The 72,089-nt window shown below is 41.5% G+C and overlaps 1 pseudogene and 1 gene segment (V, D, J or C); one reads left to right on the top strand and one right to left on the bottom strand.

Annotated features, from left to right (window-relative positions):
* Positions 1-9,421: 9,421 nt before the first annotated feature.
* LOC148815777 (immunoglobulin kappa variable 3-15-like) lies at positions 9,422-22,016 on the bottom strand. The segment is given in 3 exon segments: positions 9,422-9,625; positions 16,226-16,308; positions 21,944-22,016. Coding segments are annotated over 3 exon segments (360 nt in total).
* A 21,438-nt stretch (positions 22,017-43,454) lies between these two features.
* LOC148815776 (uncharacterized) lies at positions 43,455-55,004 on the top strand (annotated as a pseudogene).
* Positions 55,005-72,089: the final 17,085 nt, after the last annotated feature.

Below are 72,089 nucleotides of genomic sequence, written 5' to 3'. Positions count from 1 at the left end.
AGGTGTTAGTGGGACCTATAGGAGGCACTAACTCTGCAGTCTGTGTGGGTCCTCATGCCCCAGTATAGTGATGGCTACACTATACTGTAAAAAGGTGCTGTCCATTGGATGAGACCTAAACTAGGTGCTGACTCTATATGGTCATTAAAAATCCCAGCATGTTTATTGAAAAGAGTAGGGGTGTTACCCCGGGTGTCCTAGCTAATTTTCCCCTGTCCTTTACCCATCATGGCCTTCTCCTGGGACACTTTGGCTGCTGTTGCATCATCCAGGTGGGGCTACACTTCAGTGGTGGTGGAGGGGAGTCCCTATTCCCTGTGAAGCTTAGAGTGTCCAGAGAAGAGCCATATAAATTAAATATTAATAAATGGAGGTGGACCTTGTCAGGCAGCTCCAATCGCCCTAAGAAAATCTGCAGCACAGCATTGTGTCCTGATACAGTCATGCCCTATACAGCTGGAGGGCGCTCTTTCTCTTTCCTGTCCCTAGATTTCTGTGCTTTGCTTGTCCTTATGGTGTGTCTCTTTCTGGGGCTATATATTTCTGGGTCACGCTTTCCTCCTTGCTCAGCAATGAGGGTTTGGATGTCTTGAGACCTGACTAGCACCAGGTCATCTCCTTCGCGGCCTGAGGGCATAGGTTTCTACCTGACATTGCCTGACCAACTGAGCCAGGGCTAATCCTCGTTCCACCACTACGCATAGGGTCTTTTTTCGCTCTCCTGCCATTCCATGGCATGCCTTTCCGACATCCGTGACAGATATAGTAATGTGGGCAGAAGAGACCAAGACTGTACTCCTCATGGAATTGACAGTCCAATGGGAGGAGCGCATATGATAGGACGAGTCAGAGATTATCAGAACGTATAAAAGGTGGCTGGAGACCCTTCATCTACCCTGTGGAACTGGGATGCAGAGGCTTTACAAGTGCAGGTACATCATCGTTACGCCTCCTCAGAGATGTGGGATTGGCTGGCATAACACTGAAGAGGGCAGTAAAGGATCTAATGGAAAAGGCGGAAAATAGAAGGTTCTGGCTGTGGCTGAGGAGAAGAGCTGGAGGCCCACAAACCCTAACAGTAGGTCAGTAGGAAATGCAGCAGGCAAAAGCCATGCAGGTTAATATCCACCTGAATTGATTACTTTATTATTATTATGATATTAAAACAAAAGATGACAAACTGAACACTTTAATGGGTAAAAGACATTGTTAGCAAAAACAAAAAACAAATCTCACACTGAAATCGATCAATGGGTCTTTAGATTGAGTTTTGAAGTTGTGATTAAAAAAATTCACTGAACTGATGGGAAGAGATCATTTGTATTTCAACACAATGGGATGTCATTGGAAGGGGGTGAATAATATTGCAAGTCAGTGTATATTATTCAAGTGAATTGATGATGCGGTTACCTTATAGATCCAACAATAAACAAATCTCTATTCATTCTCAATTTTGTTGTGAATATCAGTCATGTCAACAGAAGATGTAGTTTTCTGCTTCTGAGACCAGGGACCATAAAATGAATTAAGGGAAATCCAGGCCACCAGGGTTATCACTTATGTTCATTCAAACACCATGATGGGACCTTTAATGACCAGTTAGTCAAGTCATCAGTGTGACATCTCATCCGGAGGACACTATCTACCAAAGTACAGTGTTTTCTGTTGCCTTATAGGGGAGATTCTGACTCAGAGACCTTCAGTCATAATCCTACAGAACACAGCTTCACACCACCGGCTCCTCAGCCAAGACCAGACAATGCATGTTTGAATCTGCGTATCTTCTGCAGGGTTACTGCAATTTCCTGGAAATCTGGTCCACGAATTCTGTTCCACCTGCTGGTCCACCAACACCTCTCACAGCAGCAAACTGGTTTGGATTGGAGATCTCTGATCTCAGTACTGACACTGTTTAAACTTGCTGAATTTCTGAAATCCGACAAGATCAGGCTGCATAGTTGAAGTGCTACTGTTAAACCTCCACTGGAGTCTTACAAGAGAAAAGAGAAAAACTACCCTGATTCACTCAAAACAATCTCAGATCCCTAATAAATTCTTTGACGGAATGCAAGTTATCAATATCTTTTCCCTTAGTAAATAATAATCAGTTAGTCTTATTATCTCATTATGTCAAGGGCTCTGACTGGGCTCAGTTTACTGACTCAGTATACAGGGATGTTTAAGCTAATAAAAGATATGTTTTTTTCCTCCTGCTGACAAAGGGACAACATCGATTTCTGCCTCCTCTGAGTTTTGGGAGGAAACTATCTGATTGTGGGTCAGATGGTTTCAGAGAGTTCCATGAACCTGTCAGTCATATTCTAGGAGAACAGCACATGTGACTAAACCTTAGACCCTGTTATAAGCTCTTTCGATTGCAAGACTCAACCCACATGTCTTAGATGTTACTGAAACACCAAGGGAAGGTATACGACTATACTCTTTTGATTAAGAGGTGATCATTGCACCAACCCTTAAGAGACTGTGTCCTGTGAAAACACACTAATGTGGTTATTAGCACAATGCTTAACAACCCGAATTCAAGATAATGGTGAGGATGATCTGAGTGTATTCAGATCAGGACTGCATTTTATTAAAATACTGTAGATGAGTTTATTAGGAATTAAAAAATATGTACAAAGAAAAAGGCTTATGGAAAGAGATGAGAAAATGGTTGGAAAGTACGGAATTAGAAAAGTGGAAGTTGCAAAGATACCATCTGTAACAGCTAATAAATAAACAGCTTAAAAATTTAAATTCTAATTTGAGGCAAAAGGCATAAAGTTACATTAGATTTTTATCAAGATAAATATTTTACGCAATTGCTATCAAGCATTGAACCCGTTATGTATGAACTATTCCTTTAGGAGGTACAGAAACTAGAGAAGCTTGCTATGTTATTATCTCCTCGTTTTGTTAATGGATTTGTTAGCTTGGCGAGTGCTGTGACTGTGCTTAGGAGCTGATCCCGTGTTGTTGTGGATGGGCTGCTGGCTGGAGAGGGTGGAGCAGCATATCAGACTTTGCTTCCCTGGTCCAGTTGAGCTGTTTGGTACTTCTTCTCATTGGCCTACTGGCTTCCTTGTGTCTTGTTGTCTCTGGTCCTAACTTCCTGTCCTCCTGGACCAAATGTCCAAATTGTGCTTCTTAGCTTGTCCTATTAATTAGCCTCAGACAAAGACAGCTGCCAGGGTTCTAGTTGGCCAATTCGAATCTGAGATTTGCAGATCTCTCAGGAATTTTTATTGATTCTAACAGGAGAGACAGGATAAAATATGAAAACTGATAACTTCTTCTAAGTAATACAGATCAGTTTGATATACCGCTGGAAAAAGAAACACAACATTTTCTGGAATGAGAATATTATAGTCATAGCTCATGTTCTTTCACAAAAAGTTGTCAATTTGTTTTCAGCCCTTGGACCAGCAATACAGCTTGTGCAGTGAGGTATTGCAACTTGCCAATCACACGAAAGCTTGTTAGATACACTTTTACCCAATGAGGTCCAGGTGGAACAATACCTGATTAGGTCACCTTTTAAAAGGCCTTAATTCAAAGTTTAGGTCACTGCAAGAAAAAGGCCACACTTAGTCAGTTTCCTGTGCATTACATAATGCCTCGAATCTCACCAGTAGCAAGGGAGAGGGCCATTGGCATGCTGCAGGTAGGCATGTCATGTGCCAGCGTCGCCAGACACGATGGAGAAAGCCGCTCCACTGTGTCCCATCTGCAGAGAAAGTTTCAGCAGACCGGCAGGACAGATGACCGTCCAAGATCCTCTCGCCATCAAGTGATCACACCAGAGCAGGAAAGACACATCAGACTGGTCCATCTGAGGGATCGTTTCAGATCTGTCACTGGTACTACTGCTGAAACTGCCGGCAAACACAATGCCTGTATCAGTGACAGGACAATGAGACTCCGTGCTGCAAGCCTTAGAGCAAGGTGGTTTCAGAGACCCTCTGCTTACACCTCCTAGGCGTCACACCTGACTGGCTTGGGCCAGACAGAGGCTGTGATGGACACGTCAGCAGTGGCATCATGTCCTCTTCACGAATGAGTCACTCATTAGCTTGTTCCACACAGACGGGAGGGCCAGAGTGTGTAGGAGGAGGTGTTGCGTTTCTTTTTTCCATCAGTATATTTAAATTTTTGAACTACCCATGTTTTACCCATTCATTTTATACCAAACAACCACAGCCCATTTCTCCTTGAATGCTTATGGTCCTGAATTTTAACTTTAATGGACTATTTTTAGTTGACCTTTTTTCTAAGAGAATGGAGTATGTGATGTGGCAACTCATCCAGTGCTTCATCCATTCTTGGCAATGGGAGTGTGTTGTACCTCATTTAGCCACTAGAGGGATGACTGGATTTTCCAGCCTTGGGTCCTCAATCAATTTAGTTGAATCAGAATAATAACAATCTATTCATTAAATTCTAAATCCTTACAGTAATGTTTCTTATAATCAGAATTCTGACTGTGTCATCTGTTTCTATTATAAATCAATGTAAAATTCAAGATCAAACAATTGATATCTATTGGCATTTTCTTTGATAACCCTTGTGTCTCCAGGTTTAATGCAGTTGATTGAGTTTCTTTTCAGATATCGAAATGTTATTTCTTCTTTTAATACCAAAAGAATGATAAAAGTTGGTGTCTATATGAATTATTTTAAAGTATGTTTGCCCAGTTTCTTAAAACTGATGCTAAATAAAGGTATTTGTTTTGCATTCCTTGTCTCTGGAGTAGGGGGTCTCCTTTCATGACGTGAGAATCACCAAGCCAACTTTGTTCATGGCCAAAAGATTTTATTTCTGTGTCTGTGCAACTCTTATCTCTCCTTGAGAGAGGGGTTCACAGTTCTTCTGGCCTTTGAGGAGCTACAACGGAAAACAAACGCCCCGTTATATAAAGATACAGGCATGCAGACTTACTTATTAGCAAGAAATGAGCACACACACCCCGGTGGCAAATAGTATGGCTTACAGTACATGATCAAAGAGTAAGTAAAGACATTGTTGTTGTACATGAAGATTCAGAGATAAGTGCAGCTTAAACCAGACTCTCCATACTCTGCTGTCTTGAGTGAAATAAGGGCTCAGCTGATGTCTCATCTTCTGCCCCTTATAAAACTGCTCTCTATCTAGTCCTGCTGCCCTGGGAGTGTTGATGCTAAACTAGTCATCTTGCTCTGTCATAACACACAGCACCAAGCCTGTGTTTCCAGCACTGACTGGCTACAAGTGCTGTGGAACCCAGGAAGACAATTTGCATAGAAGAGACACTTTGCATTGGCTGCACATGCTTCAGTGCTCTGGGAGTGTTTATAGCCCTGTGAGTTTAACACTTCATGACTGAGAGCTGCCCTTCATGACAACAGAATCCACAGCAACAATGACTTTTATCACCTTCTTCCTCTGGGCACTCTTCATCACTGCTCAGGGTAGGATTGGACTTGGATATTTTAACGATTTTACAATATTTTTATTTCATGTGGAAAAATAAGGAGTTAAGTTAATTTAGTTGAAGACAACAAAATTACAAAATCCAAAATTGTGAATATCTTATGAATATGTTGTTTTTTGTATGTCTATCAAATTGTGTTTTATTGATTTACAGAATGCAATGGACAGATTTCTGTGACTCAGCCTCCAGTAATATCTATTGCTCCAGGACAGACAGTTACTGTGAGCTGTAGGACCAGTCCTGCAGTGCACAACAATAATCACCTTAACTGGTACCAACAGAAAGCTGGAGAAGCTCCTAAACTTCTGATCTATCTTGCAACTAGCCGTCAGACTGGGATCCCAGAGCGTTTCAGTGGCAGTGGATCTGGGACTGACTTCACTCTGACCATCACAGGAGTCCAGGCTGAAGATGCAGCAGATTATTACTGTCAGAGTTTTCACTACCCCAGCAATATCTATGTGTTCACACAGTGTTACACACTCGTACAAATACCTCCCTCAGCAGGACTGCACAGCGACTGCATTGCTGCAGCTCGGACCTCCTGCAGCTGCTAAGGGTGAAGGCAAAGACAGAGGACACAGCCTGTGGAGGAGCTCAGCTGCACACAAACACTGATATTAGTTCAATGAATATGCAAAAATACATTCATCATGTCACTGTACCGACAAGAGGAGGATGTTAGCAAAACGTAGTGAGGACCCTGTGCAGAAAACCAGGGCAATCTCCAAAGGTCGTAAGAACAATCTGACTTCCAAAGCCGAAGGTAAACAAGCAAAAGTACAATTAACCAGAAGCAGAGCCGTTAGCCGTGAGGAAGCCGAGAGTCAAAACCAGAACGAGAGCTAAAGTACCAAAACCAAAACCAGGAGACGTACACGGAGAACAAACCAGGGTCAAGAAGCCAAAAACCAAGTAGTAAGTATGAATGAGAATGGGAGTAGCTCTAGCCAGGAAAACCCTGAGCACAGTATGTGTGAAGCAGCATTAAATAGGCTGGGGAAAAGGGCTAATTGAGAACTGTGCTATAATGCGAGGTGGAATGATGAGTCCTCCGGGGGCGTGGCGTAACAGAGGCTATCTTTTGGACCACTACTACACAACAGTAAAAGGAGCATACTAAGCTTCTCCCAAACCAAGTTTCGGCAAGTCGGACGATATTGCTCTCCTGTTGCTTCAAACATTGCGAACAGGTCAGTGTGCTGTTGGTCTAAGGTGGCACAAAGCAGGTTAATAGACTGCTTTGATGGTACAGACTGCAATGCATTCAGAGCTCCCAACACAGATTTAAATGAGTATTTTGGACCCGGTCACCAGCTATATTAAATATTGCACCGACATTTGTGTACCAGAAAAGAAAATTAGAACATTTCCCAATCAGAAACCGTGGTTCAACAATGACATTCGCAATAAAATCAAAGATAGATCCACTGCATTCAAATAGTGGGACAAAGAGCTATACAGGGAATCACGGTATGCATTAGAGAAAGCCATAAAACGTGCTAAACGGAGCTACACAGTAAGGCTTTAAACACAATGCACTGACACCCGGAGGCTGTGGCAGGGATTACAGTCAATCACAGGCTATAAGGGCTGCATCCAGGTGATTGACACGAACAACACATGACGAGCTGAACCATTTCTATAGCCACTTTGATGCTCTGAACACTGACAATGCTGAAAAGACCCCAAGTGTACAGGGCGAGTTTGTTCTGAAACTCTCAGAGCAGGATGTGCAGAAGACTCTGAGTAGGGTGAAAATCCGTAAGACTGCAGGGCCTGATGGGATACCACCCCGTGTCCTTAGGACATGTGCAGCCCAGCTGACCACAGTGTTTATAGACATTTTTAACTCCTACCTGTTGCAGTCCATTGTCCCCACCTGCTTAAAATAAAACCACTATTGTTCCACTCCCCAAAAAGGCAAAAACTTACATGCCTGTGCGATTACCGCCCAATTGCATTAACATCTGCGGTGATGAAATACCTGGAGAATACCTTGTCACACATCAACTCCTCCATCACAGAGTCCCTGGACCCCTTTCAGTTTGCCTACCAGAACAACAGACCAGTGGATGATTCTGTCTCCCTAGCTCTACATACAGCCTTGGACCACCTGGACACAAAGAACTTATACAGTATGTGAGAATGCTGTTAGTGGACTACAATTCAGCATTCAATTCCATCATACCCAGACATCTGGTGACAAAGCTCAGGGGTCTAGGACTGTGCAACTCTGTCTGGAACTGGCCGCTGGACTTCCTAATCGAGAGGGTTAGGAAGGTGGCGTGGATAGGTAATAAAACATCAACACCACTCACCCTGAGCACTGGCACCCCACAAGGCTGCTGTCTGAGTCTGACTCCCTATTCACTCACAACTGCAGAGCAAGACACAGCAACAGCCTCATCATAACGTTTGCAGATGACACCACTATAATAGGCCTGATCAGCGATGATGACGAGTCCATTTACAGGGATGAAGTCGTACAGCTGCTGAGGTGGTGTCATAGCAATAACCTGGACTTGAACATGAATAAACAAAAGAGCTAATAGAGAACTTTCCGAGACACAGGCTGCACACTCACAGCTCACTCAGTATTGATGGAACAGAAGTGGAAACAGTCACCAGCTTCATTTCTAATGATCTAACCCGGACTGTAAGCACAGACTCTATCTTGAAGAAAGCTCAGCAGCACCACTGAGGTGCCTGAAATGATGGGGGATGCCAGTACCTGTGTTGGTGAACTTCTACAGCTGCACCATCGAGAGAGTCCTCACCAATAGGAACACTGTGTGGTACGGCAACACCTCTTATCAAGAGAGAAAGGTACTGCAGAGAGCAGTGAATGCGGCCCAGAAGATCATCGGCCGTGGTCTCACAGAGATTAAACAACTCTATGAGGACCGCTGCTGTGGTAGAATTCTGGCCATCACAGAGGACAGTCACCATCCCGGGCATGAGCTCTTCACCCCACTGCCCTCAGGCAAGAGATACAAAAGCATACGGACACTTACCATTAGATTCCTCAATAGCTTCTACCCACTAGCAGTGCGATTGGTGAACACATTTGGCCTTGCTCCTTGGACCTCACCTACACCATCTACCTCATTATAATGTCTTATTTATTGCACATCTGCAGTCATTGTTTACATGTCTGCAGTGTTTAAATTCAAACTGTTTACTTGTTTACTTGGACATTGTCTACTGTCTGTATATTTTCCTGATGCACTATCTGCACTTTTTTTACACTTTTTTTACAATAGAGAGACTTTCTGTCTGTACGAATTCCATTGTACTATTACATGTACCGGTTACATCTGGCAATAAAGTTCAAGTTCAAATTCATTATGAAGCTGAGAAGAGCTCAATACTCATGAGTCAATCTGAAAGTAGTTTGTACTGTTATTATTATTAACCTGCAAGCAGATATTATTATTTCTTAGGTTAAAGCATTGTGCCTCACAATGCTAGGGCCTTGGGTTCTATTCCTGCGGTGTTATCTATGTGGAGTTTGCACGATCTCCCACTATTTGCATGGCTTACTTATGGGTGCTCCAGTTTCCTCCCACATGATGCTAGAATAATCATCTGGTGGTAAAACAGGTCCCTTGTGACCCCGAAAATACACGGATGGATGGATAAAACTTTTAGTTGGATTGATGGACTGACAGACTTTTTAGTCTAGGTAAAGATTTCTTACAAGCAGCAAAACAAAACATTTTAAATTTCAGAGTTGTCAAATGTTATCAGTATCTCTTTCTTAATTTTTGCACCTAAAATGATTCAAAAGAGAAGTTTTATATTCACATGATTGTCTAAAATAATCTAATATATTAAGAAAATACATTTCTAAGTGCAAGTGCAGTATGTCCCAGCTTCAGCACTACAGTCGCTGTGCAGTCCTGCTGAGAGAGGTTTTTTTATAGGTGTGTAACATTGTGTTAACAGTCAGTTACTGTTGAGGTAGTGAGCACTCTGACAGTAATAATCTGCTGCATCTTCAGCTTGGACTCCTGTGATGGTCAGAGTGAAGTCAGTCCCAGATCCACTGCCACTGAAACGCTCTGGGATCCCAGTCTGACGGGTAGTTGCATCATAGATCAGGAGTTTAGGAGCTTCTCCAGCTTTCTGTTGATACCAGGCTAGTCTGTGCTTAGAGTCATATACAGATGCAGCCATTCAAAGTGCGCGTTACAGACACGTACTGCAGGTGGCGTCGCGCATTGTGACGCAAGATGACGCACGGCACCGCAGTACGTGATTGGTTGACCGACAGGGGCACTCGTGGTCCGTTGGTCTGTCGTAGAAAGACTTACAGTAAACGTCTTTGCTGTGCCCGTTGTAGATATTGAATTTTACCACTGAAGGGAAATCTTAGTAGCTGAGCATAAAAAGAATAGGAGCATACTGTAACGCGTGTGAAGGCCATAAACGATATTAATTTTGGAACATAAACATACAGTATATGGCTGGTCTTGGTACTTTAAAGAAAAAATACACACCAGTATTCCATTTCTCCCTAAACATTTTAAGCATCGAAGTCTTTAACTAAAGAGATACCGGAGTCAACAGGTATACTTTTAGAATTTGATTAAAAGGGAATATAATATGGAATCGCGTATATATTTTATGAAAGCAAGATTGCTCAGCTGGACAAAAGTACACAACCTACCTTTATCAGAAATATTTATGCATCAAAGCCTTTACCGAAGATATTACTAATAGTATTAATAATGAATGACTTTGGACAAGCTGTATACTCAAAGTATAATTTCTTTAGCACATTTGTACAAGCACTTGGAATCTGTCCAAGCCATACTTTGTCAGGCATTTTGTTTTACTTCAACGGGCATAAAAACTCCCTTGCTTTTAACAGGGCGTTTCATAATTTCTAACTACGAAAATGATTTAAAATGCGACACTTATCATTCAACTAGAGCTCAAAATATCACAAGGATCCTCAAGAGCACAGCAAAGACTGTATTAAAAGATACTTGTATGAGATACATGAGAATCCAGGCTTTTTTTATCAATGCTTTCTTTTCCGTATACCAGATTTTATGGAACCACTTCAGAAGGGTGTCAGCCAGTCAGATTCCAGGAATTGGTACTTTAAAGGAAAAATACACACCGGTATTCCATTTCTCCCTAAACATTTCAAGCATCGAAGTATTTAACTAGCATGTGAAATAGCGTGTGAAAAAGTGGTAGTTTTAAGCTTTTCTGCTAATATAATATGGAATCGCGTATCTAAAGAATTTAATAACGATATGATTATATTCGTGTACTGCGACAGGGCTGTGTAGGGCTGTTTCGCCTCCCTGTTCATGTGAGTTGTCTTGTAGCCTACTGGTCTACGTGCCTGATTAACAACTTGCAGGTTGTGTGTTCAAATCCAGCTGGTGCTGGACTCTTCTTTTAACAAACATTTCTTCGAAAAAATAGAATAGCGATATTATGGACAATCAATTGACTTTTATATTTCAAAATATCGCAACATGATCGATTCTAAGTCATTTTTGATAACAATGAATAGTCACCTTCTTCCCTTCTGACAACGGTCCCTGCTTCTGCTTCCTGCTTCTATTGTGTGTGTGTAATAGAGTAATTTTTTATAGAGAAATGGAGGCTGGACAGTATGCGATACAGTATAAACATTTATATTGATTTAAATCGTGTTTTGATTTAAATCACAAACGCGTGTTTAATTATATGTGTTTTTTTAATCATAATCAGGCTAATGCAACATAAATTGATACAGTATCTCTGTCTTATTTTTAGTAAATAAAGTGCATTTTTGCACACTATATGTGCAAACGTTTTATGATATGTCGCTGTTGTGAATGTCTGTGGACATGTGCTGGCTGGACAGGAGGCTCCACTGTACACAGAGAGCTTAGAAGACAAAGATATCAATTTATTTTAGTCAAAAATTTATATATCACCTTTAAAAGTGGAATCTCAAAGCAAAGTAAATACCCGACACTGATTGAACCCATCTGCCATGCTAATAAAACACCTTGAATTGAATTGAATTGAGGGAAAGAGGGGGGGGAGGGCGCGCGGCAAATAAGATACACTCCACAGGCATCCACAACAGCAACATATGAAACGTTTGCACATATAGTTAAGTTATTACTTGGTTTTCAAAGTCGGGAGACATTAGAGGCTTGCCACACCCGGACTGTTAAACCAACGCATTAGCACGTCAAAGCCCATTGAGGACCCGGGCGCAATAATTGTTTTGTCCCTTGATTAACTGATCTGCATTAATTATGGAAATCGAGTTCCTGCTCTGTGCAGACGACCTGGTCCTGCTGTCGCCCACAGAACAGAGGCTGCGCCAGAACCTGGCACTGCTGGAGCAGCACTGTCAGACCTGGGCGCCGACAGTCAATCTGGACAAGACCAGTTATGGTTTTCCAGAAAAAAAGCCAGACCCCAGGGAAACAGCTACAAATTCACACTTAACAACACATTAACACCTAACAACGGGAGCAGGGACGAATTAGGCCAGTACCCACTATTGTTAAACATACAGAAAAGGATATTAAAGTATTGAATATTAGTATTGGCTTTAGTATTAGCCAAACAGAACATTAAAGTGCCCCTTTTCCATTCAGCGGGTGCCTGAGCCGCTGTGTCCTATCTTCTGACAGTCGCCGTTGTGAACAAACATTTCTTTGAAAAAATGAGACGTTTCCCTTGGTAAGAGAGATAAATATATAATATATAAATAAATTAAATTTAACTAACGTGAAATAGCGTGTGAAAAAGTGGAAGTTTAAGCTTTCCTGCTAATATAATATGGAATCGCGTATCTAAAGAATTTAATAACGATATGATTATATTCGTGTACTGCGACAGGGCTGTGTAGGGCTGTTTCGCCTCTCTCTTCATGCGACTGTACCAGGAAGAGGATTTCTTTCTATTCGAAACGTGTATTTTAAAAGTTTAAGAAGTAAAAACCTTACAGCGTACACAGATTTCTAAACTGATCAGGATCGTTATCTTTGTCTTATGCATAATAATGTTCACCGCTCTGTCCAGCAAATTAATAATAAACTTTATTTTATATAGCGTTTTAAACGAATAAGTAATTAGATTGCTCATAAACCTAATCACTTGCTTTTTCTTTTTATTTAGGCTCAGATTTCAACTATAGATCGTATTATTGATAACCATAATAACAACCAACCAACAAAAACAACCATATAAACATAATACCAACCAAAAACATAGATAACGACCACAATACAAAATCAAATATATCAAACCATTATACTCTCGCAAATTCCTCCAATTATCATAATCCCGCCCCTTATGCAAAACCAAACCCTCCTCCCATCCCAGTTTATCCTCTTTATCATAAACAAAATCCACCTCAATTTTCAACATAAAGCCTTACTGCTTACTGGGTTTTTGAGCAGGGGGGGAGGTGTCTTTCGCTGGAAATCTCGCCTGCTTCTACTTTACGAGTACAACCCCCTCTCTGCAGGAGTGCTGGCTGTGACGAATTAAACCGGTTCCACAGGTATTTTTAAAGTAGGAAGTACAGTGTTAACTGGTAGCTGGGCATCTCAATTAAGTCGCTTTAACATGCTAATGCGTTGGTGTAACAGTCCGGGAGTGGCAAGCTTCTAATGTCAACTCGACTCGATTGGAAGACAATGAACGTATTTTAGCCCTAAATGAATTAATAGCAAACATGGTTTACATAAAATACATTTTTCCAAGAAAGTTTATAATAATTGTCACGCCCTCTGCAGCCAGAGGGCGTTCCTTCTCTGTCCTGTCCCTAGTTTCCGGTCTGCTGTCCTTCCTGTCCCTCTCTTTCCCTTGGGCTATATATTTCCGGGTCTTGCACTCTGTCCTCGCTCAGCATTGACGTTCGGATGTCCTGAGACCCGCCTAGCACCAGGGCGCCCCACGTCCGCTCCCTGAGGGCATAGGTTTCTATACGGCATTCCTGAACTCTTTGCACTAATGAGCCCGGGCCTTTTTCCCGTCTCGCCGCTACGCATATGGGTCTTTTTCCGCTCTCCTGCTCCCCACGGTTAGTCCCTTTGGACGTCCGTGACAATAATGCGATCTATAGCAATATATGCCAGGGACCTGTGCAATACATTTATATTTATATCTATAGTTACATCTATATTTATATTCATATGTGTGATATGAGTGTGATACGATTTTCTGTGTACTGTTCTGTTCTAGTTTGTTCTTGTGCGTCCGGACTGTGAGTAACTCTTGTATTGTATTGTATGTATTGTACCATTATTATATAATTCGTTACACTGTGGCTGTGTTGTGTGTGTTAAGCTGCTGTTGCACTGCAATTTCCCTCACGGGATCAATAAAGTATCTATCTATCTATCTATCTATCTATCGTTGAAATCTGAGCCTAAATATAAAGGAAAAGCATTTTCAGAGAGCAATCACGCTGTGTTTATGTAGAAAAAGCGATTAGGTTTATGAGCAATCTAATTACCTATTCGCCTAAAACGCTATATAAAATAAAGTTTATTTAGAGATGAATGATCAGTGTCGCAGTTTAAATAATTTTCGTAGGAGGGCTTGGACAGATTCCAAGTGCATTTTTGCAATTTACGTTGTAATACAGTTTAGAATACAGTTAGTCTAAGCTTTATCAGCTTTATTTATGGGTTGCAATTTAGAAAAAGTCAAAAACCGCACTCAAAATGCAATTTAGAGCTTTCTGGCAAGAGGAGACACCCAAATTATAATGTAACATGCCACTGTTTGTGCATGAACAAAGTTATACTGCAATTTTCCTTAGATACGCGATTAAAAAAAATAAATTTTTTTAATCCCCGGCGGAACACACTCCATAAGAATCAGCGCTTTTATACAGTATATCGCCTTTAAACACATATATTTAAACACGCGTTTACGATTTAAATCAAAACGCGATTCAAATCAATATAAATGTTTATTTTGTAACGCATAGGTGACTATTCATTGTTATTAAAAAGACTTAAATTCGATCATGTTGTGATATTTAGAAATATAAATTTGTTTGGTGCGAGTGAGGTTTTATTTAATCTCTGACCAAGGGAAACGTTTCATTTTTTCAAAGAAATGTTTGTTAAAAAATAAAGTGATACTGTACAGTAGTTCCATGGGATTCAATCACAGACCATGTGACATGGGAGTCAGTAAACTAACACACAGCGCCACCAGATTTGATAACGCTATAAAAACGCTATAAAATAATGTGACTAGGCACAGAACAAGTTTACAGCACAGTACAATAATAAATGCTGACCATGACTTTAGAAGCATAAATTACCTTACACTCAATTTAAACACAAGCTGTCTTTAGCCCTCTAAGCTGGTTCATACAGAAATGTAGAGATCCAGGCTCAGAACACACAGCTTCATTAGCGAATACATATGCAGGACAACTAGAGAAGACGTTTTACAGAGGATGGATTTTTAGAAACATCCCATCAGTGACATCACTGAAGTCAACTCCTACTGTGGGTAACTGTCGTGTGGATAGTTTCACAAGAATCAGACAAAGGTTTAAGCATCGCTTGTTCTAGATAAAACTGCAAAAAAAAACAACAACCCATAATGTACTTCTTTGCTGCTCTGTTTGCCCAAATCATATATTCACAACGTTAAATTAGAAAATAATATTACGTAACCAAAATCCGCAATATGGAAACAGAACCTGTGTAATTGTTGACAGATGATGTTCTTGTAACATTTTTACAAGACAAACTACAACATTTAAAAAATGACTTGTATGTACTTGATATCTCTAATCAATCCACGTCGATATAGTTAAAGCAGTCCCCGCACAAAACGAAACTAAAACGCCCTGGGCATACCGTTTCGCGCCTCTTATCAGTTGCTCAAAAGTAATTTGACCGTATGAAATGCATAATATAAACCTAGAAACATATACAGTACATGAGCAGTACTTACGTAGTATCGGTGTCAAGACATACCTCTCAAATATTGTAAATCAAGTTAAAAATATCTCAAGACCGATTCTGGTCATAATGAAACCATGTTTCGTGTATGTTTTCTTTAAAGTACCGAGACCAGCCACATACTGTATGTTTATGTTCCAAAATTAATATTGTTTATGGCCTTCACACGCGTTGCAGTATGCTCCTATTCTTTTTATGCTCAGGCACTAAGATTTCCCTTCAGTGGTAAAATTCCATATAAATATTCAATACTTAAACGGGCACAGTTAAGACATTAAATATACATATACATACTGTATACAGTACAGTATGCATACGGTAATATGCATAAAAGAGATTGATGTTCCTAAATCAATCTCTTTTATGAGCATGTGTAAGGCATGGTGAATCGATTCTCAAAAATTACTGTACTTTGCATGATTGGAAAAAAATGCGTGATTGCGAAATGCTGTGGTGTTACTTTTACAAAGACGGTCAATGAAAAAAAGAATGTGGACCAGGGCAATGCTTTGAGTTTACAGCTTGTCCAAGGTCATTTATTATTAATACTATTAGTAATATCTTCGGTAAAGACTTTGATGGCTACAGCTCAAACATGAGAGGTTGAGCTTTATTAGCTCCACCTTGCGGAAATTCCGGATACTATTATTTTGCTAGCGGTATTTACCGGTAACTTGCGGTATTTACCGGTAACTTGCGGTAGACTGCGTACAGCGTACCGGAAAATAATGCGGTATCGCCCGTGCATTTTGAATGGCTGCATCTGTATATACACTGCAGGACTGGTCTTACAGCTCACAATGACTGTCTGTCCAGGGAGAACAGATTTCACTGCTGGAGTCTGAGTCACAGTAACCTGTCCACTGGATTCTGGAAACATGACAAAACACAGTAAATGCAGGTATTTGATCATTAGAATCTTTGAATTACTTTAATTTCATGTAATTTCACATTTTTCTGTACACCTGGTTCACCTAATTTGCACGAATCTACAGTATAGTTTTAAAAAGTAAGTATTAAGTCATACCCTGAGCAGAGACAAGGAGTGTCCAGATGAAGATAGTGATGAAGGGCATTGTTGCTGTGGGTTCTGTTTTCAAAAATGGGAGCTCTCAGTCATAAAGTGTTAAATTAACAGGGCTATAAACACTCCCAGAGCACTGAAGCATGTGCTGCCAAGGCAAAGTGCATTTTCTATGCAAATTGTTTTCCTGTGTTAAGCAGCACTTGTAGCCAGTCAGTGCTGGAAACACATGATTGGTGCTGTGTGTTGTGTCAGAGCAAGATGAGCAGTTTTGCATTAATGCTCCCAGGACAGCAGGACGAGACAGAGAACAACTTTATAAGTAGCAGAGGATGAGACAAAATCAGCTGAGCCCTTATCCCACTCAACACAGCTGAAATGGAATAAAATGTGGAGAGTGTGGTTAAAGCAGCACCTGGCTCTGTGTGTTCAGACACATTACTGGTTTAGTAATGCAACCCCGAGTGGTTTAACCACTGTAACTATAGACTCTCCACAGTTTTCTATTGCCATCTATATGACACAAACCATCATTCCTCTTACAGTTAACTAGATTTGGAGGTAATTGATCAGTTTTGAAAGTAGTGGGCACCGCCATTAGCATTGTCAGCTCTAAGTTCTAAGATCATACACATGCTGATCTCTGGGTTTACATTATGTACACTTTGACACGGTCTGAAATACAGTATGTCAGCTATATCAGAGAAAAGAAGGTTGCTGCAGGAAGAGCTGTTAATTGAAGCAGTAGGGGAAGCTAACTCTGTGGTTTGTGTGGGTCCTAATGCCCCAGTATAGTGACGGGGACAATGTACTGTAAAAAGGTTTAGTCCTTTGGATAAGACCTCACCAAGGTGTTGACTCAATTTGTTCATTAAAATTCCCTGTTAACCCTGGTGTCGTGGCCAGATTTCCCCCTGGCCTTTACCGATCATGGCCTCCTCCTGGGGCACTTTGGCTGCTGTTGCATCATCCAGGTGGGGCAACACTTTGGTGGTGGTGGAGTGAAGTCCCTATTCCCTGTGAAGCTTTGAGTGTCCAGAGCACAGCCATATAAATTAAATAATAAAAATAATAAATGGAGGTGGACCTTGTCAGGCAGCTCCAATCCCCCAAGGGAAATCACCAGCACGCTATTGTGTCATGATATAGTGGTGGGGGCAGAAGAGACCAAGACTGTTCTCCTCATGGAATTGACAAACCAATGGGAGAAGGGAATATGAGAGGAAGAGGCTGAGATAATCAGAATGTAGAGAAGGTGGATGGTGACCCTTCATCTACCCTGTGGAACTGGGATGCAGAGGCTTTACAAGTGCAGGTACATCGTCATTACGCCTCCTCAGGGATGTGGGAGTGGAGGGCATAAAACTGAAGAGAGTAAAGGATCTAATGGAAAAGGCGGAAAATAGAAGGTTCTGGCTGTGGCTGAGGAGAAGAGCTGGAGGCCCACAAACCCTAACAGTAGGTCAGTAGGAAATGCAGCAGGCAAAAGCCATGCAGGTTAATATCCACCTGAATTGATTACTTTATTATTATTATGATATTAAAACAAAAGATGACAAACTGAACACTTTAATGGGTAAAAGACATTGTTAGCAAAAACAAAAAACAATTCTCATACTTAAATTATTAATGGATCTTCACCCATAACCACTATAGAAAGTACAGGTTGAGTATTGAAATTGTGATTAAAAAATTCACTGGACTGATGGGAAGAGAACATTTGTATTTCAACACAATGGGATGTCATTAGAAGGGGGTGAATAATTTTGTGTATATTATTCAAGTGAATTGATGATGCGGATTCTGTATAGAGCCATAGATCCAACAATAAACAAATCTCTATTCATTCTAATTTTCATTGTGAATATCTGTCAATACAGGCCATCAGGGTTATCACTTCTGCTCATTCAATCAGCATGATGGGATCTTTAATGACCAGGTAGTCAGGTCCTCAGTGTGACAGCTCATCAAGTGGACAGTATCTCCCACATTACAGTGTCTTCTGTCACTTTTTAGAGGAGATTCTGACTCAGAGACGTTCATTCATAATCTTACAGATCACAGCTTCACACCACTGGCCCCTCAGCCAAGACCAGATACCGCATTTCTGAATCTGCGGATCTTCTGCAGGATTACTGCAATTTCCTGGAAATTTGGTCCAAGAATTCTGTTCCACCTGCTTGTCCACCAACACCTCTCACAGCAGCAAACTGGTTTGGATTGGAGATCTCTGATCTCTGTACTGACACTGTCTAAACTTGCTGAATTTCTGAAAACTGATGAGATCAGGCTACAAGGTGGAAGTGCTGCTGTTGGACCTGAACTGGAGTCTTCCAAGAGAAAAGAGAAAAACTACCCTGATTCACATCAGCAAGGGAGAGGGCCATTGGCATGCTGCAGGCAGGTATGTCATGTGCCAGGATTGCCAGACACTATTTATAAGCTGCTCCTCTGTATCCCGACCGCAAAGAATGTTTCAGCAGACCGGCAGGACAGATGACCATCCAAAATCCTGTCACCCTCAAGTGACCACACAAGAGCAGGACCGACACATCAGACTGGCCCATCTGAGAGATGGTTTCAGATCTGCCACCCGTACTGCTGCTGAAACTGCCGGCAGAAACAATGCCCGCATCAGTGACAGGACAGTGAGGCTCCATGCTGCAGGCCTTAGAGTGAGGTGACCTGTCAGAGGCCCTCTGCTCACACCTCCTAGACATCACACCCAAATGGCTTGGGCCAGACAGAGGCTGTGATGGACTCATCAGCAGTGGCATCATGTCCTCTTCACGAATGAGTCACTCATTAGCTTGTTCCACACAGACGGGAGGGCCAGAGTGTGTAGGAGGAGGTGTTGCGTTTCTTTTTTCCATCAGTATATTCAGATTTTTGAAACTACCTATGTTTTACCCATTCATTTTATACCAAACAACCACAGCCCATTTCTCCTTGAATACTTATGGACCTGAATTCTAATTTTAATGGACTATTTTGAGTTTACCTTTTTCTGAGGATCACTGTGCTCTTTTATGTGAATTAAAAGAAGAAAAGTAAACCTGCCTTACCCAGTTCTTTTTAATTTTTAGGTGATCATTATCCATTAGGTGTGTTTCTTGAAGCTAGCAATATCTGTGCTTTACTTTTTCAAAAAAGTCAGTATTTTCTTCCATTTAATAACATGCCATATGCCATTAACATTCCACATAATAAACTTAAGTGAACTTGTCATTGACAATCATAGAAAAGTCTAAAACACTGATACTTTATGCTATACATTACAAAAACCTCAATGATGCTGGGAACCTGAGAGAAAAATAAATTAAAAAAAAGAAACAAGAAAAAAATACCCCCCACCCCGAGTCCCGTCCCCATATTACTAGAAACAAACAATCTGAACAGGTCACTAAGCCCGATCAATAAGCAAATCAATAGAGATGTGAACAGTGAACACATCGGAATATCTGCAGCAAAAGCAGGACTCAGTCCCACCTAACATGAAAAAATAAAATGTAAAACAAAACTCAGCCCTAAATAACACACTAAATATTAAAATATTTGCATAATGCCAGATCACACCATAATATGTATATATATATAATACCATAAAATTAGGACAACTACACCTACAAATTACATTTTTTTAAGAAATTGGAAAAGATTAAAACAGCTAATTATGGTGTAGATCTTTTCAAGTCTATACTACTACAATTTTCTCTGATTGAATGACAGTGAACATAAAGGGGCCTAAAGTCCAACTTCTCTTCTCTATTTACCTCATTCCATCGATTCCAGAAGGTAATATGAAGTATTTGTCACCACAGATGTTAATGCTACTGGGTGGTAATCGTTCAGGCACGTCATTTTTGCATTTATGGGGAGTGGAACAATAGTGATTTTTTTTAAGCAGGTGGGGACAATGGACTGTGACAGGAAGGAGTGTCCAGGTGGTCCAAGGCTGTATGTAGAGCTAGGGAGACAGCATCATCCACTGATCTGTTGTTCTGGTAGGCAAACTGCAAGGGTCCAGGGACTCTGTGATGGAGGAGATGGTGTGACAACACCAGCTTCTCCAGGTATTTAATCACCATAGATGTTAATGCTACTGGGCGGTAATCGTTCAGGCACGTAAGTTTGGCATTTTTGGGGGGTGGAATAATAGTGTTTTTTTAGAAGCAGGTGGGGACAAATGTCCATAAACACTGTGGTCAGCTGGGCTGCACATGTCCTCAGGACACGGGGTGGTATCCCATCAGGCCCTGCAGTCTTACGGATTTTCACTCTACTCAGAGCCTTCTGCACGTCCTGCTCTGAGAGTTTCAGAACAAACTCGCCCTGTACACTTGGGGTCTTCTCAGCAGTGTCCGTGTTCAGAGCATCAAAGTGGCTATAGAAATGGTTCAGAGATGTGATGTTTGTGTCAATCTCCTGGCTGCAGCCCTTATAGCCTGTGATTGACTATAATCCCTGCCACAGCCATTGTGTTTCAAGACGCACTTTGTAGCTCCGTATACCACGTTTTATGGCTTTGTATAATGCATACCGTGACACCCTGTACAGTTCTTTGTCCCCCGATTTGAACGCAGTGGATCTATCTTTTATTTTACTGTGAATGTCATTGTTGAACCACAGTTCCTGATTGGGAAATGTCCTAATTTTGTTTTCTGGTACACAAATGTCAGTGCAATATTTAATATAGCTGGTGACTGTGTCCCAGTACTCATTTAAAACTGTGTTGGGAGCTCTGAATGCGTCCCAGTCTGTACAATCAAAGCAGTTTATTAACCTTCTTTCCCCTCCTCAGACAGTGACATGCTGAATGTATTTTTGCATATTTATTGAACAAATATCAATGTTTGTGTGCAGCTGAGCTCCTCCATAGACAAGTGTCCTGTGTCTTTGTCTTCACCCTCAGCAGCTGCAGTAGGTCCCAGCTGCAGCAGTGCTGTCGCTGTGCAGTCCTGCTGAGGGAGGTTTTTGTACGAGTGTGTAACACTGTGTGGACACAGGACCACTGTGGAAACTCTGACAGTAATAATCTGTTGCATCTTCAGCCTGGACTCCTGTGATGGTCAGAGTGAAGTCAGTCCAAGATCCACTGCCACTGAAATGCTCTGGGATCCCAGGCTGACAGGTAGTTGCTCCATAGATCAGGAGTTTAGGAGCTTCTCCAGTTTTCTGTTGGTACCAGTTTAGGTAATTATTGTTGTACACCGCAGGACTGGTACTACTGCTCATAGTAACTGTCTGTCCTGGAGCAGTAGATTTCACTGTTGGAGCCTGAGTCACAGTAACCTGTCCACTGGATTCTGTAAATCATTAAAACAAAATATTATAGCCATACAAAAAACAATATATTCATAAAATATTCACAATTTTGGATTTTGTAATTTTGTTGTCTTCAACTAAATTAACTCAACTCCTATTTTTCCACATGAAATAAAAATGTTGTACAATTTTTAAAATATCCAAGTCCAAATCTACCCTGAGCAGTGATGAGGAGTGTCCAGAGGAAGATGGTAATGAAAGTCATTGTTGTTGTGGGTTCTGTTGTCATGAAGGGCCGGTCTCAATCATGAAGTGTTAAACTCATAGGGCTATAAACACTCCCAGAGCACTGATGCATGTGCAGCCAATGCAAAGTGTCTTTTCTATGCAAATGTTCTTCCTGAAATCAGCAGCACTTGTAGCCAGTCAGTGCTGGAAACACAGGCTTGGTGCTGTGTGTTGTGACAGGGCAAGATGAGCAGTTTAGCATAAACACTCCAAAGACAGCAGGACTAGATAGAGAACAGCTTTATAAGGGGCAGAAGATGAGACACAATCAGATGAGCCTTTATTCCACTCAACACAGCAGGAATGGAGTAGGGAAAGAAGACACTTGTTAAAGTAGCACTTATTTTTGTGTCTTCATATACAACAAAAAATGTCTTAACTTACTCTATGAACATGTAAGCCATACTATCTGTCATAGGGGTATACAGTTGTATGCAAAAGTTTGGGCACACCTGGCCATATTACATGTTTTGTTGATTTTCTAAGTGAAAACAAGTTAACACAACTTCTGCAGCGAACAAACTTAAACTTGACATATTTCAGCAAATTTTAATGCACAGTTACTATTTATTTGCTGAATTTAACAGACTAAAAATAAACCAGTAAATGTGGCATGTGCAAATGTTTGGACACCCCGTCAGTCTGACAGACTGTCAGACTGCCCCTTTGGCAGAAATCACAGCCTCCAAACATTTCTTGTAGCCAGCCAACAGTCTTTCTATTCTTGTTTTAGGATTTTTTTCCCACTCTTCCTTGCAGAAATATTCCTAGTTCTAGTTCAGAAATATTCCTAGGTCATCTTGCATGCATTGCATGTTTGAAATCTACCCTCAGATTCTCAATAAAATTCAAGTCGGTGTCTATGAAGGCCATTCCATAACTTTTCATTTCATCAAAATCTTTCATTTCTTGATGTAGTTCATGGTTGATTTTGAGGTATGTTTTGGATCATTGTCTTGTTGTAATATCTAAGCTCTTTTCAGCTTCAGTTTCTTCAGTGACTGTGGGACATTAGCCTCCAGGTTTTGTTGATACTTAGTAGAATCTATTCTTCCCTCTACCCACACAATATTTCCTGTGCCACGGGCTGCCACACAACCCCAAAGCATAATAGATCCACCTCCATGCTTAACAGTTGGCAAGGTGTTCTTTTCTTCAAATACTTCTTTTTTTTTCCAAATGTACCTTTGGTGATTGTAGCCAAAGAGTTCAAGTTTTATTTCATCAGACCACAGCACTTGGTTCCAAAATGCCTTATCTAAGTGTTGTGTTGCATGCTTCGGACATTGGCTTTTGTGATGAGATTGCGGGTAAGGTTTCCTTCTGATGACTCTTCCATGCAGATCATGTTTGTGCAAGCAACGCTTCACAGTGGACCGGTGCACCACTACTCCTGTGCCAGCTAAACCTTCCTGCAGGTCCTTTGCAGTGATATGGGGGTTTTGCTTTGCATTCCTGACCAGTCTACGAGCAGTTCTATCGGAGATTATTCTTGGTCTTCCAGATCTTGTCTTGATTTCATTAGTTCCCTTGACTTCCATTTCTTAATGACATTTCGGACAGTGGAAATTGCACGCAGGAAGCATTTAGATATCTTTTTATAGCCTTCCCCTGCTTTGGAAGAGTCAATTATCTTGACTTTATCCTATTTTCTGATCCTCAGTCAGCTGCTTTGAGCAGCCCATGGTTCTTGAGTGTAAGCACAACAACCTGAGAGCTTTGAAGAGTCAGAGAATTTCTTACTTTCTGGAATTGTCATCACCTGACGAGTCAATTAAGTTCTGAGACCTTACAAAAAAATAACACTAGTGGATCAACTGGAAGGGTACCCAAAATTTTGCATATGCCACATTTAGTCTCTTAAATTTAGCAAATAAATAGTAACTGTGCATTACTATTTGTATAAATGTCACATTTAAGTTTCTTCGCTGCAGAGGTTGTGTTAACTACTTGTCACTTAGAAAATCAACAAAAGATGTAATTTGGCAGGGGTACCCAAACTTTGCATAAAACTGTATGTGCTCACCCTAAGAGAGACCCCCTATTCCAGAGACAAGATCAGAAACTTGGGGCCATTACTTAGCAAGGAATGCAAGACAAAAACCTTTGTTAAGCATCAGTTTTAAGAATCTGGGCAAATATATGTTAAAATCATTCATACAGACACCAACGTTTACCATTCTGTTGGTCTATTAAAAGAAAAAATCAAATTGTTATGATTTCTTAATCACATTTCTTTTATCTCTTTGGGGTATGGAAGCACAGACATCCTAACAAGGAAAAGACTTAAACACATTGTTACGAAGGCCTCAAAGATCACTCGCACTGCTCTCTCCACAGTTGAATCCTTGTACACCCAACATATCACCATGCGCACTAACAAGATTAATGCAGATCCATCTCACCCCGCGCATGACTTATTTCAGCTGCTCCCCTCAGGTAGATGTTTCAGATCAATGACATCCAAAACTTCACATTTCAAGAACAGCTTCTTCCCGTCTGCTGTTAGGCTGCTCAACAAGTAATGTGCCCCCAAGCATCAGAAACTTAGTATTGTGATTTATGACCTGTATCACATTTAAATTGCACTGATTTGTCAATAGTTTTATTCCATGCGGAAAAGAGAAGAAGGAAAACACAACCTTTCGGCCATGGAGCCTTCTTCAGGTGTGAGAAAGACAGGGCAGTAAGCAAAGGTAATGAAGCATAGGAGAACAAAACCTGGGAGAGAGGAGGAGCGAGGGGCGGGAGCAGGGGACAGAAAGAGAGGCCAATTAGGATAGGTGAAGAGGGGTGTGAAATGAAACCTACAATAAATAGAGAGAATTAAGAAGAAAATTAGTCTGTCAGTGAGAGAAGGGGAAAGGTGTGATCCTAGCTGCAGGATAATTTTAGTTTCTGTAATCTTTCTGATGTGGGAGTTAAGAAAACCATCTCTGAGAACACAGACGGAGAGATTAGTGTGATCATGGCCGTCAGAGGTGAAATGAGAAACAATAGGCTTGGAGAAATCTTTAATCTTCACAGCCCTAACATGTTCTCTGAAGTGGTGTCCGAGTCTCCTTCCTGTTCCCCCAATGTAGATGGCTGGGCATTTACTGCAAGAGATGCAGTAAATAAGTTTGCTGGAGGTACAAGATGTCATCTGATTGATCCGGAATTGTCCGGAGGGGCCTTGAATGAGTGTGGTGTTAGATATGTGCTTGCAGGTGATACAGTGAGCTCTGTTGCAAGGGAAAGTGCCTGGTGTGGATGATTGCTGAGGGCGGTCAAGGGAGTTGTGAACAAGAAGGTTATGCAGATTAGGTGGTCGGCGATATGAGATGATAGGGCGGTCAGAAAAGAGGGCCCCAATGGAGGGATAATCCTGTTGGATGGAAAAGTTGTCGTTAATAGCCCTGGGGATAGAAAGTGTGTTGGGATGATAGTGAAGAAAGATATAAGATGTGGAGAAGGGGTTAACTGATTCCTTTCTGCACAAGGACTGGACTTCTTGTGACTCAAGACATTCCAGTCTTAGAGTTATGACAGGAAAGAGGGATAACTGATAAGGATTCCAGATGCCAGCTAGAACCCCCCCCCCCAAGGAAGGAAACCTAAAACTGACCATTAAGAGTGGTCAAAGCCTGGGGGCCTGTCCGAACACCGTGACCTCTCCTCATTACCATGGAAACGAGCTGCGTCAGAAGCGCCAGAAAACGGCTATATAAACTGGAAGTTTTGTACCAGTATTTCGAACAATACTTCAGTTGTATTGTTCCTTGCATGCAATAAAACTCATCTGTTTAAACTTCATCTCGGGATCCAGAACTTATTTGTCTGTTACAACAGCAGGGAATCACCAAAGGAATGCGGTTTTTACAGCGGGAGTTCCTGATTGAGTTGATGGTCCGAGGAGTGTTTTTGGCTGGGACAAGGGCCCTGTCAATAACACTGCTAGGGTATCCTCTGTTGATGAAAAAATAGTACATTTTGAGGGCTTGGTTCCCTCAAAATCAGCCATGCACCTGATTTGTCTATGTTTACATTGCATTTGCACATGCGATTATAGGGTGATTTTTTATGTTCTGTATTGAGTACTGTCTCTTATTGTCTTCTATTTATAATCTGTATTGTATTTTGTGCATTTAGGTCCTGTAGTTATAATCTGTATGTTATTGTCACATGTCTGTAGCAAAGCTGTACTAACAACAATTTCCACTGGCCTCGGTCATGTGGCAATAAAGATTCTATTCTGTTCTATTTATACTGAAAAGAAACACAACCAACTGCATTAAACCTCAAGACACAAGGGATATCAAAGCAAATGCCAAGATATCACTTGTTTGGCCTTGAATTACACTTTTATTAATAATAGAAACAGATGAAACAATTATAAGAAGCATTACTATCATAATTTAATCAATAGATTATTCTGAACCAATTACATTGATTGAGGACCCAAAGCTGGAAAACTGAGTGGCCAAGAATGGATGAAGTACTGGATGTGTTTCCACTTCACATACTTCATTCCCTTAGAAAAAAGTAAACTCAAAACAGTTAATTAAAATTAAAATTCAGGACAATAATTATTCAAGGAGAAATGGGCTGTGGTTGTTTGGTATGAAATGAATGGGCAAAAAATGGGTAGTTCAAAAATCTGAATATCAAACCCATGTGTGTTACTTTATTATGAAGTTATGGGTTTTCAAATTTTATCCTGTCTCTCCTGATAGAATCAATAAAAATTCCTGAAGGAGAAATGTGCAAATCTTAGATTGGCCAACTAGAACCGACAGTCGAGACGTTGGAATGTCTTTGTCTGAGGCTAATTAATTGGGCAAGCTAAGAACCACAATTTTGAAGTTTGGTCCAGGAGGACAGGAAGTCAGGACCAGGGTCGACAAGACACAAGGAAGCCAGTAGGCCAATGAAAAGAAGTACCAAACAGCTCAACTGGACCAGGGAAGCAAAATCTGATATGCTGCTCCACCCTCTCCAGCCAGCAGCACATCCACAGCAACACTGGATCAGCTCCAGAGTCACAGCAAGCCTCTCTAGTTTGTGTACCTCCTAAAAGAATAGTTTGCACTATATGGGTTCAATGCTTGATAGTGATAGCGTAAAATCTTTGTCTTGATTAGAATCTAATGTAACTTTATGACTTTTGCCTCAAATTAGGATTTGATTTTTTTCAGCTGTTTATTTATTAGCTGTTACAGATGGTATCTTTGCAACTTTCACTTTTCAAATTCTGTGCTTTCCAACCATTTCCCCATCTCTTTCCATAAGCCTTTTATTTGTACAGATGTTTGATTCCTAATAAACTCATCTACAGTATTTTAATAAAATGATGCAGTCCTGATCTGAATACACTTAAGTCTCTTAAGGGTTGGTGCGGTGATCACCTCTTAATCAGAAGACCTGTCTTATGCCTTCCCTTGGTGTTTCAGTAACTTCTAAGAAATGTGGTTTCAGTCTTGCAATCTAAAGAGCTTATAACAGGGTCTAAAGTTTAATCACATGTGCTGTTCTCCAAAAATATGACTAACAGGTTCACCGTCTGACCCACAATCAAGTACTTCCCTCCTAAAACTCAGAAGAACCAGAAATCGTTGTTTGTCCCTTTGTCAGCGGGAGGGAAAAAACATATCTTAACATCCCTGTAGACTGAGTCAGTAAACTGAGCCCAGTCAGAGCCCTTGACATAATGAGATAATAAGATTAACTGAGTATTATTTACTAAGGAAAAAGATATTGATAACTTGCATTCCATCTAAGAATTTATTAGGGATTTGAGATTGTTTTGTGTGAATCAGGATAGTTTTTCTCTTTTTTCTCCAGTGGAGGTCCGCCCGATCTTGGCGGATTTCAGAAATTCGGCAAGTTTAGATAGTGTCAGTAATGAGATCAGAGATCTCCAATCCAAGCCAGTTTGCTGCTGTGAGAGGTGGTGGACCAGCAGGTGGAACAGAATTGCCAAGAAATCCTGCACAAGATCCGTAGATTCAGACATGCAGTGTCTGGTCTTGGCTGGGGAGCCAGTGGTGTGAAGCTGTGTTCTGTAGGATTATGACTGAATGCCTCTGAGTCACAATCCCACATGAAAAGTGACAAAAGACACTGTGCTGTGGGAGATACTGTCCACTGGATGAACTGTCACACTGAAGACCTGACTACTTGGTCATTAAAGATCCCATCATGGTGTTTAAATGAACAGAAGTGATAACGCTGGTGGCCTGGATTTCCCTTAATTCATTTTATGGTCTCTGGTCTCAGAAGCAGAAAACTGCAACTTCTGTTGTCACGACAGATATTCACAATAAAAATGAAAATGAATAGAGATGTGTTTATTGTTGGATCTTTGGCTCTATGAGGAAACCACATCATCAATTCACTTGAATAATATACACTGACTTGAAATTATTCACCCCCTTCTTATGACATCCCATTGTATTGAAATACAAATTATCTTTTCCCATCAGTCCAGTGAATTTTTTAATCACAATTTCAATACTCAACCTAAAGACCCATTGATCGATTTCAGCATCAGATTTGTTTTTTTTGTTTTTGCTAACAATGTCTTTTACCCATTAAAGTGATCATTTTTTCAACTTTTGTTTTATAATAATAATAATAATAAAGTCATCTATTCAGATGCATATTAACCTGCATGGTTTTTGCCTACTGCATTTTCTACTGGCCTACTGTTAGGGTTTGTGGGACTCCAGCTCTTCTCCTCAGCCACAGCCAGAACCTTCCTTTTTCCGCCTTTTCCATTATATCCTTTACTGCCCTCTTTATTGTTATGCCTGCCAATCCCACATCTCTGAGAAGGTGTACCTGCATTTGTAAAGCCTCTGCATCCCAGTTCCATAGGTAGATGAAGGGTCTCCAGCACCTTCTTTACATTCTGATTATCTCAGCCTCTTCCTATCATAAGCCCTCCTCCCAGGGGACTGTCAATTCCAAGAGGAGTACAGTCTCTTCTGCCCACATTACTATACAGATGCAGCCATTCAAACTTTGCGGTACAAACCTGTACCGCACGCAACTACCCACAAGCCACCGCAGCATACCCTGGTACGTGATTGGCTGGCCAAAATGACCGACAGGGGCACTCATGGTGCATTGGTTGGTAGTGAAAAGAATTTTACAACTAAAGGGAAATTTTAGTAGCTGAGCATAAAAAGAATAGAAGGATAACACATCTGAAGGTCATAAACTATATTAATTTAGGAACATAAACATATTATGTAAACTGTATATTGCTGGTATTGGTAGTTTAAAGAAAAAATACACACCAATATTCCATTTCTCCCTAAACATTTTAAGCATCAAAGTCTTACATGTGGTTATTTTGGAAACGTTTTTACAGTACGTGCTCCTTCTGACCATATTACTGTATGTTTATATACTTTGTGAAAAGTGATCGTTTTTACCTTTTCTGCGAATATGCTTGTTATCGGAGTAAACAAAGCATACTTAGAATAGAATTTGATTAATAGGGAATATAATATGGAATCGCGTATCTAAAGAAATTAATAACGATATAATTATATTCAGGTACTGTAGCACAAACAGTAGTATAAGACTTTGTATTGATATGTGTACAGCTGTTTCACTACTTCTGTGGCGTGATGGCTTTAGTGACTGACTTATAAGGCTGAGGTTGGGTGTTCAAATCTAGCTATTGCTATGAGTTTTCTTTTAACAAATAAACATTTCTTTGAAAAACTAAAATAGGAAATATTATGGACACTATATTGACATGTTTTATATGTCTAAATATCACAACATGTTCATAATGTATGTGCACAGCGGTACCGCAGGATGTAGGGCGCAAACCCACGTGATCCCGAAAGCGCTATGTCATTAATAATATCTTCCGTGTCGCATTAACAAGTTTAAAAGGAGGCGTTACACAAGTGTCTCCTCTTTAACTCTTCAGTTTACAGAGAAATTTCACCAGAGCCTCACAACATTGTCTAATAATACTCTTCTTGTCTCTAATTTTTAGTTTAGCAGGATTTAAGCACAATTTCATATGAAAGGTAATGATGTCACCACACTGGCAAGCCCTAATCAAAGTTTAACCCATTCAGAGCGCCCTGCATTACATTTTAGCATTTCATTTTGAGCTGAAGACCCTCACACCTGAAGAAGGCTTCAGAGCCGAAGCATTGCATTTTCTTTCTTCTCTTTTCAGCATGGAATAAACCTATTACTTGTTCCTTTGTAGACAACGCAGGCTGAAGTAGTGTTGTACAGTGATAATAGACGTGGGTAATGTCATCCCCATTAAACAATGTGCTTATCGCGCAAATCCTGCTAAACAAACTAGAATGCTACAGAACCCTAAGCAGACAATACACACTTTTAATGTTGTGTTTGTACTTGCAAGAATACCGATTACAAACATTAAAGTCATACTTGCTTTATACTGTCCAACTGAGCAATCTTGCTTTTATAAAATATACCGACTTTTTCATGTTTAATGTGTAAGATGCTGTAATACAGTTTAAAATGATTAAAAGTCTAAACAGTATCAACTTGAATTCCTATCTCTATTAATATAATGATCAAGTGGTATTAAATAAATACAGCTTTTTAGTATAGATTACATTTTTCTAAAATTTATTTAAAAAATAAAAACAATTACAATCTAATCTTTCCATTTTGATCCCGTGAAGAAGTATAATATGCTCCTGCTTTGTTTAGCGATGGTATGAAAAATTAATCTAAATAGTGAGAAAGCTACAGTATGCTGAAAGTTTATTAAGATACTTAGAAGACAAAGATATCAATTTACGTTGCATTGTCAGATTGTGAATCAATAAAGGCATTTAATTAAACATGCGTTTGGGATTTAAATCAAAATGGGGGTAATGGGGACTCTCTTATTATTTTTCTCTTCTCTCTCTTATTATCAAAACTCGTTCAGTTGTGGTTCTTTTGGTTTCACGGGGGGCTTCTCAGATAGTTGGGCTTTCAGGCAGATTGCCAGGCGAAAGGATTAGTAAATATATTTTGTTAAAGCAAGTCAGTTTTTTGCGACACATAAAAGACATTTTTTCCAAGAAAGATCTGATGACAAGGAAGAAAAATAACCAGTTTTTCGTGCACAAAAAGTGGTTATTAACTATCACTTTTTATAGCTTTTAAAGTCATCCGGAGACTTTTTTTCTCAATAGCCTTTTATCATTAATACAGTATGCCTATTCCAGAGACGTAAAAACGTTTCCGAAAAAAACACTTTGTAAGACTTTGATGCTTAAAATGTTTAGGGAGAAATGGAATACTGGTGTGTATTTTTTCTTTAAACTACCAATACCAGCAATATACAGTTTACATAATATGTTTATATTCCTAAATTAATATCGTTTATGACCTTCAGATGCGTTATGCTCCTCTTCTTTTTATGCTCAGCTACTAAAAATTCCCTTTAGTTATGCAAACTCCACATACAGTAGATCGCACCCCAGGAAGTGAACCCAGGTCCCCAGCAATGTGAGGCACAATGCTTTAGCCTTTGAAATAATAATATTTGTTTGTAGGTTAAAAATTATAATAACGCACACTGCTCTCAGATTGACTCATGAGTAAGGACCTTTTGTCAGCTTCATAATATTCATTGAACTTATATCAGTGTCTGTGTAACTGCGCTCCTCCACAGGCTGTATCCTGTGTCTTTGCCTTCACCCTCAGCACCTGCAGTAGGTCCCAGCTGCAGCAGAGCAGTCCTGCTGAGGGAGGTTTTTGTATGAGTGTGTAACACTGTGTGAACACATGGATATTGCTGGGGTAGTGGAAACTCTAACAGTAATAATCTGCAGCATCTCCAGCCTGGACTGCTGTGATGGTCAGAGTGAAGTCACTCCCAGATCCACTGCCACTGAAACCTTCTGGGATCCCAGTCTGACGGCTAGTTGCAAGATAGATCAGGAGTTTAGGAGCTTCTCCAGCTTTGTGTTGGTACCAGGCTAGGTAATTATTGCTGTACACTGTAGGACTGGTCTTACAGCTCACTGTGACTGTCTGTCCTGGAGCAGTAGATATTACTGGAGGCTGAGTCACAGAAATCTGTCCATTGCATTCTGTAAATCAATAAAACACAATATGATTGACATACAAGAAACAATATATTCATTTTGGATTTTGTTATTTTGTTGTCTTGAACTAAATTAACTTAAATTGCTATTTTTCACATGATATAAAAATGTAAAATCTTTAAAATATCCAAGCCCAATCCTACCCTGAGTAGTGATGAAGAGTGCCCAGATGAAGACGGTGATAAAAGTCATTGTTGCTGTGGATTCTGTTGCCATGAAGGGCAGCACTCAGCCATGAAGTGTTAAACTCATGGGGCTATAAACACTCCCAGAGCACTGAAGCATGTGCTGCCAATGCAAAGTGTCTCTTCTGTGCAAATTGTCTTCCTGAGTTCAGCAACAATTTTAGCCAGTCAGTGCTGGAAACACAGACTTAATGTTGTGCGACAGAGCAAAATGAGCAGTTTAGCATGAACACTCCCAGGACAGCAGGACTAGACAGAGAGTAGTTTTATGAGGGGCAGAAGATGAGACATCAGCTGAGCCCTTATTCCACTCAAGACAGCAAAGTTACACTGATCTGTGTGTCTTCATATACAACAACAAACATGTCTTTACTTACTCTCTGATCATGTAAGTCATACTATCTGTCACAAGGGTGTGTGTGCTCAATTCTTGCTAATAAGTAAGTCTACTTGCCTGCATCTTTGAATAATGGGGCATTTGTTATCCCTTGTAGCTCCTCAAAGGCCAGAAGAACTGTGAACCTCTCTCTAAAGGAGAAATAAGAGATGTACAGACACAGCCATAAAAGCTTTTGGCCATGAGCAAAGTAGGCCTGGTGATACTCAAATAATGAAAGAGACCCCCTACTCCAGAGACAAGGAATGCAAGACAAATACTTTTGTTAAGCTTTAGTTTTAAGAAACTGGGCAAACATACCTTAAAATAATTCATATAGACATCACCATTTACCATTCTGTAAAAGTAAAAATTCTATGAAAATCACATTTTTATTCTGAAAACAACCACCTGCATTAAACCTCAAGACACAAGGGATATCAAAATAAATGTCAGTTGATATCACTTGTTTGATATTGAATTACACATTTATTTACAATTGAAACAGATGGCACAGAGAGAATTCTGATTACAAGAAGCATTACTGTAAGAATTTAGAATTTAATGAATAGATTATTCTGATCCAACTACATTCTGTTCACACATTATACAAATGATTGTACAAGCAGTAGTCAAGGCACCTTCATTTTCAAATTCTCAGATGATACAGCTGTTCTTGGCTTAATGACTCGAGGTAGCAGCTCATCTGTATACGTCAGAAATCCAAAGGTTTCGTGTGACAACGATCACTTAAGTCTGAATGTTAAAAAAATAAAAATAGTTTTAGATCCCAGAGCAGTTGGTGATCGCTCATATGTAGTAATCCAGAACAAATCTATCACTCAGGTCGATTCATATAAGTACTTAGTTGTATACATAGACAGTAACCTGTGCTGGACTACTCATGTTGAGAGTGTTTGCTCCAAAGTTCAGCAGCGCTTATGTTTCCTGCGAAGAATGAGTGTTTGGGGTTCGACAGGAAGTAATGCTACTCTTTTACCGTGTTGTAATCAACAGCATTATCAGATATGGTATTACAGTGTGGTTTGGTAATCTATCAGTTCATTTTAATTCCCAAATTACCCGCCTCATCCAGATGGCTTTGAAGGTCATGGGAGTGAAACAACATCGCTCCATGAAGACAATCTTTGAAAATTCCATAATCAAACAGGCAGGAAAAATTATTTCAGATCCTTCCCACATCCTCAACTCTGAATATCAACTTCTTCTTTCTGGCAAATGCTTTAGGGTTCCCAAATGTAGGTCAAACAGATACAAACAGATATAAACACTTTGTTCCAACCCACTAGACTTACAACTTACAACCCACTAGAGTGCAATATGTTTATGTGATGTGTTATAAATGTTACATGTTGTTAAGGAGAAATGGGCTGTGGTTGTTTGGTATAAAATGAATGGGCAAAACATGGGTAATTAAAAAATCGTAATATACTGATGGAAAAAAGAAATGCAACATCTCCCCCTATGCACTCTAGCCCTCCCGTCTGTGTGGAACAGGCTGAAGAGGACATGATGCCACTGCTGACGAGTCCATTGCAGCGTCTGTCTGGCCCAAGCCAGTCAGGTGTGACGCCTAGGAGGTGTGAGCAAAGGGCCTCTGACAGGTCGTCTTGCTCTAAGTCCAGCAGCATGGAGTCTCATTGTGTCTGCCGGCAGTTTCAGCAGCAGTACAGGTGGCAGATCTGAAACAATCTCTCAGATGGACCAGTCTGCTGTGTCGGTCCTTCTCTGGTGTGATCACTGGTGTGGCATGTGCAGCCAAAACTGCCCTCTCCCTTGCTTCTGGTGACATTCAAAGCATTATGGAATGCACAGAAAACTGACTAAATGTGGCCCTTTTCTTTCAGTGACTTAAGCTTTGAATTAAGGCCTTTTTGAAAGTGACCTGATCAGGCATTGTTCCACCTGGAGCTCGTTGGGTAAAAGTGCACCCAACGAGCTTTCATGTGATTGGCAATTTGCAATGCCTCACTGCACAAGCTGTATTGCTGGTCATAGGGCTTAAAACAAATTGACCACTTGTTGTGAAAATACATAAGATATAACTATAGTATTCTCATTCCAGAAAATGTTGTGTTTCTTTGTCCGTCAGTTTATGAAACGTATTTGTATTACTTAGAATAAGTTATCTGTTTTCATATTTTATTCTGTCTCTCCTGATAGAAGCAATAAAAATTCCTGAAGGAGAGATGTGCAAATCTTAGATTCGAATTGGCCAACTAGAACCCTGGCAGATGAGACTTTGGAATCTCTTCCTCTTCTAGTCTGAGGCTAATAAATGGGACAAGCTAAGAATCACAGTTTGGAAGTTAGGCCCAGGAGGACAGGAACTTAGGATCGGGACGACAAGACACAAGGAAGCCAGTATGTCAATGAGAAGAAGGACCAAACAGCTCAACTGGACCATTGAAGCAAAGTCTGATATGTTGCTCCACCCTCTCCAGCCAGCAGCCCATTTACTTGCACTCCATATCAACACCAGTCAGCTCCTGATCTGGGTCACACAGCTCCTCTCCTTGACAAATTTCCACAGATCATGTAATCCCTACTTCCCCGCTATCCAGAACATAAGAGATAGGAACACACCAAGCTTCTGTAGTTTGTGTACCTCCTAAAGGAATAGTTCGCACTATATTGGTTCAATGCTTGATAGAAATAGTGTAAAATCTTTATCTTGATAAGAAACTAATGTAACTTTATGCCTTTTGCCTCAAATTAGAATTTAAGCTTATTAAGCTGTTTATTTATTAGCTGTTACAGATGGTATCTTTGCAACTTTCACTTTTCAAATTCTGTGCTTTCCAACCATTTCCCCATCTCTTTCCATAAGCCTTTTATTTGTACAGATGTTTGATTCCTAATAAACTCATCTACAGTATTTTAATAAAATGATGCAGTCCTGATCTGAATACACATAAATCATCCTCACCGTTATTTGAATTTGGGTTGTTAAGCATTGTGCTTATTACCACATTAATGTGTTTTCACAGGACACAGTCTCTTAAGGGTTGGTGCGGTGATCACCTCTTAATCAAAAGACCAGTCGTATACCTTCCCTTGGTGTTTTAGTAACGTCTAAGACACATGGTTTCAGTCTTACAATCGAAAGACCTCATAACAGGGCCTAAGGTTTAGTCACATGTGCTGTACTCCTAGAATATGACTAACATGTTCAGGAAACCCTCCAAAACCATTTGACCCACAATCAGGTAGTTCCCTCCCAGAACTCAGAAAAGGCAGAAATCTTTGTTGTCCCTGTGTCAAGGGGAGGGAAAAAAACATGTATCTTAACATCCCTGTATCCTGAGACAGTACACTGAGCCCAGTCAGAGCCCTTGACATAACGCAATAATCAGATTAACTGATTATTATTTATTAAAGATAAAAGGGTGGTTTTTCTCTTTTTTCTTGGAAGACTCCAGTGGAAGCCTCACAGCAGCCCTTCCACCTTGTAGCCTGATCTCATCAGTTATCAGAAATTCAGCAAATTTAGACTGTCAGTAATGAGATCAGAGATCTCCAATCCAAACCAGTTTTCTGCTGTGAGAGTTGCTGGTGCACCAGCAGGCGGAACAGGATTCTTGGACCAGATTTCCAGGAATTTGCAGTAATCCTGCTCAGTACGAGAGGATCCATGGATTCAGACATGTGGTGTCTGGTCTTGTCTGAGGAGCCAGTGATATGAAGCTGTGTTCTGTAGGATTATGACTGAACGTCTCTGAGTCAGAACCTCCCAGGAAAGACGACAGAAGACACTGTACTGTGGGAGATAGTGTCCACTGGATGAGCTGTCACACTGAGGACCTGACTACCTGGTCAATAAAGATCCCATCATGGTGTTTGAATGAACAGAAGTGATAACCCTGGTGGCCTGGATTTCCTTTAATTTATTATATGGTCGCAGAAGTAGACAACTACAACTTCTGTTGTCATGACGTATATTCACAATAAAAAATAAATAAATAGAGATGTGTTTATTGTTGGATCTATGGCTCTATACAGAAACCGCATCATCAATTCACTTGAATAATATACACAAAATTATTCACCCCCTTCTAATGACATCCCATTGTGTTGAAATATAAATGATCTCTTCCCATCAGTCCAGTGAATATTTTAATCACAATTTCAATACTCAATCTATACTTTCTATAGTGGTAATGGGTGAAGACCTGCTGACAGATTTCAGTATGAGATTATTTTTTGCAGTTTTTGCAAACAATGTATTTTCCCCATTAAAGTGTTCAATTTTTCAACTTTTGTTTTAACACCTGTAATGGTGTAACTACTCCACTCAACTGAAATTGCTAATATAATAATACTAAAGTCATCTATTCAGGTGGATGTTAACCTGCATGGCTTTTGCCTGCTACATCTCCTACTGGCCTCTCTCCTGTTAGGGTTTGTGGGCCTCAAGTTCTTCTCTTCAGCCACAGCTAGAACCTTCCTTTTTCCTCCTTTTCCCACTTCCACGGGGTAGACAAAGGTTCTCCAGCCACCTTTTTAATATTCTGGCATCCTCTTCCTCTCATATGAGCTTCCATCTCCTCCTCCCATGGGAATGTCAGTTCCATGATGAGTACAGTCTTGGTCTCTTCTGCCCACACCACTATATCAGGACACAGTGCTGTGCTGCAGATTTTCCTAGGGAGATTGGAGCTGCCTGACAAGGTCCACTTCTATTTATTAATATGTAATTTATATGGCTCTTCTCTGATCACTCAAAGCTTCACAGGGAAAAGGGACTCCACCACTGGAGTGTAATCCTACCTGGATGATGACAGCAGCCAAAGTGCCTCAGGAGGAGGCCATGATGGGTAAAGGACAGGGGAAATTTAGCTAGGACGCCCGGGGTAACACCCCTACTCTTTTCAAGAAACTTGCATGAAATATGGGATATTTAATGACCATATAGAGTCAGCACCTTGTTTAGGTCTCATCTGATGGACAGCACCTTTTCATAGCATAGTGTCGCCATCACTATACTGGGGCATGAGGCTCGCAGAGACTGCAGAGTTAGTGCCTCCTAATGGTCCCACTAACACCTCTTCCAGCAGCAACCTTCTTCTCTCCCAGAAGTTACAGGGTGATATAGCTGATATACTATATCTCAGATTGTGTCTAAGTGTACATAATGTAAACCGAGAGAGAAGTGTGTGTCTAAATGTTTTTAATGTAACCCCAGAGATCAGCATGTGTTAGAGCTTAGAGCTTAGAGCTGACAATGGTAATGGTGGTGCCCACTATTTTTAAAACTGGTTAATTAACTTCAATAACTAGTTAACTGTAGGAGGAATGATGGAATTTGTGACATAGAGTCCCTAGCTGGTAATAGGAAACTGTGGAGAGGCTGTAGTTATAGAACTAAACCACTTGGGGGTCACAAGTGTAGGGTTGAAAGGGGATGATGAGGTTCTCTCAGCTGAGTGTGGTCAACAGTGTAAGACTGATGAATCTCCTAAGAGGTCTGAGGCATAACCCTGTAGTGGTTTGATGGGTTTACTGAGACAATTATTAATTGTAGCAGTAATCACAAGGTTGTTCGTTGGGGCTTTTAGAAAATCAATCGTCAGAACAACTAACAACGCACACACACGGGTTCAATACACGAGATACATTTATTAATATAAACTGTGCACCAAACATATACTAGTCTGCCTGGATACGAGCGGCAGACCTTACTGTGAGGGTTATCAATATACAAGGTATATAATCTCGAAGAGATGCAAACACAAAGAGATACACAACAGAGAATATATGTCAATATACATCGTTTGGTTACCAAATCGCTAATCAGTGTTATTACCCACTGTTACTCTAAACTCGGAAGTAAATACATTACTCATGAATTAAATTGATAACAACTTGTGTTGAGGTACAATTAAATTCTCGAGACGCAATGTAGAACATGGGGTTTACTTATCCACTGTGTTTGGATTTGGAATTTCCCGGCACGAACACCAAACCAGCTGACAGGCTCTGTTGCAGCCTCTGTTGCAGCGGTTGTCCAATGGGCGTTGTGTCGGCGTCCTCTGGCTACCGGCCAACCAGTCGAGGTGCAGCTCGGAGTAGGACGGGCGGAGGAATCTAACTGCGGCGCGCAGGGCAGTCGTTGCTCCGAGGGGATCTACCAGCAGTCCGGCTGGCTAGTAGAAAGTCTCTATGCAAAGAGTGTGACCGCGAGTCCTCACAAGTCACTCTTTTGCCTGGGAAGAAACTGGTTCGTTCCCGGTCCAGCGCTGCTTCTGAATAAGCTATTCAGGTTGTCGACGAGGGTCCAACTGTAGGCTGCCGTTGATCAAGCGGAGCATTCACGTTGGTAGAATTCTGAGTACATACGGGATCCTCGGCCTCGCGCTTAAAACAAAGTCCAAGTCCTTTTGCAGACAACAGCAGTTGTCACGTGATTGTCTCTGAGGATGCGCGAAAATGGCCAAGGAGAGCCCAGAACTGAGCTTGCGCTCCCTTTTTGATCAAGACCCAGATGTGTGCTGATTGGTTGAGAGTTTGGCGGGCATTGGAGACACACGTGGTATTACCAGTCCCTGATTGGTTGGTCAAGGTGAGATATAAGTCACTTACTCTTGACACTTACGAATGCAGTCCAGATGTCCATTCGGCATTCCCTAGACAGATAGGCGCCAGTGGATGACCATTGATCATGATGGCCAGGCTTAGCTACTTGCATCCCCGTCTGGGAGCTTGCTTCTTATCAAAAGAAAAATATCTTAAATCAACTTGCATGCATTCTTTCTCTGTGGCTGCACCACAGAGATGGAGGGTGAGATGGGGCCTCCTTTAGGAGCATACCAACGCTTAATTCTGTCTTATTAACAAGCATTGCCGCTACAACCCTTTATAAACATGCTCTTTTCAGGTCCATGATAGACAGTCTGGACATGAGGATTGCTGACAGCTTCTGTGTTGAAAGAACTATAAAGATCAATGATGCAATCTCACCTGTTAGTGAATCCAGCCATTAGCCAGCCAAGGGAAGACAGATTGAAACACTGTCTGAGACATAAACTATGGAGCTCTAATTAAACAAGAAGCCTGTATTTAAGTATTTAGCTTAAGTAAAATGTGATTTTAAGTGATAGCTGATTGTTGATTATGAAATATAATTGTGTATTTACATTTTTCAGTCTCTGTTAAACATCACCTCAACCAGTAATGTGTCTGAACATACAGATCCAAGTGCTGCATTAACAAAACTCTCCACACTCTACTCCATTCATGCTGTGTTGACTGGAGTAAGGCTATTTATTCACATGATTGTCAAAAATGATCTAACATATTAACAAAATAAATTTCTTAGTGCACCTGCATGAGGTCCCAGCTGCAGCAGTGCTGTCGCTGTGCAGTCCAGATGAGGGAGGTCTTTGTACGGGTGTGTAACACTGTGTGAGCACACGGTTACTGCTGGGGTAGTGGAAACTCTGACAGTAATAATCTGCTGCATCTTCAACCTGGACTCCTGTGATGGTCAGAGTGAAGTCTGTCCCAGATCCACTGCCACTGAAACGCTTCTACAGGTTTCTGTTGATACCAGGCTAGTCTGTGCTTAGAGTCATATATGTGCACTGCAGGATTGGTCTTACAGCTCACAATGACTGTCTGTCCAGGGAGAATAGATTTCACTGCTGGAGTCTGAGTCACAGGAGCCTGTCCACTGGAATCTGAAAACAAGACAAAACACAGAAAATGCATATAATTGATCATTAGAATGTTTGAAGACTTTTAGTAATTTCACACCTTTCTGTTCACCTGCTTCACCTAATTTGCAAGAGTCTATATTATTAAAAAATAAGTATTGTAACGCTTACGGCCGACAGGTACTGTGTAAGAGCCGGCGTACCAGAGCAGGTGACGTCACCGCCCTTCCCTGTGATAGCAGGACTACAGCTACTGGGCTGTAGAGAGATCTCTCTTTAGCTCACGGGGCTAGGTCGCTGCAGAGAGACGCGGAAGTCCCGGGTTCGAGCCCTGGACAGTGTGGGGCCGACCTGATGCGGCAAGGGCGCCCGCCTGAGCCCCCGTTGCGTTACAGTATTAAATCCTACCCTGAACAGTGATAAAGAGTGTCCAGAGGAAGATGGTGATAAAAGTCATTGTTGCTGTGGGTTCTGTTGCCATTAAGGGCATCTCTCAATCATGAAGTGTTAAACTTACAGGGCTATAAACACTCCCAGAGCACTGAAGCATGTGCTGCCAATGCAAAGTGTCTCTTCTATGCAAATTGTCTTCCTGAGTTCAGCAGCACTTGTAGCCAGTCAGTGCTGGAGACACAGGCTTAGTGCTGTGTGTTGTGACAGAGCAAGATGAGCAGTTTAGCATTAACACTCCCAGGACAGCAGGACTAGACAGAGATCAGCTTTATAGGGAGCAGGGGATGAGACACAATCTGCTGTCCAAATCACATTCTGCCAAAAGTAAAGTCCAGTGTGAATGTCTTTATGAAGACAGTACAGTAGCTTTACCAAGAGGTGTAAAGGTGTTTGTGCGGCATGTGTAACTCACGCTCCGCACACTCCACTGATGCAAGTACAAGTTTTCACTGCACACATAGTCGCTAACAAATGTTGGCTGCAGAGGTCTTATTGATTTTCATCACCCTGAAGAGATCATCAAGGGTTCTAAGTGTTACGTGTTTGAATGTAAAGAAGTTATCTTAATGTTGATTTTGGTTTCTCTGAAGGCGGCTCTGAGACATTATGTTTTAGGTCTGTCTGGGTAGCTACATTTTACAATTTTTACATAAAGAAATGAGGCATCTCAATTAAACAAAAGCATAATAGATGCTGGGCAGTACGGAGGTGCAGTGGTTAGGATGCTGTCTTGTAACCACTGCTGTCCTGGGTTCAGTTCCTGGGATGCAGTCTGCATGGAATTTGTGTGTTTTCCCTGTGATCATGTGCCTTTCCGCTGGTTGCTCTGGATTCCTCCAACAATACACTGATAGGTGAATTGGTTTCTGGGAAAATTGGCACCAGTATGATTGTGTGTGTGTTTGTGAATGTCTGTGTGTGCCCAGTGCTGGACTGGCATCCCATTCAGGGTGTATTCAGCCTTGATTCTGTTGCTTGCTGGGATAGGCTCTGGGTCCCCTGCGATCCTTATTGGATAAAGCAGTTAGAAATGGGGTGAAGGGGTCATAAGTGATACAATTTGGCCTCCATAAACCCTTTAATAAGGTATTTCTTAGAAGGTTTATCTCAGGTAATGTAAGAGCATGTGTCAACAACTGAATAAAGAACAGGATATAGTAAAAAAAATTAAGTGTCATCACCTCTGATTTGACTGATGTGAGCTGTGGTCAAACTCATGGATCCATTTTACGTATAGTTAGCAAGCTAGTCAGATTTTTTTTTAAAGTAGAGGCCAAGTACAGAAACATTGGCAAGGAAATTATGGATGGCTCAGAGCTGCAGGTGAGCAGTTCACAAAAGGTTCACAAGACCAATTCTCCACCAAGGGAGTCAAAATTCTCCCCAGAGGAGGACTAAGAAAATACTGACGACAGAGGTGTGAATAGATGTGTAAATAAATTCTTGCATGTTCAGGAATTCATTGAAATATTCATGGCAAATATGGTGTTATTCTGTGCAATGCTATTATGATTACAGTATACAGTAACCTATTATAATTGTTTAAACGTGTGACATAGTGGAGTTTTATCTCTGCCACTCACCTCTAGAGGGCCCCTTAGACAAGGAATGCGGCATGCTCGTTTTTTTTCTGACGGCTGCATGGACATGTACTAATAATTTCCTTGACTGCACCTACAGTACTCTGCTTATCAGTACTGCTTTAACAGATACTCACATGGCTGCCTCAGCGTTCACCTCAGAACCACACCAGCAGCACTTTAGCTCAGGCACACAGATCTATCTCAGGAGAATAGAACTATTTTCTCATCACTAACCTATAGACCCATTCCATATCGGCCTTCTACCTACTTCTGGGGTATTTGACATAATGCTGGTGCAAAACACAGTCCAAGCCTGTTTCATTTCTGTTGATGTTTTTTGAACATTTTTCATCATTGGGGTTGAATAAATCTGGGAACACTGTGGCTGGCTGTGTAAACTTTATGTTAACTATGCCTTCCTCTAAATCTTTTTCTAGATCTCTTTGTCATACCTTTTCTTCCTCTCTGGGCCACTTGCCCGCTTCTCTCACTAAACCAGCATTACGTCTCTTCACAGCTATCTGTTCCAAGACCAGGCTTTCTAACCACCTTCTATTCCTTTACAGATGTCGTCGATATAATATCATCCCTAAAGGATTTTGCTTGAAATGTAATACCTTTTCTTTTGACTCTGATACCACCCAGAGTAACACTCAGAAACTTCTAAAACAATTTTCTAGGAAACTAATGCTCTCTTCCATTTTCTCCCTCAAAAAACAGATTATCCTTTCCGACAACAACATCAAAGAGGCTAAGGAATTTCTACGGCTGACAGCTCCACATCATCTTCCCTTAATAACTAACCTCATTAGATCTCTCAACTCTAAACTCTACCAGTGCAAATCGGCACATCATTGAACATCCACAGGTATCTCAATTTTACCTCCTCCCCAAAATCCACAAACTGGACACCCCTGGACGCCCCCATTGTATCAGCATGCAACTGTCCGACTACTTACATCTTGGCCTTTCTTGACAGCCTTATGAGACCGCTGGTTGAATGTCTTCCCTCCTACATCAAGGACACCAACCACGCGCTCCAACTTTTTAATACTTTCCAATTTCAGGGCCCCGAATGCTACATTTTTACCATGGACATCACATCTCTTTACACCGTCATTCCCCATAATGACGGCTTTACAGCCCTCAAGCACACGCTGGACAAACGCACAGTGCTTGATCCACCCACCCACACCCTCATATGCCTTGCAGTATTGGTTCTCACACTGAATGCTTTCTCATTCAATAACCTTTTTTACAAACAGGTTAGTGGAGTTGCCATGGACACCAGAATGGGACCCAGCTATGCCAATATTTTTGTCAGCTGGGTAGAAGAACGCTTCTTCTCTTCCTACACTGGCTATGTCCCTGACCTCTACAAGTGATACATTGATGATTGCGTCGGTGCCACCACATGCTCTAATGACCAGTTTAAGTACTTTCTGCATCACTTCACCAACTTCCACCCGTCCATCAAATATACAGTTAACATATCTTCCACTACTCTTCCGTTTCTAGACATCACCTTCTTCATTAACTACCCCCGACTCACTACTTCAGTCTATTACAAACCCACGAATTTACACAGCTTTCTCCTGTAAAGCTCATTTCACCCCGAACACACTAAAAACTCTCTCCCTTTTTCACAGTTTCTTTGGCTACGACGATTATGCAGCGACAACATCGATTTCCAGAACCAAGCCATCAAAATGTACTCTTTTTTCATCAACAGAGGATACCCTAGCAGTGTTATTGACAGGGTCCTTGCCGGAGCCAAAAACACCCCTCAGACCATCAACTCAATCAGGAACTCCCGCCGTAACAACTGCATTCCTTTGGTGCTTCCCTACCACCCCAACACACTTCCTATCTCTAGGACTATTAATGACAACTTTTCTATCCTACAGGATGATCCCTCCATTTGGGCCCTCTTTTCTGACCGTCCCATCATCTCTTTTTGCCGACCACCTAATCTGCATAACCTTCTTGTTCACAGCTCCCTTGACCGCCCTCAGCAACCATCCACACCAGGCACTTTCCCTTGCAACAGAGCTCGCTGTATCACCTGCAAGTACACATCTAACACCACACTCATTCAAGGCCCCTTAGGACAATTCCGGATCACCCAGATGGCATCTTGTACCTCCAGCAACCTTATTTACTGTATCTCTTGCAGTAAATGCCCAGCCATCTACAGTACACAGTACAGGCCTGGTTAGGGTCTTGAATTCAAGGGAACCCCTTGGCCATCCTGTTGGAACCTTCAGATTGTTTTAGATGTCTTACTCACTTCACACATTAGAAAGAAATATCCAGAACAAAAACAGGAAAAAAAAAACAACAGATGCATTTGAGAATATCTCCAGTTTTGGCACACTAAATGTAAATTTCTCTTTCTACAGTAGGTATAATCTAAATTATCTTCTACCTTAGATAAACATTTGAGAGTGATGAAACAAATCTAAAAAAATCTCCATGAATGTTTATAGAATGGTTTTCTCAGCCTTCCAAAAATATAAAATAAATAATAAAAAATCAAAAGAATAAATTATTTACTATTTTTAGTGTTTTATTTCCCAACTGCCAGTCCTAGAGAGGTTTCTTATAATAAGGCTAAACAAAAATTCAATGATGGAGGAGATTAAAAATGAGATGAAATATCAAACCAAACTTAATCAGACATTAAAAGATTAACATAGCTCTTGTATAGCTAATTACAATTTCTCTCCCTCTTTGAACTTTAATATCTAACATGTTTTTTTTCTAAATGGTGTAAGAGGACCCGGGGAAGGGTCATTTATAACCGGTATTTCCGGAACGAAACGCTGAAAATACTCGATATAGACCTGGGCAAGATGGCCACCCAGGATAACCAGCTGACCCGCTATTGGGAAAAGCCTATGCAGCGAAACAGGGAGACACAGCTGAACGACATTAGGAAACAGGATATAAATGCCTCAGAAGCGATGAGCCGGCGTGGAAGCCGATAAGGTGAAAGCGTGTTGGAAGAAGGAGAGATTTAGGAGTGAACTGAAAGGAATTTAAGAGTAAAGGACTATTGGATACGGTTTTGACTACAATTACGGATTACGGCTTGGATACGGCGCAGAGTAGGGTGGACATACAGATTTAGGAATTTGGATCGTTTAAGGATACTGGCTACGGATTGCGGATCGGACTTGGAGAGACATACCAACAAAGAACAAAGAAGACCCGTGTGGTGTGAGTTAGATCTCTTTTACGCCTGTTTTCCCCTGGCGACACCACAATGGCTATGGTGTCAGAATATGGTTTCAGAATATCCCTAGAGACATGACAAAAGAAGCAAACCAGTAGCATTTGTTGTAAAGCCTCTTGGAATATACAGCATGTCATTATATTGGATGGAAAGGGTGGAAAATAATGTGTAATCATAGCCGGCCCAGGGACACCAAATATGTAATGTTGCCATAGCCAAAATGTAATGTAGTGGCTCTCTGAAGGCACCAGTTCTGTAGGGTTTGGGCATTTACTGTGATAATTAATTGTAGCAGTAAATCACAAAGTTAATTCTTTTGATGGCTTTAGAATCCAACCATGCGACATAACTCAAACAACGCACACACACAGGTACTAATACACGAGGATACATTTATTAATACATAGAATATGCATATAAACCTAACAGATCTTATCGAGAGGGTTATCAGAATACAAAAGGTATATATTCAATCAGTTACGAAGTGTTACACATATCAAGAGGACATACGTTCAGTATATCATTCATTAAGACCGTTTCATAAATGAACTTGGTTATTAGTTCTACATTAGATACTCAAAACAAGTACATAACTCTTAGGAATTAAATTGATAACAACTGGTTGGGATAGCAATTGTATTCTCGAGCTGTAATGCATTGAAGTTGAATACTCATCCAATCTCTGGGGATTCAGATCTCCTGCAGGCACAAAGAATCAGCTGCAGGCTTGTTGCTGTCCAATCCGCGCTCTCTGGCTCCGTGCCAGGCTGTGCTGTGCGGCTTGCGACGGTGCGCTGCTGATGCTCACTGACCGGCTAGTTAGTGTTGGCTTTAACTAGCACAGTTTGTGCACAGGAGAAAAGATGACTGTGGGTCCCAGCAAGTCAGGAAGAGGACCGGTTCGTTCCTGATGAAGCGCTAGTTCTGAATAGTGATTCAGCTGTCCACAGTTCCGACCTGTTCACGAGGCCTGCTGCTGGTGCTAACCTCGGGTGGATCCTCTGGTTATTCTCTGGTAACCTCCGCTCTAGACTCTTAGAACAAAGGAAAGTTCTGGCACTCGGACACACTGGCCGTTCCGTGGTTGTCCGGGCTGAGTCTCAGGATGGTCAGGAGGCGAGAATGTCCTGCCCTTGGGAGCCTTCTGCTCCTGGGCCGTCCTGCCCTGGAATTCTCCTTTGAATTCCCTTTAGAATAGTCCACAGAATCCTCTCCAGAATCCTCTCCAGAATCCCTTCTGAATCTTACTGAATCTTACTGAATCTCTGTGTTGCCTGTTTTTACCTGGAGGAACTTCAGCTCGTTGATTGGCTGAAAGTTCCATGGGCATCAGAGTCCCACGTGGGTTACTCAGCCCTACCATTCCCTGATTGGTTGATCAAGGTGAGATATGAGTCACTTACTCCTGACACTTAGGAATGCAGTCCAGATGTCCATCTGGCACTCCCTAGACAGATAGGCGCCAATGGATGACCATTGATCATGATAGCCAGGCTTAGCTAAGTGCATCCCCCTTTGGGAGCTGTCCTAGGAAACCTTATCAAAAGAAAACATCCTAAATCAGCCTGCATGAATACTTTCTCTGTGGCTGCACCACAGAGATGGAGGATGAGATGGGGCCTCCTTTGGGAAAGCTCAGAACACTTAATTCTTTCTTATTAATAAGCCTCGCTGCTACATATCCCCCCTTTTTGAAGGTCACGAGGTCCTGAGGCGTTGTTGCCTTCAAAACAAAACAGAGTTAAGTGATGTCCCTTGCCATTAGAACATTAACCTTAAATGTCCACATTACTCCTCGAGAATTCATACCGGAACCAGCATTGGATGAATAACATCTGGAGTATGTATAAACACGGTAGGAGACATTGTCTCAGTCTAGGCATTACACATCAGGAAGTTCACCGTCAATATCTGATACCTCTGTAGGCAGATATTTGGGAAGAAGTAACTTCCTTTCTTTTGACATGCTACCTTTGACTCATTCATGCTACCCAGAGTACATCTTGATGTAAGAGTACAGCTTTCAGAGTACACTGTCAGTCACGATCCAACTTCCCAGCAGCAGTGTTACAATAACAACAGTTCCTGTTCCCAGCCCCCCGATAAACCACAACACCTGTGTTGGGTATCTGCTAGGGTGGTTTGGAGGTTTGTTCCATTAAAGCAAACTAACTACCTGTACCTCTTCAGGGCTTTTGTTTCTTGGATTTCTATCCAATTCAATAGTGTGGCACCTGAAGGCATCCATGACCTCAAGTTTGGTCTAATGTTGTCTGGTTCTAGACAGTACAGTGTTCAGTTCAAGCTGTACTATGGCCTCCTCGGGAACTTACAGGAACTGTTTTATTAGGTAGCTGCATCATGCCTGTCACAAGTCACAGTGTCAGTTAAACGTGGTGTGCCGACCAGCCATTTACTTCCCACCTGCTCTTCATGGGGTTCATTAACCTCCCTCTGCTCGTTAGTAGCTTTACACCCTTCATTGGTGAATTGTTTAGACACAGCCAATGGATAGCTTTAGTAGCCATACCCATCTCAAGATTTGGAACCGAATTCAATTGGATTGCCTTCTGGGTGAGCTATGAGCGATGGGGTTAATGTCACATACTCCTCTACTGAGAAGAGTGGAATCAAGTGGGTTGGGATTTGTGCCGTGGTTAGACTGGCTACAGTGGCACTAAACTCCCTTAACAGGTCTTGTGTCAACATTCTGGCCTGTTGCACACAAGCATATACCCACTGTATAACACCAACAATCATGTCCACTGGTTGGGGAATAAGGTTTAACCCTGTTGCATAGGAAGTTGCCTGTAGGATTTTCCCTAAGCTTTCCAACTTTTGCTGCTGTCGATACAGTCTGTCACTACCCTCTGGCATCTCCTTCACCTGCCTTCTTGGGGCAGTCAGGGTGAGAGTGCCAGTAGCAAATAAAACCTACCAGAAATAGCAAATGCACAACAGTGGCAGCAGCAATCAGTCCTCCCAAAAGTCTTTTAGGGTGGCTGATCCCAGTCATCTCCTTCTGAGTGACTGTCGCCTTTCTAAGCTGGCACAGCGTGTACATGGTGTCTTTCTCAGTATGCCATGTGGCATCCTGGGCACCAACATCCTGGAATTCTGGGGAGATCTGACGCAGCGGCTGATGCTGCTCCTCCATTTCCAGGGCATCTGCTTTTTTGATTTGTTCATGCCTGTGCTCTAGGAAATCTGCAGGGGGCGGTGCAGTGGTGGAGCATGCCTGACCCTTGGCTGAGTAGTCATCTGGAGCACCTGAGTGATCTGGGATTGTTACCCCATTCTCACTGTTCAGGTCCACCCTGCACACTTCCTGATTGAGGAATCCCTCTATCGGCATGTTTACAATCGTTCGCTGGGGGTAGGTGTAGGACACCTGCTCGCTCCCCCCTTCCCTTGCTAGGGGTTCAGGGAGCTGCCCCAGCACTGGGATAGCTAGTTCATTGTCTTTGAACTTACTATCACCCACCGGGCCCATGTCAGTGCAGGCGGGGATTCTGACACCCCTCTTTGAGATGTCCTGCACTGGCAGGCGGGTGGCTTGACCATCCAGCTCCAGTCTCCACTGTTGTTGTCAGACTCAGACTGACAGACTGAGCTGGTGGCTGTAAGAAAACCGGCTCGGCTTTCATTCCCTGTCCCTTCTGGGGGACTGGGTGTGTTGGAAACCCTGCTGCCGAGGCAGGAACAATCAGGTCAGTCTCACTCACTACCTGGTAGTTGTGAGAAATAATGTTACCTGACTGCAGGTTCCCTGGGTCACAGCAGAGGGAATCGGCATCTGGGATCAGGTGTGTCCACAGCGCAGTAGTCTTAGCGTCCAGCTGGACCTCCTGTCTAACCTGTGAATGTTGCACCAGGGGCACCTGGCGGTGGCCCTGCGACAGCTGCTCAAGCAGATCCTCACTAAAAGAGGACCTCTCAGGGCTAAGGGTGAGGGCTACATCAGCAACCTGCTCTCTTGCCATTTGGATCCCTTCCACCCCTGCGGGGTGGTGGTCCTGACCCCCCTTGGGTGCCAGGGTGCACAGGGAAAGCTCCTTTTCATCACCAAGTGGGGAGATCCGCTCCTCTTTAGGGATGTGAAAGGGGTGTGCTTTACCTGGTGGATCAGGCGGCTGCTCGGAGCACCGCTCTTGTGGCATGGAGGCTGTTGGGACCTTGGCCAGGGCACGACTTCCCTGTATATCCGGGAAACAAGAAAATATTTTTATTTCTTGTCCAGAGGGAACAGAAGGAATCTCCGCATGGGCTTCTGTGTTCGGTGGGCACTGTGTGAGCACAGTCTGCCTCTTGGCCCCCCTTTCCTTCTGTACAGAAGGCTTAGGAGCCTTGACCTGGTTCCACACTTTGCCTTTCTGGTGATCCACCAAATGTTCCACTCTGAGTCGCATGCCCTTTTCTTTTTCAACCCGTTTGAGCTTGCCGTGTGACATCAAACACCTTTCAACCTCAGTGTCAATCAGTGTCTCACTGTGTAAGACATCTCCCATGGCAGCCTTGAGGTAAAAGCTTCTTGCTTTTCATCTCTGTTTTACTGCCTGCTCTGTGACTTCAGGGGTGGAGTCAGCACTCGCTTGGGAGTGGCTGACCTCATCCAGGCAGGAACCCTTCCGCTCAATCAGATAGACTGAGGGAGGGAGAGGGGGCGGGTCCCCGCCTCCTCCAGTGGAGAGTATTAGCTCATTCACGCTTCCGGCAGCCTTGGGGAGCGGTTGTCCCTGTCCTAATAAAGCTTGTTCAAGCCTGGCCAGGCGGGTGGCTACTGAATCCTTTTGTTTATCTGTTTTTGTTTTGCTTTATCTAGCCCTTTCCCTCCCCCGGTGTTCTCATGGCACTTAGGACGCTGGGTGCGGTCCTGTGTGCATGCTTTGGAACGGGGCTTAGCCAGCTCAGGAGCCTGTGCTCCTTCGAGCAGGAGGGAGTTAACCCTGCTGGCTCTGACGGCGAACACAGTCGCTTTAGCCGCTTTTTGCTCAGAGCGACTTTGGACATCATACTCCCAGGCTTTCTGCACGAATCTCTTAATATCAGTCATTTTCATGGTCTGTGCATCTGTATGCATTAAGATCATCTTTCTGAATGATGGGTGGAGATTCGCAATGAATAAACCCTTGAAATGTGTGTTCTCTTCGCAACCCTCATCATTTCGCCCTGCAAAATAAGTTCGTCTAAGTCTCTCGTAATATTCGCGAGGGGACTCTGCTCTCTTGTGCTTAATGTTAAGGGCGGCGGCTATCGCGGCAAACGGGTCAATAAACGCACTGTATTCTTGGATAAGTGCTTGACACAGCTCTTCAAAGTCATTACAGACTTCTTTCATCTGCCTAGCCATCCACTCATGTACAGCTCTGCTGGTAGTTTTCCTGACCAGAAAAACTTTCTCCTGTTCTGTGGCGTTTGGCAGGTACTGCAGGTTATACCTGAGGTCTTGAATATAACTCTCGATATTATTCTCTGACACTGCAGGGTCAAATCTCTCTATGTCCTTCGCTAGCTCTCTCAGAGAATGGAGATTTATTCTTCTAGCTTCTCCGCTGACGGAGATATGGAAGAGATCTTGGTCAGACTTGTCACTGCTAGAGAGAGTGCTTAATAGCGACTCGAATTCAGACCTTTTAGCAACCATCGTTAAACGTAAAGAGTATTACTTTTAAGTACGAAATCACAGTTTTACCATAGAAAACCACAAGATCAAGTATGCAATCAACCTGGTAGATTGCAAAAGATCACAAAACAATCAAGCACTGCTTAAAGAGCAAGGGAAATTTTTTTTTCCTTTCGGCTTTCAGCACACTGTATTATCGTGTATGAAACCCGCGGCGTTTTATATGAATTATTCCGCTTGGTTGATTCATTTCAGTCTTGCCACGCCGGTCCAGGGACGCCAAATATGTAATCATAGCCGGCCCAGGGACGCCAAATATGTAATGTTGCCATAGCCAAAATGTAATGTAGTGGCTCTCTGAAGGCACCAGTTCTGTAGGGTTTGGGCATTTATTGTGATAATTAATTGTAGCAGTAAATCACAAAGTTAATTCTTTTGATGGCTTTAGAATCCAACCATGCGACATAACTCAAACAACGCACACACACAGGTACTAATACACGAGGATACATTTATTAATACATAGAATATGCATATAAACCTAACAGATCTTATCGAGAGGGTTATCAGAATACAAAAGGTATATATTCAATCAGTTACGAAGTGTTACACATATCAAGAGGACATACGTTCAGTATATCATTCATTAAGACCGTTTCATAAATGAACTTGGTTATAACTTCTACATTAGATACTCAAAACAAGTATATAACTCTTAGGAATTAAATTGATATCAACTGGTTGGGATAGCAATTGAATTCTCGAGCTGTAATGCATTGAAGTTGAATACTCATCCAATCTCTGGGGATTCAGATCTCCTGCGGGCTCAAAGAATCAGCTGCAGGCTTGTTGCTGTCCAATCCACGCTCTCTGGCTCCGTGCCAGGCTGTGCTGTGCGGCTTGCGACGGTGCGCTGCTGATGCTCACTGACCGGCTAGTTAGTGTTGGCTTTAACTAGCACAGTTTGTGCACAGGAGAAAAGATGACTGTGGGTCCCAGCAAGTCAGGAAGAGGACCGGTTCGTTCCTGATGAAGCGCTAGTTCTGAATAGTGATTCAGCTGTCCACAGTTCCGACCTGTTCACGAGGCCTGCTGCTGGTGCTAACCTCAGGTAGATCCTCTGGTTATTCTCTGGCAACCTCCGCTCTAGACTCTTAGAACAAAGTGTAGCAGCGAGGCTTAATAATAAGGCAGAATTAAGTGTTTCTGAGCTTCCCAAATGAGGCCCCATTTCTCTGTTCATCTCTGTGGTGCAGCCACAGAGAGACCATTAGTGCAGGGTGATTTAAGGTCCTAGGACAGCTCCCAAAGGGGGATGCACTTAGCTAAGCCTGGCTATCATGATCAATGGTCATCCATTGGCGCCTATCTGTCTAGGGAGTGCCAGTTGGACATCTGGACTGCATTACTAAGTGTCAGGACTAAGTGACTCATATCTCACCTTGATCAACCAATCAGGGACTGGCAGGGCTGAGTAACCCACGTGGGACTCTGATGCCCATGGAACTTTCAGCCAATCAACGAGCTGAAGTTCCTCCAGGTAAAAACAGGCAACACGGAGAGCCTGGGAGATTCAGTAAGATTCAGGATTCTGTGGACTGTTCTAAAGGGAATTCAAAGGAGAATTCCAGGGCAGGACGGCCCAGGAGCAGAAGGCTCCCAAGGGCAGGACATTCTCGCAGCGCGCCTCCTGACCATCCTGAGACTCAGCCCGGACAACCACGGAACAGCCAGTGTGTCCGAGTGCCAGAACTTTCCTTTGTTCTAAGAGTCTAGAGTGGAGGTTGCCAGAGAGTAACCAGCAGCAGGCCTCGTGAACAGATCGGAACTGTGGACAGCTGAATCACTATTCAGAACTAGTCTTCATCAGGAACGAACCGGTCCTCTTCCTGACTTGCTGGGACCCACAGTCATCTTTTCTCTTGTGCACAAACTGTGCTAGTTAAAGCCAACACTAACTAGCTGGTCAGTGAGCATCAGTAGCGCACTGTCGCAAGCCGCACAGCACAGCCTGGCACACAGCCAGAGTGCGCGGATTGGACAGCAACAGCCTGCAACTGTTTCTTTGTGCCCGCAGGAGATCTGAATCCCCAGAAATTGGATGAGTATTCAACTTCACTCCATTACTGCTCGAGAATTCAATTGTTATCCAAACCAGTTGATATCAATTTAATTCCTAAGAGTTATGTACTTGTTTTGAGTATCTAATGTAGAAGTTGTAACCAAGTTCATGTATGAAACGGTCTAAATGAATGATATACTGAACGTATGTCCTCTTGATGTGTAACACTTCGTAACTGATTGAATATATACATTTTGTATTCTGATAACCCTCTCGATAAGATCTGTTAGGTTTATATGCATATTCTATGTATTAATAAATGTATCCTCCTGTATTAGTACCTGTGTGTGTGCGTTGTTTGAGTTATGTCGCATGGTTGGATTCTAAAGCCATCAAAAGAATCAATTTTGTCATTTACTGCTACAATTAATAATTGTCTCAGTAAATGCCCAAACCCTACAGAACTGGTGCCTTCAGAGAGCCACTATGATTACATATTTGGCGTCCCTGAACCGGTTTTTCTCTACAAAAGGAAAGTTCTGGCACTCGGACACACTGGCCGTTCCGTGGTTGTCCGGGCTGAGTCTCAGGATGGTCAGGAGGCACGCTGCGAGAATGTCCTGCCCTTGGGAGCCTTCTGCTCCTGGGCCGTCCTGCCCTGGAATTCTCCTTTGAATTCCCTTTAGAATAGTCCACAGAATCCTCTCCAGAATCCCTTCTGAATCTTACTGAATCTCACAGGCTCTCTGTGTTGCCTGTTTTTACCTGGAGGAACTTCAGCTCGTTGATTGGCTGAAAGTTCCATGGGCATCAGAGTCCCACGTGGGTTACTCAGCCCTACCATTCCCTGATTGGTTGATCAAGGTGAGATATGAGTCACTTACTCCTGACACTTAGGAATGCAGTCCAGATGTCCATCTGGCACTCCCTAGACAGATAGGCGCCAATGGATGACCATTGATCATGATAGCCAGGCTTAGCTAAGTGCATCCCCCTTTGGGAGCTGTCCTAGGACCTTAAATCACCCTGGGAATAGTCTCTCTGTGGCTGCACCACAGAGATGAACAGAGAAATGGGGCCTCATTTGGGAAGCTCAGAAACACTTAATTCTGCCTTATTAATAAGCCTCGCCGCTACAAAACGTTAGGAGTGATTCTAAGCAGAAGACATCTCATGCTTGAAAGAACAGCAAACAGCAATCCCACAGTATCTTGATTTTCCAGGTGTCAGGCTCCTGCTCCTGAACAACCTTCCATCCAGCACAGGTATCAATACCCTAATAATGTGTTCTGTGTTTCAGGATAATAGTCAGCATTATTAATACAGACTTTATTCATTTTCAGCACTTGTGAAACTTATGAATTACAATGTATTTTGTTTTAATATGGTATAAGGCAGAGTATTCTTAATGAAGACTCAATGTGCTCAGGCAAGTGTCTCAAATGATACTGTATAATCCTCTAACAACTGACTGAGGAAAAACATGAAATTGTAGCAACAAAAAGGACAAGAGTAGTCATCAGAAAGGAATATTTTTTCATCAGTTTTCATAGATTCTATGCTCATGTTCCAAATAAAAGTCTATCTGTATCCAAAGTCTATATCCAGCATATAGCACAGACAATGTTGACAATCCATGCTTGCATCCTGTATCTCTTGTGTTGTCACTAAATTTGATATTCTCTTATGTGTGTAGATGTGAAGAATAAGTGTTCTCATCGTCGTAAATGTTAAAGGTCTCATTTTCACTTGAGCACCCTTCCACAGTTTTCTATTCATGACATGGTTATTTATATTTTCTTTCATTTTCAATTTTTTTTGTTTTCTAAAAACAAAATTACAGATACAAAAAGTAGGCAATAATCCCCTAAGAAAGGTAACAAATGAGAGTTGGCCATTCGACCATCTAAAACAGTTGATTTCTTTGCATTCTTGACATAACAACCAGCTGCATAGAATTTGGTTTGGTCACCTCATACTTTTAAAGACATACAATACAAATAAACAACATGTCAACAAAGACGATAGTATAATGCATCCACCCAAATCATTCACACACCATCTCAAACACACCAGTACTAAAATAAGTAACAGTGGGGCCTGCTAGAATAACAATGAGACGTGCAAACATTTAAAAAAGTTGAAGCTCACAGTTTATGCACCTCAAAATCTCTGGGTAGGTGCTGTTACAGAACCTAGTGGTCCTTGTCTTAATAGACCTGAGCCATCTACCAGAGGGGAGAGAAGTAAACACGGGCTGGTGAGGGTGGGAAGAGTCAGAGAGGATCTTAACAGCTTTGTGTTTCAGTCTAGAAAGGTAGGAATACCGATAGCTCCAAGGGGTTCACAAATGTTTTCTCAGAACTGCAGGTTCCTGTTTCTTTTCCACAATGACTGTCATATATTGTTCTTCTGTATAAACATGAAGAAAGTTGAAAATATAATTAAACTTGGAATTTTTTTTAATTTACTGATATCTGTCTCTACATTTCAGTACAGTTTTGGCAGAAAGACAATATGGGAGCTGTAGCATCTTCAACTTCATCTTCATCTTTAGTTCATGCCGGTGGAAATGTCATAATTAACCTACGATCTGCAAGACCAAGCTCCAAACTCCATGTGGCAAATGCAACTGGGAAGCCACTACGTATATTTTATGGAGTGGAGAAAAAGGAGCTTGAAGAACTGGTGCTACACGACGGTGGAGAGTCCAGCACCAAGAAAGTTTTTTAGTCTGATCTCAAGGACCAATTCATTCAACTCGACATCAACACACTCTTACTGTTTCCTGAGAAAGGTGTCAACTATGCCTGTGTGTTCGTGGAAGATGTGTCACGGATGTCTGAAGGGACGAACCCTGGAGAGGCAGGAGAGCGAAAAAGACCCTATGCGTAGCGGCGAGATGGGGAGTTAGCCCGGGCTCAGCAGTTCAGGAGTCGTATAGAAACCTATGCTCTCAGGCAGCGGACGTGGGGCGACCTGGTGCTAGGTGGGTTTCAGGACATCCAAATGTCAATGCTGAGCGAAGGCAAATGAAAGACCCAGAAATATATATATATGGAGAGAGAGAGAGAGAGAGAGAGAGAGAGAGAGAGAGAGAGAGAGAGAGAGAGAGAGAGAGAGAGAGAGAGAGAGAGAGAGAGAGAGAGAGAGAGAGAGAGAGAGAGAGAGAGAGAGAGAGAGAGAGAGAGAGAGAGAGAGAGAGAGAGAGAGAGAGAGAGAGAGAGAGAGAGAGAGAGAACAGGAAACTAGGGACAGGACAGAGAAGGAGTGCCCTACAGAGGGTGTGAGAAGATGAGCATGACAGAAATACTTGCCTGGAAATCGTGGTGCTCAACTATAGTGTCACTCCTGAAAAATCTTTCATTATAGCAGCCGACCACAGCCTCAAGATCCACAAGTTAGGAGCAGGCCCCTGGGTGGATGAAGAAGGGCATGACCACTCTACAAAGTAGATTTACAGCAACACCTGGTTATTTTCGATACCAAATAGATCAAAGTGGAGAATCAATCTTTCAACAAATATAATTGATAGTATTTTTTGCTCAACTAGCATATTTGTCTGCAAAATTATAGTTTCTTTGTAAACATTATCATAAACATCCTCACTTAAACATTGAGCATACAGTATGCTGCGGAATCTTCATTGTTTGTTATTTAGAATTCCTTGTAGTACTACTAATAATACAATGTACAGTACACATCTCTTTCCTTCACATTTCCAAGTCAATGTTGCTTAAAGCTGTCAATTTATAAAAACTGGGAGATTTGAAATACAATTGCTTCGTGTTTCTATTGACACACATTATTAACATACAGTTTATACAGCCAGCCATAGTGTCCCCAGATGTATTCAACCCCATTGATGAAAGAAGTTAAAAAAACATCAGTAGAAATGAAACAGGTTTGCAGATAGTTTGACATGTTTACCAATTCTAAAATGTTATACTGTAATCATAATAACATTGCACAGAACAATGCTGTATTCACCATTAATATTTCATTGAGTTCCCGAGTACACAAGAGTCACACTTTTTCATACCCCTGTAGTTAGTATGTTTTTAGTTTTAGTTTTTAGAACCTTTGTGTTGAGGTTCTGGTTGTTCTGAGGATAACTTTTGACTCCCTTAATGAAGAATTGGTCTTTTGAACCTGTTGTGAACTGCTTTCCTGCAGCTCAGAATCATTCATTTGTAAAGTATGTGTCTCTGAAAAATTATGTGGATCCCTTTGCATTTCTAGACATTCTATTCAATTTACAAAGTGTGTTCCCAGTAAGCTTTTTTATGATTTCCTTGCCAATGCTCCTATACTTGGCCTCTTCATTTTTAAAATCTGACTAGCTTGCTAACTATACCTAAAATGGTGTGTTTGACACAGCTCACATCACTCAAATCAGAGGTGATGACCCTTAAATCTTTTTTATACTGTATACTGTTCTTTATTCAGTTTTTGATCCATGTTCCTACATTACTTTAGATAAACCTTCTAAGAAATACCTTATTAAAGAGGTTATAGAAGCCTAATTGCATCACTTATTACCCTTTCACTCATTTTCTAACTGCTTTATCCAATACAAGATCGCAGGGGACCCGGAGCCTATCCCAGCAAGCAACAGAATCAAAGCAGAATACACCCTGGACAGGATGCCAGTCCATCGCAGGACACACAGACATTCACAAACACACTTACAATCATGCCGGCGCTAATTTTCCCAGAAGCTAATTAACCTCTCAGTGTATTGTTGGAGGAATCCAGAGCAACCAGCGGAAAGGCACATGATCACAGGAAAAACACACAAACTCCATGCAGACAGCACCCCAGGAATTGAACCCTGGACAGCAGTGGTTACAAGACAGCATCCTTACCACTACACCTCCATAAGGCCCATCACATATTTTGCTTTAATTGAGATGCCTTGTTTCTTTATGTAAATATTGTAAAATGTAGCTACCCAGACAGACCTAAAACAGAGTGTCTCAGAACCGCCTTCAGAGAAACCAAAACCAACATTAAGATAACTTCTTACATGCGAGCACGTAACACTTAAAACCCTAGATGAAGTCTTCAGGGTGATGAAAATCAATATGACCTCTGCAGCCAACATTTGGTAGTGATTATGTGTGCTTTGAAAAATTGTACTTGCATCACTGGAGTGTGTGGAGTGTGAGTTATACACACTACACACACCTTTACATCTTCTAATAAAGCTACTGTAGTTTTTTCACCAAGCCTTTCACACTCGACTTTACTTTTGGCATGACGTGATTTGGACATTTAAAGAATGCATTGTTGTCCCAGATGTTCCAGGCATTGCAGTAATCAATTCTAGAGAAGACAAGCTCGTTCCAAATATCACCCCCAAGCTTTCAAGTACAGTGCCAATTGATGGGAGTCTTTTCAGTATAAGTGAAGGAAATATTGAGTCATCCAGGTTTTTATGTCAGAGATGCTATTAGAGAGTGCTGAGATAACCACTTCAGTGACAGGTTTAGTATGAACACATGTGTGCTACGGACAGGGTCTGTAGTCCGTGTCGGTTTTTGTAGTAGACCCTATGTGATGCGGTAAGAGCTGGAGGAAAAAGGAGGCGTGGTATGGGAAAACACACAGGGATTTAATGGTGCACAAAATAACAGTGACAGCATGTGAGACAGTGAGTGGGGGAGACAAAGAGTGGCTTCCAAATCCGAGCAGGTCTGAAGGAGGGTCAGGGCACAGTCCAGGAGTCCATTAACAATAGATCCATCCTGAGACATAACAAGGTTAAAATCCCCGGGAATGGGGAAAACATTCAACCAACATGGAGATTCTGGGATAACGGGGTGAGGTCCTCCAGGCTCAGAACACAGGAGGTGTCGGGGAAGAGGCCTATGCCTTCCGGAGGGCTACGATACGCAGGGTGCTAGGCGGGCCTCGCAACATCCGTACCCTAATGTTGAGCCCCGAGGACTGGAGGCGCTAGGTTTTAAATAGCAGTAGACATAACAGGCCACACCTGGGGAACATAGAAACAATCACGGAAGGAGGAGTAGTGGAGCGCCCTCTAGGGGAGGAATGTCGGCCATGACAATATGTGAGTATAATCAGCTCAGAAATGATCATTGAGACCATGTGATCTTAATAGCTCACTAAAAGTTAACATGTAAGTGTTGAATAGTTGTGGAGCCAGTAATGAGCCCTGAGAAAAAACAGATTTATAAGAACCCAACTTCACACGGGCGTTTTGAAACACAGTGAATAAGAACAATTTTTCAGGCTGTACTTTCGGGTGAAAAGACAAATTGAAGAGAGGAGGTTTCAGTAAATTTACAGTATAACTGAGGACAGAAGATCTGAACACCAGTAAAAGGAGCTGGAACAAGTGGTATAAGAATACAGCAGTCAAAATAATAAACTGTAGGCCACCAAAAGTCCCTAGAAATCATCTCAAGAGTGCGTTTAATACCGGGGTGTCCCGCAAAACGGGAGTCATGGCTCCACTGAAGGACTGCAGACCTGACCGAGTTGAAAGCATACAGTCTGACCGGGGGACACTTCGGAGGTACGGGGTGGTCTTCCTGGGTGTGTCTTACCATTTGTTCAATATCCCATCTTACAGCAGCCAAAATCTTGCTGGGCAAGACGATGTGCTCCAGAGGCTGTTGCACATTAAAGTGTTCATGGAGGCGTTAGAGGGCGTTCGCTTTGAGGTTGTTGGTACCTGGGGTGTAGGTAATTATGAAATTGAACCTAGAGAAAAATAAAGACCACCTAGCTTCACTGGGACAAAGACATTTAGCTGACTAAAGGTAAAAAAGGTTCTTGTGGTCAGTGAGAATGAAAAAAGAGTGTTGTGCCCCCTCCAACCAGTGTCTCCATTGTTCAAGTGCCAGTTTGATGGCCAGGAGTTTGCAATCTCCGACATCGTAGTTCATTTCAGCTGCGGTCGATTCCTTAGAAAAAAAAGCACAAGGATGTAAGATGCCTTTGTCCCTGTGGTGCTGAGAGAGAATGGCACCAACACCGTGGCCTGAAGCGTCAACCTCCACAACAAAAGGAAGGGTGGGATCAGGGTATTTCAGAAGAGGAATAGAGGTAAAAAGGCATTTAAAGCATCAGAAAGCGTCATCGGTTTGAGGGCTTCCAGCTGAGGACCGCAATGGGAGCCACTACTGAACTAAAATTCAGTATGAATCTCCTATAAAAGTTAACGAAACCCAGGAAACCTTGTAAAAGTTCTTTGGGGTAGGCCAATCTGTAATTGCAGAGATCTTACTTTGGTCCATCGTTACCCCTTGCGGTGACAAGATATAGCCTAGGAATAGGATCTCTGTGACATCAAAAATGCATTTTTCCTTTTTAACATAGTTTGTGATGAATCAGACGAGACAGGACCTCCCTTACATGAGATATAGTTATCATCTAGATATACATGTCACGGACGTCCAAAGGGACTAACCGTGGAGAGCAGGAGAGCGGATAAAGACCCATATGCGTAGCGGCGAGACGGGAAAAAGGCCCGGGCTCGTTAGTGCAAAGAGTTCAGGAGTGCCGTATAGAAACCTATGCCCTCAGGTAGCGGACGTGGGGCGAGCTGGTGCTAGGCGGGTCTCAGGACATCCGAACGTCAATGCTGAGCGAGGGCAGAGTGCAAGACCCGGAAATATATAGCCCAAGGGAAAGAGAGGGACCGGAAGGACAGCAGGCAGGAAACTAGGGACAGGACAGAGAAGGAGCGCCCTCTGGCTGCAGAGGGCGTGACAATACAAGGAGGCATTTCTGAATGAGATCCCAAAAGATATCGTACATAAACGATTGAAAGACTGCAGGAGCATTTACAAGACCGAAGGGCATGAAAGGGCATTAAATTTACCATATGGTTAGGCTAGTTCTGTCAAAACAAATAATTTGCAACTCTTAATTTCCCTGTTGAGCCAGGACTTATTATTATATCCCTTGTGCAGATACAAAACTCTGTAACAGATATAAACAATCATTCAATCCCAATACATCCAGTGAACTAATTACAAAATGTTACAAAACGTCATTCTTGTCAGTCTTTGATTGTTTTATCATTATGTCCTTTAGTCCTGCAATGTACCACACCTACACACACTGATGATGCAACATGGGGTTAGAAATATAACCTTTAAAACAATCATCCCCCTCAAGTGTTTTAATAAGCTAGCAGAGATGGAATTTAATCAGCCTCGGTTTTTCTGACTACTGCATTTCCTTTCTGATAGGAAGCAGGTGGTGCAGCTGAAGCCTCTCACCCTGATCTCAGAAGCTCCTCGGAGTTGTGTCTTATCACCTTTTGTTTACTCTCTATACAGAAATGACTGTATTTCACATTCAGATTTAGTTAAAATGTTCAGGTTTGTTGATAACACTATTCTCACAAACAATTAGTTGAAAACAACCTAGAACTAAATGTCAGTAAAACAAAAAACTGGTGATGGACTTTAGGCGAGGCTAAGGAGCATTCTCGACACTGTACATCAGTGTTCAGACTGTAGAGTTGGTGGAGAATTTGAAGTTCCTGGGCATCACCATCTCCCACACTCTTCCTGAGACAGTTGAAGACGTTTGGAGTGTCACAGAAAGCAATAACCCTCTTTTTCAGAGATCTGTCATTGAGAGTGTGTTGTCCATTACTGTGTGGGATGGAAACACTTCAGCCCAGGAGAAGAAGCAGCTAGAGACAGTAGTGTATATCAGATCCAAAACTGTAGGAGACCACCTTCCCTCTGTGGACTCACTCTACCTCTCTAGACTGAAATACAAAGCTGTTAAGATCCTCTCTGACTCTTCCCACCCTCACCAGCCCGTGTTTACTTCTCTCCCCTCTGGTAGGTGGCTTAGGTCTATTAAGACAAGGACCACTAGGTTCTGTAACAGCACCTACCCAGAGATTTTGAGGTGCATAAACTGTGAGCTTCAACTTTTTTAAATGTTTGCACGGCTCATTGTTATTCTAGCAGGCCCCACTGTTACTTATTTTAGTACTGGTGTGTGTTTAAGATGGTGTGTGAATGATTTGGGTGGATACATTCTACTATAGTCTTTGTTGACATGTTGTTTATTTGTATTGTATGTCTTTAAAAGTATGAGGTGACCAAACCAAATTCTATCCAGCTGGTTGTTATGTCAAGAAAGCAAAGAAATCAACTGTTTTAGATGGTCGAATGGCCAACTCTCATTTGTTACCTTTCTTAGGGGATTATTGCCTACTTTTTGTATCTGTAATTTTGTTTTTAGAAAACAAAAAAAAAGAAATTGAAAGAAAATATAAATAATCATGTCATGAATAGAGAACTGTGGAAGGGTGGTCAAGTGAAAATGAGACCTTTAAGGTTTACAACGATGAGAACACTTATTCTTCACATCTACACAATATCAAATTTAGTGACAACACAAGAGATACGGGATGCAAGCATGCATTGTCAGCATTGTCTGTACTATATGCTGGATATAGACTTTGGATACAGATGGACTTTTATTTGGAACATGAGCATAGAATCTCTGAAAACTGATGAAAAAATAATTATTTCTGATGACTTTTCTTGTCCTTTTTGTTGCTACAATCTCATGTTTTTCCTCAGTCAGTTGTTAGAGGATTATACAGTATCATTTGAGACACTTGCCTGAGCACATTGAGTCTTCATTAACAATCCTCTGCCTTATACCATATTAAAACAAAATACATTGTAATTCATAAGTTTCACAAGCGCTGAAAATGAATAAAGTCTGTATTAATAATGCTGACTATTATCCTGAAACACAGAACACATTATTAGGGTATTGATACCTGTGCTGGATGGAAGGTTGTTCAGGACCAGGAGTCTGACACTTGGAAAATCAAGATACTGTGGGATTGCTGTTCGCTGTCCTTTGAAGCATGAGATGTCTTCTGCTTAGAGTCACTCCTAAAGTTGCCTTTAGCTAAAATGTTCCAAAACAGTTCATTTATATGTTTCAGACAACGAAGGTTCGGCCTCTGTCCAAAGTGATTGGTTCTTTGAATTAATGCACTTTATCAAAGCTTCCTGCTCATTGCTGTAGATGTATGCCACCTAAGGGGGTGTGATTTATTTCTTTAGAAATTATGCAAAAAAAGGGAATTTGACAGAGTTTCCTAATATTTGTGTGTTCTATGCAATACCCTATAAAGTTTTTTTTTGAGTAAGCTAATCTATTTTTATTAATACAGACAACAGAGCCAAATAAAAATAATATTCATAAATAATTGGACAAAACTGTATAATGCAGATGTATATCTATGGGTCTGATTATCAAATTATGTAGAATAATAATATTGTACAGAAATATTTTAATCTTTTAATGTCTGATTAGGTTTGATTTGATAATTTCATCTCATTTTTAATCTCCTCTAACACTGAATCCTTTGTTGAAATATTTATGAATCTTAAAAGTCACCCATGTAAATATGTTTGTTTTAAAACTACAGCTGTAGAACATCTGGAAAAATGTAACAATAAAATAAAAGTATCCTTACACTTATACAGTGTTTTTCCAGACACTCCACTTGAAGCCTATTATAGGCTCCACCACGATGATGTGATGGTAGCCATAATTCGCCAGTATGCTCCCCACACACCAGCTATCGGTGAGGAGGATTTTTAATGACCATGGAATGTCAGGACCTCAGTTTTATGTGCCCAGGCTCATACCTGCTGAGCTTCATTGGGCTGCCAGTTGTGATTTATGTATAGGTGCTGGATAAAGTTTCTCACTACTAATCTTAAACCTTAAAGTATAACCTAAAGCTACAACTTAAGCTTTGGAGTTTAATAACTTAATGTGCTATGTATCAACTGCATATTAGTTTTGGAACTTTCTAATATTAATAACTCAAATTATTTTGGCATACAATTTCGATACCTTTTCAAAACATGTGTCTAAGAACTAATTGTTAAACTTTGAAAATAGAGTTTTGTAATAGATACTCATTCTTCACATGTTACAGTCATACTTTCTGCATCCAGAAGTGGATGAAGGCGGACAGGTGAAGTTAACCCTCTTCAGAAGACTTGGACAGATACGGCTAACCTGCATTCAGAAACCTCTTTTTTTATTTCCTATAAGCAAGGTTCCAGTATGAATAAGGAGAATCTTATCCCGTGTCTATCCTGCAGTTTGTTTCTTTTTGTCAAGGCAGGTGAGATCTGACATAAGTTGAATGAGAATGAGTAGCATGAGAAATGCACTTTTATTAAGGAGCTCCCCCACAAAATCTCTATGCTAGAGGAAAGGATAAAAAAATGCAGGATATCAAACTGTCAGAAGAAGACTTTGAACTGTGTTATTAAAAAGTGTCCCTCAGTCAGAGTGTTTGTTGTCATGCTGTGCCATATGCACACCCTTCGCCGACGCCTGGATTACTAATTCACTGCTGTGGATTCAGCTCAGCAATGCTTGCTCCCAGTCTCCTCGGGAGTACAAACTTCAAACAGGTTCGCCATCTTCACAGATAATTTCTTCTGAATCTCAGCTAGTCTGCAGGATTTTAATTGTTGGCCACTGTATCACACATGAAAACATGTTCGGAGGAACATTATCCTGGCACTAGAGTTAAAGATTTTGAGGTACAGTGTGCTCACAGAACGTAACGTATCGACAGTTATTATTCATTGCGGCACACAAGAAACTATATTGCAGAAACTGGAAACAGCGAAGCAGTATTTGTGTGTCAGACTGAAGCAGTTCGGAAAGAAGTTTATGTTGTCTGGTCCTATTCCAGTTTTTAATCGTGGATATGAAACATTTAGCAAGCTTTTCTACAGCACTTTGTGAATAACTGGGATACTTTGTGGGAAAGGCAGAAATCTTTCGCAAGAGATGGTCTGCACCCCAGTCAGTTTGGCTCAAAAAGACTAAGTCTAAGAATTTTGAAGAAAAGTGCAATACTGTATGTTTGGCTAGTTTCTCAACAAGTTCCCTTACTCTCACTTTCCCTTGCTCAAAACAGAGTTGTTGTTGTGTCAGTTCTTAGAAAGCACAAGAACAACACGCACTGGTGCAATTCTGAGTAATCTGACTGCTATTAACTGCAGATCATCGTCCACTGTCACTGTTCTGTTAATCTTACTTCACCCCAGGTTTCTTTGTAACAAAACCTTTATTGTTGATTAATTATTACTTATTTTAAACTGAATGTTAGTTAAAGAAGGATGAGAATGACCTAGTTTTAACGTTTCCTCAACACTTTAATTTTCTGAGTAAACTGAGAAAAAATGGTTGGGGGTGGTAGTTCCTACATTTTAACTGCAGTGTAATTTAAATTGGGATTTTTTCTCATTTGAAGCTTTCATTGTGCAAATCTGGCCCCATCATCAGCTTGCACTGATTGATCATGGACAATCACCTCATTCGGAAAGTTCTCTTTTAGAACGTTTTGTTTATTTGATGTTAGTGTAATCATTTGTTTGAAAAATACAGTTTATTCTGATAAAAAATAAGCTACAGCTCCCTATAGTTAAATATAATAATTTCTAATGGCAAGTCTGGTATTTTAATGCAGAATCATGCATCATTTTCCACCTTTCCATCCAATATAATGACATGCTGTATATTCCAAGAGGCATTACAAACATAACCAATGCTATTGGTTTACTGTTTTTGTCATGTCTCTAGGGATATCCTGAAACCATATTCTGATACTCGAGCCATTTATAAAAAACATATTAGACATTAAAGTTCAGAGAGGGAGAGATATTGTATGAAATGGTCAGTTCTATGAGAGCTGTGTTAATCTTTTAATGTCTGATTAAGTCTGGTTTGATATTTCATCTCAATTCATCTATGAATTGGCTTCATTACTCTGCTCTCCTCCCCACTGATTGCTGATGTGTGGTGAGCGTTCTGTTGCACTAGGGCTGCCGTCGCATCATCCAGGTGGGGCTGCACATTGGTGGTGGTGGAGGGGAGTCCCCATTACCTGTAAAGCGCTTTGAGTGGAGTGTCAAGAAAAGCGCTCTATAAGTGTAAGCAATTATTATTATTATTATTATTATTATTATTAATAATAATAATAATAATAATAATCTCCTCCATCCCTGAATCTTTTGCTTAACCTTATTATAATAAACCTCTCTAGGACTGACACCTGTGAAATAAAAGAGTAAAAATAGTAAATTATATATTCTTTGGATTGTTTATTATGTATTTTATGTTTTTGGAAGGCTGAGAAAACCATTCCATAAAAATTCATGGCGATTTTTTAGATATGTTTGGTCACTCTCAACTTTTTATCCAAGGTAGAAGATAATTTAGATGAGACCTACTGTAGAAAGAGAAATTTACATTTAGTGTGCCAGAACCAGAGAAATTCTCAAATACAACTGTTGTTTTTTTCCTGTTTGTGTTCTGGATATTTCTTTCTAATGTGTGTGGTGAGAAAGACATCTAAAACAATCTGAAGGTTCTGACAGGATGGCCAAGGGGTTCCCTTGAATTCAAGACCCTAACCAGGCCTGTACTGTGTATACTTTCCCAGATAATTCAACATGTTCTTACAAATGGGGGGTTATGCAAATGGTGAAGATCAGGAATTGACCAAGTGGTTTAGTCAATAACTAAAATAATTATTCACAACCCCCAGCTTGTAAGTGATTTCCCCAGAATATACCTGAGCGGTTGGTATGATTAAAGGCATGTTAATTCTTTATTCTCTGGCACAGCTTTGGTGAAAACAGAAATAATCCAGGCACACTTGGTTAAACAAATGTTCATTAATAATGACAAGATAAACACTATGCTACAGACAACAAAACATACACAAACGTCACTCTATGTTTGCAGTATTTACAGACAAAGTGTTTCAGAGGCATAACATGATACAGATACAGTAAATGTGAGTCCCCTCCACCACCACCAATGTGCAGCATCCACCTGGATGATGTATTGACAACCATAGTGCGCCAGTGTGTTCACCACATATCAGCTATTAGTGGGGAGGAGAGCAGAGTGATGAAGCCAATTCATAGAATTCGGGATTATTAGAGGCCATGTTTGGTAAAGGCCAATGGGAAATGTGGCCAGGACACCGGGGTGACACCCCTACTCTTTTCAAGAAACGCCCTGGGATTTTTAATGACCACAGAGAGTCAGGATCTCAGTTTTATGTCTCATCCAAAGGACGGAACCTTTTTACAGTATAGTATCCATATCACTGCACTGGGGCATTAGGACCCACACAGACTGCCGGGTGAGCACCCACTGCTGGCCTCTTTAATGGGCAGAGCAGTGGCTCTGTGGCTAAGGGTCTGCGCCTGTGGCTGGAAGGTTGCCAGTTTGTATCCCGCGGCCGGCAGAGGAATCCTACTCCGTTGGGCCCCTGAGCAAGACCCTTAACCCCATCTGCTCCAGGGGTGCCATATAAATGCCTGACCCTGCGCTCTGACCCCAAGCTTCTCTCTCCGTCTGTGTGTCTCAAGGAGAGCAAGCTGGGGTATGCGAAAAGATGAATTCCTAATGCAAGAAATTGTATTGAGCTAATAAAATAATAAAGTGATGTTAATACCTCTTCCAGCAGCAACCTTAGTTTTTCCCAGGTACTGCGCAGACTCATAACTGCTTAGCTTCAGTGGGCTGTCAGTTGTGAGTTGCAGGGTGATATTACTGTATTGTGTGCCTCTGTCCAATCCAGTCAGTGCTAGCCCCAGCAGGATGACTTGTAGCGTATCATCATTTCCTGTTCCCAGGATTTGCCTGATTCTACCCCACACTACCTTGGTGAACGGGCACCTCCAGAACACGTGCTCGTATGTCTCCCTTATGAAACACGTGTCCCGGGGAAAGTGTGGGGAAGCCTCTATAGGACCTCTCTGGTCTCCAATCTCTGTTGCACGGCCTTTCAGTTGAGGTTCTTCAGCCTGATGTATAGTTCTTTGGATTGAGTCCTCGCCCAGGTCTCCATTAGTGTCGTCAGCCTCTCTCCAGCAACCAGCTGTCCACTCACCTCCCTGTACAGGGCCCTGTGGTTGGTGCACTGGCTGTCTTGTGACTTCCTGCTCCATTTGACAGCATGAGTGTAGGTTTCTGATTGCTTTTCCGGTTTCCGTCCAACATTTGACCACTGAATCAGGTACCTCATTGGGAGGGAGAACCACGACCGGAAAAAGTACTATCAGGTTCTGCAGTGCCTGACAGAGTTTGCAGAAGAAGATCCAGTTTCTTGTAACGTTCTCATATGGATAAACTTGAAGACCATTCCTTGCAGCGCTCATCTGAGTCTGGCCAGCAACAGGTACACTACAGTCAGGTAAACTAATGACTGCTTTCAACACATTTGCATTCCCTGTGAGGGTGTGTGACGGCATCTTCCACAGACCCGGTTTATGGCTTCACGTTCACCTTTGTGATCCTCTCTGCCCAGACCCTGTTTATGGCCCATTGTCCTGACTCTTGACTCTGAAAGGAAAACCCTGGTATCTCTTTGGGCTCCATGCAGAGCTTGAGACCTTTGAGCACTGTGTTCCTGTCCCTCCAGGGTGCAAAGAACTTCACCTTGTTCTTTCAGTGGTTTAACTTTGAGCCTATTGATCCTGCTGCCCACTACAGAGTACATTATCTTTATCCAGCAGCTGAACCTTCCTCCAAATCTGAATGGTTCCACACTCTGAACAGATAGATGTGGTTAACTCTGTTGAAGGCTTTCTCCTGGTTCAGGCTCGCTATCATTCTGGGCACGTTTCACTCTTCAGCCCAGGTGAGGGCGTCTCAGATGAGCTGGAGGTTCCAGCTTCTTTGATGAATTGGCTCATAGTTCAAAAAGCATCATCATTTGAATGATGTGACAGCAGTCAAAGTGTACCAATTCAGTCACACATCAGCTATCAGGGGGGAGGAGAGCAGAGTAATGAAGCTAATTCATAGATGGGGATTAAGAGGCCAAGACTGGTAAAAGCCAGGGAGAAATTTGACCAGGACAACAAAGTAACATCTCTACTCTTCTTGGAGATGTCAGTACCTTGGTTTTATGTCTCATCCAAAGGATGGCAATTTTATTTTACAGAAAAGTGTCCCCATCACTATACTGGAGCATTAGGACCCACACAAACTGCAGGTGAGTGCTTCCTACTGGTCACACTAACAACTCTTCCAGCAGTAACTGGCTGGGTTCACACCAGCTTAGCTTCGATGGGTTTCCAGTTGTGAGTTTCATGGTGATATAGCTGCTGGCTATAAAACCTTTTCAGTTTAGGAAGGACTACTTTGTTAGAAGAATGATTAATGCCAGTTTACAAAGCCAAACAATTTCTAAAGAAGTGCAGTTACAGGCTGTGTTTTCTAATCACTGAAGAATTGCAATCATTCTTATATACTCAATTATGTTGGCCTACAAAAAATTGTTTGTGATAAACATGTTTTTGTAAACTTTGACAAAAGTAGGATGTGGAAACTGCTGACAGTTACAAATTGCTTAATGACCAGTGTATTTGTTTAGACTTAGTCTAGCTGCACGGTGAAGACATACAGTATATCAAATAAGCTAAAATGAGGAAGTAGCTACAGATCTTTGATTTTGTGCCACTTGGTTGTTACAAACTATAAAAAAGAACCTTGCCAAAGAGCCCTTGCACTACTGCATCATGTCTTTAATTCAGTGCTGAAATAAAGACCCATGATTGTTTCACATCTGTATAATAATAACTTTATTTATATAGCACTTTTCCAGCTCTACAGCACGACGTGTTTGTACAACAAACAAAGAAAAAGAAAAAATAATTTAAAGCATAAAACATTGAAGCATTAAACACACCAGGTACTCTTAAAATAAAACACAAGTAAAACAAACTATTAGATAAAAAACACAATGAAACATTATAAATATATTATTTTTAAAAGGAAGTCTATAAAAACATTTTTAGATTAGCTGACCTGATATTTGAGAGAAGACTCTTCCCGACTCCAGAGACTCCATTAGAGAAAGCACAGTCACACTTTGTCTTTACCTCTCCTCCCCTGGTGAACTGGTATCATACACCCCCTCCCCCAGACGGAAGCCAAGGTCAATGTCTTCCTGGAATGGATGTGTGCTTTAATATCTGGAATTATCTTGGAAAGTTTACACAGTACAGGCCTGGTAAGGGTCTTGAATTAAACAGAATCCCTTGGACATCCTGTGTAAACCTTCAGATTTATATGTCTTACTCACTACACACATTAGAAATAAATATCCAGAACAGAAACAACAGAAAAAAAGCAGATGCATTTTATTGTTTCTTCAAAAGACAATTTCTCAAGTTGTGGCACACTTAGGATGTACATTTCTTTTTCTACATCTTATCTAAAATATCTTCTACATTGGATAAAGATTTGAGAGTGACCAAACAGATATAAAAAATCTGTATTCATTGAATGGTTTTCTCAGCCTTTCAAAAAAAAATGTCAAATAAGTAATAAAAATGAAAAGAATAAATTATTTACCAATTTGTACAGTTGTATTTCACAACAGCTGTTCATGGAGAGGTTTCTTATAATAAGGTGTTTTTAAACCCTTTTTTGCCTTTTTGCACTTTTCTGACGTGTACTTATTATTACTAATTAGAAACACAATGAAAGAATATACTGTAAGCAGGCACACTATAGAGAGAAGGTTTTAAGTCTGTATGGTTAAATTTTGCTGAATGATAGATATTTCTACCTATTTGATTAGCTTTTTCTATGGCGGGTTTCTTTGAAAATAGACAATAAATTTATGTGGCAGCCATATTCCTTCTCAGGTGCGACAGGGCTGTGTAGGGCTGTTTCGCCTGCCTGTTCATGCGAGCTGTCTTGTAGCCGACTGGTCTAGGTGCGTGACTACCAGCTGGCAGATTGTGTGTTTGAATCCAGCTGGTGCCGGACTTTTCTTTTAACAAACATTTCTTCGAAAAAATAGAATAGCGATATTATGGACAATCAATTGACTTTTATATTTCAAAATATCGCAACATGATCGATATTTTGAACATATCTTCCCTTCTGACAGCGGTTCCTGCTTCTATTGTGTGTGTGTGTGTGCAACAGAGTAAATTTTTATAGAGAAATGGAGGCTGGACAGTATGCGTTACAATATAAACATTTATATTGATTTAAATTGTGTTCTGATTTAAATCGCAAACGCGTGTTTAATTATGTGTTTTTTAATCATAATCAGGCTAATGCATTTCTACATTTTCTGTATGAACCAGCTTAGAGGTTCATACAGAAAGACAGCTGTTTAAATTGAGTGTAAGGTAATTTATGCTTCTAAAGTCATGGTCAGCATTTATTATTGTACTGTGCTGTAAACTTTTTCTGTGCCTAGTCACATTATTTTATAGCGTTTTTATTGCATTATTAAATCCGGTGGCGCTGTGTGTTACAGTAGTTTCCTGACTCCCATGTCACATGGTCTGTGATTGAATCCCATAGAACTATGACTTTATTTTTTAACAAACATTTCTTTGAAAAAATGAAACGTTTCCCTTGGTCAGAGATTAAATAAAACCTCACTCGCACCAAACAAATTTATATTTCTAAATATCACAAAATACGTTCATTGTCTTCCAATCGAGTCGAGTTGACATTGGAAGCCTGCCACACCCGGACTGTTAAACCAACGCATTAGCACGTCAAAGCCCATCGAGGGTATTGAGCCAGTATTGGCTTTAGTATTCCCCCCCTCTCCCCTCAATTCAATTCAATTCAAGGTGTTTTATTTGCATGACAGATGGGTACAAGCAGTGTTGGGTATGTATATTGTAACGCTTACGGCAGACAGGCATTGTGTAAGAGCCGGCGCACCAGAACAGCG

The sequence above is a fragment of the Atractosteus spatula genome, chromosome 24, assembly GCF_055471065.1.
Source record: "Atractosteus spatula isolate fAtrSpa1 chromosome 24, fAtrSpa1.hap1, whole genome shotgun sequence".
Taxonomy (NCBI): domain Eukaryota; kingdom Metazoa; phylum Chordata; class Actinopteri; order Semionotiformes; family Lepisosteidae; genus Atractosteus; species Atractosteus spatula.
Note: the sequence above shows the minus strand (reverse complement) of the source record. Positions and strands in the feature narration are given on the sequence as shown.